Source organism: Gastrolobium bilobum, unplaced genomic scaffold (assembly GCF_033153095.1).
Source record: "Gastrolobium bilobum isolate Gb01-03AN ecotype WA unplaced genomic scaffold, APGP_CSIRO_Gbil_v1 utg1802, whole genome shotgun sequence".
NCBI classification, from domain to species: Eukaryota; Viridiplantae; Streptophyta; class Magnoliopsida; order Fabales; family Fabaceae; genus Gastrolobium; species Gastrolobium bilobum.
This window is the reverse complement of record NW_026897076.1, coordinates 82,760-154,848: the sequence shown is the minus strand read 5'-3', so window position 1 is coordinate 154,848 and position 72,089 is coordinate 82,760. Positions and strand designations below refer to the sequence as shown.

General features: G+C 36.6%; 2 protein-coding genes and 1 non-coding gene across 3 annotated transcripts; 2 read left to right on the top strand and 1 right to left on the bottom strand.

The window, feature by feature from the left end:
• The first annotated feature begins 27,512 nt into the window (after positions 1-27,512).
• On the top strand, positions 27,513-34,110 carry LOC133303872 (uncharacterized). The gene is made up of 3 exons (XM_061503842.1): positions 27,513-27,971; positions 28,116-28,854; positions 32,820-34,110. The coding sequence occupies exons 1-3, from the start codon at positions 27,592-27,594 to the stop codon at positions 33,891-33,893; spliced, it is 2,193 nt and encodes a 730-aa protein (XP_061359826.1). The 5' UTR covers positions 27,513-27,591; the 3' UTR covers positions 33,894-34,110.
• A 22,643-nt stretch (positions 34,111-56,753) lies between these two features.
• LOC133303881 (small nucleolar RNA R71) lies at positions 56,754-56,859 on the bottom strand. The gene has a single exon (XR_009750527.1). It is a non-coding gene; the product is annotated as a small nucleolar RNA R71 (small nucleolar RNA).
• Positions 56,860-56,989: 130 nt separating this feature from the next.
• LOC133303874 (uncharacterized) lies at positions 56,990-58,375 on the top strand. The gene is made up of 3 exons (XM_061503844.1): positions 56,990-57,758; positions 57,846-58,259; positions 58,311-58,375. Exons 1-3 carry the CDS (start codon positions 56,990-56,992, stop codon positions 58,373-58,375), a joined length of 1,248 nt encoding a protein of 415 aa, XP_061359828.1.
• Positions 58,376-72,089: the final 13,714 nt, after the last annotated feature.

Sequence of the window (72,089 nt, the reverse complement as noted above, 5' to 3'; positions counted from 1 at the left end):
GCGACGATCGACCATTGGACCCGGCCAGCCGCCATGGGAAAAGGACCTAGAATGTCGATTCCCCACTTGTAGAAGGGCCATGGTGAGGTGATTGATGTCAGCTCTTCTAGCGGGCCTTTGTGTACGTCGGCGAACCTCTGGCATTTTTCACATTTTTTGACGTGCTCATGGGTGTCGCACTCCATGGTTAGCCAATAAAATCCAGCTCTCAATCCTTTCTTTGCTAGCGAGTGCCCGCCCATGTGGTTACCGTTGATTCCTTCGTGGATTTCTTCTAAAACATATTGAACGTCATTAGGGTTCAGGCACTTCAGAAGTGGAGTGGAGAGTCCTCTCTTATAAAGTCGTCCTTGTATAAGGCAGAAGTGGGCACTTCTTCGTACTACCTTCCTCGCTTCCTTTTGGTCGAGAGGTAGGGCCCCTTCAGACAAGTAGTTGACAATAGGTGTGATCCAGGTCTCTTTGGCGACTTCGGCGGCCATGTCTGAAATGTTCATGACTATGCATGGGTTAGGAAGATTATGTTGGATCACAGAGCGATTGTTACCTGGGCTTTTGGTGCTTGCTAACTTGGCGAGGATATCCGCCCTGGTGTTTTCAGTGCGCTTGATATGCTCCACCTTAACGCTTTCGAAGGTTTGTAATAATTCTTTGACTTTCTCAAGGTACTTGCACATCAGTGGTCCTTTGGCTTGATACTCACCTGAGATTTGAAATGTCACCAACTGAGAGTCACTGAAGACTTTGAGGTGCTGGGCTCCCATCTACTTTGCTTGGATTAGGCCAGCTATCATGGCCTCATATTCTGCCTGGTTATTTGTGGTATTGAAGTCAAAGGATAAGGAATGTTTAACAGCCACGCCGTCTTGATTTTCAACTATCATTCCTGCCCCTGAGCCTTTGGCGTTTGATGATCCATCAACGTATAGCTTCCAAACAGACGGGGGCGGCATTTCAGCGATTTGGCCATCAGGCTGGGAGGCATGCGTCATTTCTGCAATGAAGTCTGTGAGGGCTTGAGCCTTAATGGCGGTTCTTGGCACGTATGTGATTTCATACTCCGACAGCTCAATCGCCCAAGACATCATTCTTCTTGCGAGGTCAGGCTTGTGCAAAACTTGGCGGATTGGCTGATTGCTCCTAACGGTGATCGAATGGCACTGGAAATACGGTCTTAGTCTTCGTGCGGCAAAGACAAGTGTGAAGGCAACTTTTTCCACCTGTTGGTACCGAAGCTCAGCCCCTTGTAGAACTTTGCTGATGAAGTAGACTGGTTTCTGCCCTTCCTCTCTTGATTCTTTGACTAAGGTTGCGTTGATAGCCTACGGCGAGGTATAAATATAGCGTCTCGCCGTTTTCTGGCTTGGCGAGGACTGGTGGGCAAGAGAGAGCTCTTTTAAACTCTTGAAAGGCTTTCTCGCATTCGTCAGACCACCGAAAGGTAGTTCCTTTTTTAGGAGGGCGAACAGGGGAAGAGACTTATGTGTCGATTTTGCTAAAACACGGGAAAGGGCCACAAGCCTCCCAGTTAACTACTGAACTTCTTTGATCGTTTAGGGGCTTCGCATTTTGATAACCGCCTTGCACTTGTAAGGGTTGACTTCTATGCCTCTCTGGGTAAGCATGAAGCCCAGAAACTTGCTGGCGGGTACACCGAAAGCGCACTTGCTAGGATTAAGCCGCATATTGTACTATCTCAACCTATCGAACACGCCTTGAAGGTCCAACAGGTGTTGTTCTGGCGTTCTCAACTTGGCGATCATGTCATCGATATAAACCTCGATGTTATCGCCAATCAAATCTTTGAAGACTTTATTCATCATCCGCTGATATGTGGCACCAACATTCTTCAACCCGAAGGGCATCATGGTGTAACAATAATTGGCATTCTGGGTGATGAACACCGTTTTATCTTGGTCATCCTGGAGCAGTGAGATTTGATTGTAACCAGAGTATGCGTCCATGAATGATAGCATGTTGAAACCAGATGCCTTATCGATCAATTGGTCGATGCTGGGAAAGGGGTAAGCATCCTTGGGACATACCTTATTCAGGTCAGTGTAGTCAACACACATCCTCCACGCTCCGTTTGACTTTTTTACCAATACTGGGTTGGATAACCAAGTGGTGTACTTGATTTCCCTAATGAAGCCGGCGTCATGAAGTCTTCGAACATCTTCATCAATGACCTTCTGGCGGTCAGGGCCAAACTTTCTCTTTTTTTGGGCGACAGGCTTTGCTTTGGGGTCTACAGATAATCGGTGGCAGCACACTTCAGGGTCGATGCCCGGCATGTCTGATGGTTTCCAAGCGAACAGGTCTCTGTTGACCCGCAGCAATTTGACCAATTTTCTTTTCATTACAGGGTCAATGGTCGCCCCGATGGTAGTTGTTTGATCATCATCGCCCAAGACGACGTGTTCTAATGCTCCATCTGAAGTAGGTTTGGCGTGTTCCACCCGGGGGTCATCCCTTGCATCAAATTCAACTAAGAAACACTGCTCATGCTCCTTTCCCTTCTTGCTAGGGCTTCCTTCAACTGGCTGGGCTGTGATTTGCTGGGGTGCTGGTTGATCTCTGAAGGTAACCTTGGTCGCCGGTCTCAAGGATGTATTGTAGCAACTCCTTGCTACTGTTTGGTCTCCTTTTATCGTTGTGACTTTGTTATCCCTGGCTACGAACTTCATCGCCAAGTGTGGGTGGGATACACTCGCCTCAAAGGAGGCGAACATCCTTCTGCCAAGGATGGCATTGTATGCTGATGGGGTATCAAGCACCAGGAATTGGATGTCGGCCGACCTTGAAGTGGGTGGCGTTCCCATGGATAAACACAGATTTATCATTCCAAGCGGCTTGGTAACTGTTGCGTTGAAACCTGAGAATTAACCTACGACTGGGGTTAAGTCATTGGCTGTAAACCCCAACGCCCTGAAACATGGTAAAAACAAAATGTCAGCAGAACTGCCGTGATCAACAAACACGTGATTGACGACAAAATTGGCTATTATTGCTTGGATGACAAGGTGGTCATCATGTCCAGGAAGGACGTCGCCTAAATCGTTGTAGTCCCACACGATTTTAGGTTTGGTTGGACTCGAATCAACTTTCACTTTGCTGATGACTTTGCCAGCTACCGCCAAACATTGCTTCAAGTGTTTCTTCCTGGCGTTAGCTGTTTCACCACCTACGCTCAATCCTCCTGAAATCATGTTTATCACTCCGTGCTTGATGACAGTTGAGTCTTTTTCTCGTATTCCTCTATTGCTTGGGCTAGCTTGCGCTCTGCAGTCTCTTGGAGAGTCACCTCTGCGGGTACATTCATGGCGGGGCCGGTAACCAGATTGGTTAGTTCTTCTTCTTTCTAGTGATCAACGTTCGCGGTATCGCCTACCCGAACTGACAGCACGGGCACCGTCATTCACCCGCCTTTGAGCCCCGCCCTTGATAAGTTCATCAATCTCATCTTTGAGGTGTCTGCATTCTTCAGTAATATGGTCGTTTCTGTGATGAAACTTGCAGTATACGATGGCTTCTTTGGCTGGCTGTTTGTGCCGTGAGTTATTCTGGCGCTCTTCTTTGTACTACGTTTGCAGGACGCTGTGTGATTGGCGCCCTGACGTGTCACGCCCCAATGGGCGACTGACGTATTTGGAGGGTTTGTGACCCTTCCTGCTTTCTTCAACGTGATCTTTATTTTTACTGGCCTTCTTCTCCTGCTGTGTGGGCGTCATTGACTCGGCTCCCTTTGTACTCTTCTATCCGCATAAACTCCTGTGCTTTTTTCTTGACCTCTTCTAGGTCGGTAATTTCATGGCGAGCAAGCTTATAGGAGAACGCTCCTTGTCTCAAGCCCGACAGAAGTATATGCACTTGCACCTTAGGGTCCAGACCTTGGACCTGCAGAGCCTCTTTATCAAAGCGATCCAAAAAGGATCTAAGGGACTCCCCTGACTGTTGGTGAACCTTTTCCAGGTAATGGACGGATTTAGGCACAGGGCGACTAGTTGCGAAATGGGTTTGAAACTTGCCTGCCAGATCATCCCATGACGCAATACTTCCGGTTGGCAAGGTGGTGTACCAAGTCAACGCTCTCCTGCCCAGGAGCGTAGGGAAAGTCCAGCACATGAGGAGATCTGTCTCGCCGTGAAGAGTCATCGCTGCTTCAAACTTTTGGATCCATTCAAAAGGATCTGTGTCACCGACATACGTGGTGATATTTGAAAGGCCTTTGAAGCCGAGAGGTATGGGGGTTAGGCGTAGGATGTCAGATAAGGGTTTATTGCGTCCTGAAGTATTAGCAGGTGTTACCCGTAAGTTCGAGTTGTGCGCATGCTGGTCTGGTGGTGGGCGAGATGCATTCGGGGCTTCAACTAAATAAGAGAGGGTTAGGGCTTGATGGGCGATATATTGTGGCGGGCCAGGATTTATACATGATCCTTGAGGTTTTGGAATGGCCGCATTGGGAGGTGGTATTGCGTAACCATGGAATGGAAAGCCAGCAGGGAAATGTGGGGGGTAAGGGGCGGCCGCGTTGTGTGTATAAGGTCCATGGGGATATAGGCCGATTATAGGAATTCGATGATCATTATAAAGAGGAACTGGCTGACTTCGGGCCGGTTGTAGATGATAAGTTGGTGGGATAGTTTGTGGGCCAGTGGCGGGAAGTGGCATTTCGAAACGGACTCCTGGTGGTGGTGTTTGAATTGGGAGTACATTCTCGCCTTGAACTTCGCGTATGGCTACGCGATGATTCAACCGTACTATTCTAGCATCAGCTGCTGGTAACTGCGGGTCGACAGATTGCAGAACCGGGGGGAGCGCCTCGCCTGCTGCTTGTTCAGCGGGGGCTGAATGCATAGACGGTGGGGAGTTGGAATGAACAGTTTGTACATGACCCTTAGGGGTAACGGTTCTGGTCTGCTCTGCTTTTCTAGTCGTAACAGCCATGTTTAGCTGCCAGAAAGTGATGTGCCTCTCGTAGATCTTTGGTAAGAGAATGGGAATAAAAGTTTATAGTTTTCCCACAGACGGCGCCAATGTACCGTTGGGATCTATAAGCCCACTATGTTCCCTTTGGGGATGGAGTCACTGTATGGATAATACCCTTAGCACAGGTAATGACCAAGCTAAGTGATACTGTTCCAAGTATAAAGCAAGTACTCAACAATGGGGTAGGTGTGTATGTGTAACTCAATGTAAATAGGCAGAATAACGATACATAAGATACCTTCATGGTGTGTCCAAGGGGTTATTTATAGGAGAAGATGATGTGAATCTGGTGTGGGATGGTGAGGAGGGGGTCAACCCTCCTTGGGATCTGTCAAGGGTTAGGAGTGCAGGGCGTGGCAGACACTACTATGATAGCAGCGCTGCACCCCCTGTGCCTGGCGGTGTCAGCGAGGGACAAAGGGCAGTTTCCCCTTATGATATCTGTGGCGGTCATCTTTGGGGGTTATGGCCCCAAGGTGGGACATTTTGGTGCTTCTCCTAGGGAGAGTCGTCTCGTCGGGGGTTTGGGAGATCTTGACAACTGGTATGGCTGACGTGGATAAGGGGTTGAGATTGGGCTTGAACCATTGGGCCGCTGTATGTGTTGGGCCATCCGGAACAATAATTATGTGTAGAAAGTAGAAGCATGTCAATTGAATATGAAAATAAAAAATAAATTAAATATGAGATAGATAGTATTATTAGATCAGAATCTCAACTAACATTTATCTTTTTCTCTCCTGTTAAGAGTTTCTGATCTAACAGTATCAGAAAATGATAAACAAAGATAGATAGTACAAGAGGTAGGTAGAATAACCTATTAAACATATTTTTAATATTGTAAATATTTCCATTCTCTGATCTCTGTGTAATTTACATTAGACGAAGATTTTTTTGTATCTAGACCTTCTTAGAGGTTTGTTTTTAAATCGTCTTGTGCACGGTCACAATCTTTATTAAAACTGTTGATCATAACTGGCATACTTTTATTACAACAAAACTGTTTCTCAATAATATAAGAAATATCATTTGGATTAGTTTACTGCAAGTAACAACAGTGATCCCTACAAATCTCCACATTGAAGGATAAAATTAAAACACTAAGTCAACCTTTAAGTGGTTAGGTAAATTTAAAAATCAATCATGCATAGTTCAGTTGTCAAATTCAATGCTCTTACACTCACATTTTTCTTGGAGAAGATACCAATTTATCTCAACTTTAAATAATATCATTCGTATTTACATAGATAAAATGTGTCACAAGGGACACAAGAAATTATTTTATGGAATTTTTTTGAACAAATTTGGGTATTTGGCTACGTGTAGATATGGAAAAGTTAAGTAAAATAAAAAAAAAATCACCTTATTTGGACACCCAAATTAAAAGTTATGCTCTTTCGAAATTTTACGGTAAAACTACTAAAATGTTTGTGCCATGTGTCATCACATGGTGAGTCATGCCCAAAAAAGGACGGCCCAGCCCCAAACTTGCCCAAAAGTAGGCACAATCGGTGCCACCCCATTTTGGACGCGACTAATTGCTATATATTCATAAATAGGTTCCAAATTTCACAATTTTTTATTTAAATAATAACATTTAAATTTTTTTGCCGCTATTTGATGAATGAGATAGGTTATATTTACACATTCAAAGCTTACAAACTCTTACAAACTACACTATGTACTATGAAAAGTATATATTATGATATGCTTAGGTAATATATACTACCCATAGTACATAGTATAATTATAAGAAATTGTAAACTTTGAGTTTATAAATATTAACTATTCTCTTGATAATTATATAAAGTTGTTCTTAAGATTTTGACTGGAAAGATAAAATGATTTGTTATTTGGGTAAATTTTTAAAATAAAGGATAAAACTTGTGAATACAAGTTTAAAATATGTAGGAAACTGAAAAATATACATCTTGAAAACAACTCTTTTTAAGAGCTTTTAAAATTTTCTTTTTTTATTCATTATAATAAAAAAGGTTTTTTCTTTTTTTATGATAAGAGTTTTTATAAAAAAATATTTAACTAAGCTTCTTCTTATAAAAAGAGGAGAAGCTAAAAACAAAATCATCCAACTTCCACTTATGAATTATGACATATTTCGAAATAGCAGCTTTTTGCCATAGGACAAAGCAACTAATAGGAATAACCTATCTTACATAAGTTAAAGGAGATCTAACAAAACCATAATAAATAATATATACCAATAGTGTCCCGCGATCATGAACTTAGTTAGATACAAGTACCTACATCTTTTTGTGCAACTAAACCCAATATCAATAGCGGCCAAAAGTCCAATACATTGTGATTATAATGGTCTATAATTTAAATAAAATTAAAATATTCATTAGTTCAATTAATTTGTAGCAAAAAAGAAAAAATTGCATGACCTGTAATTTTGGAAATGGGGTAGGAATATTTTTAGGAAAAAATATTTGTTCTTTTTAAATGACACAACTTGTGTCATTTCACTCTCACAAAGAAGTGGGATCCATACTTTTAATTTTTTGTTCACTTTTTTTTTCTTGATCTATCTATTTCTCTAACTTAAAATAATATAATTTTACATCCTTCAAAATGATACACAGTTTTCTCATATTTTTATAAGTGAAGAGACACTTTCTCTCCCTTCTATCGATGGAACAAAATAGAGTAAACACCCTTTTTAGTCCCTGGCAATATTTACGAAGTCCTTTTAAGTCTCTGGCAATAAAAAAAGACCAAATTAGTCCCTGAAAGTACAAGAAAAGGGTCACTCTACATATTTGGGAGTTGACATAAGGACTAACATGGCCCTTTTTTGTAATTTCAGGGACCAATTTGGTCCTTTTTTATTGTCAGGGACTAAAAAAGACTTGGTAGATATTGATAGGGACTAAAAAGGGTGTTTACTCAACAAAATATCTTAAAAAACTCTGAATTCTAAACGTATGAGAAGTAAAATTTTAATAAAAAATGATTTTTTTATTTATTAATAAAAAGAAAACGTACTCATAAATTAATTTAACTTAATCTGCAACAAAAAAAAATCTTTATCATAACAGATGTTTAAAAAGTAATCTCATTCAAAAAAATTAAAAAAAAAATTATCTGAGCGAAAAAGATATTTTTAAAAAATTGAAAAAGAAGAAAAAAAAGAGAAACATGAAAATATTCTTCTCAAATTTTCATGGCAAATTACCTCATTTTTGTTTTTATTGGCCGGATGGACTTGTGTGGGAAATTTTTTTTATACTCCAAGTCTTACGTGGTCTTCATTCGGTGGGTGACATTTGGACAATTTTTTTTCATTACTTTTCTCTCTTAAGTAATTATCTGATTTTGATTGGTTCGGACCACTGAATGAACGGTGATACGGGACACCAAAATTCTTCTCTTTGTGCGAGCTTCCCTTTTACTGCCCAGCAGGAGCAACTCACTAAAATATAAATAATTCATTTTACACCTTATTATCCATTACTCACACGCATGCTTGCACCCTTACTCTCGAAGATATCACATAATACATGTTAGGGAATCTTTACCCCACTATTTATATGTCCCCACTTTTCATTAGAAGAGAGCATCTTCTTGACCATTGTTGCTGCACCATCCCTTGTTACAAACGTTAATAAGGAATATTACATGATTTCTTTTATATATGTGTTTAGAGTAATAAGATGGAAAGAAGTTAATGGTATTTAATTAAATACACTTTTATGATAAAGAAAATTATATAAACATCCACCGACATTACTTTATAGATATTGTTACGTCAGATACAAAAAGGAGTTATTTTACATAAGTTCTATAGTCTACTAAATATTACATCACTTCAGTTTATATCTTACATACTGGCATTACATAATTATACAATACAAAAGTCTTATCCTAATCTAGCCTATAGGTGTAGGTCTTCACACTATCAGCATAGAATATCGAAGCAGCTCCTTGATTTCCTACTACAATATAAAACTCCATGTGGTCCTCATAAGAGTAAATATTGATACTCCATCCTTCACCTGCTAGACTTAGAGTAGGCATTATGATTTTCTGGAAAGGTTAGCACAAAACAAACACACGTGAGATAAATCTCAGTAATATTGAGATTTTCTAACTATAACCATTTCCAGCCGTAATAACGGAAAATACCATTCTCTCAAATAATATAATAAATAATACTTTGTGTAATATTTAACTGAACTTAAATAATTTCCCAACTTTGTGGTCTTCTGCATATGAAAGATTTATTGTGGAGGAGCTCAAACCACGATAAGGCGTCCCTTACCCTCAAATCGTCTGAACTCAAACTCTGTGGTTCAGTTCATAGCAGTCTTCATCAATTAAATTTACATATTCTCTTTGTAATTATTTGGTACCAAATAACGACCCAAATTAACAATCAGAAAACAAATTTAAAAGAAAATAAAGAAACCGTAAAAGAATGAAATCCAAAGACTAAACTACTATAACAAGTAATTTCAAGGAATATTAAAAGAGAAGAGTTTAACAAAACGATAGTAGCATAAAAATTCATATCGTTTGAAAATAAGAAAAATGAGAGAATATAAATAGAAAAGAGTTCGGTAAGATGACAGAAGTATTAAACTTAAACATCGTTTTCCCAAAATGATTGAAACACGAGAGAATGTTTTTAAACTCTCAATATTACCTTGTCTCGTCGCTTTCTTTCTCTCTCTCTCTTTCACTGGTCTTTCTTTCTCTCTTTCTTTTTCTTTCTTCTCGCTGCTATCCCTTTCTTAATATGAATAGCAATATATATATATAAAGAAAGTCGCTTACGGTTAAGTTAGATTTCGTTAGATTCGAACGATTTAGTAACTAAGTAATCATTACTATTCAGATAACTAACCACGTAGGTCATCAACGTGTAAGTTTCTAGAAAATATTCGTAAGCGGTTTATTTATTTTATGTAGTTTATTTCTATTTACGTTATATGTGGTTTTACGTTATATGTTTACGTCTTATTTATTTTATGTAGTTTATTTAAACATATTTTTACTTTTTAATCAATTATTATTATTATTGTTAGTATTATTTGTTTTATTATTAATTTAATATATATTATATATTTATCTTAATATTTAATTACTTATTTCTGTTTATTATTATTATCATCATCATTATTATTATTTTTTTTACATATACGTAAACATATATATTTACGTTTACGCGGTTCGCGTAAAATTGACGCAAACGGCGTCTGATACATATCCTCGTCTAATACATACCGACGCCCTTCACGTAAGAATTGACGTGACTGGCGCCAATTTTGGCACTTCTTGGACGCTAAAGGCGCTACTGGCGTCAGACCTTTTTTTTTAATTTTTTTTATTCTTTATTTTTTTATTTTTTTATTTTTTTTGAATATTACAGTTGCCCATGCTGAAACTTTGTTGAAATCACCACTCACCAAGTATAACCAAGCCCAATCACCTCTCCTCTGCTTCTTAGCTAACCTGAAGCTTCAAAGGCGACCCTCCTTAAAATAGTTCATATTGTTGTCTCATCAGTTACATTAACAAGTTCAGTCATATAAAGATTTAATTCAGTCATATAAAGATTTAATTTCCTAATTAACTTCAGCTATACAATATGTTACTCATACCAGACTCTTGGACTTTGGAAACTTGAGTCTCACCTCTACTCACTTATATCTTTTATAATCAGATAACAATGTTGATCGGAAAAGAACAACTTTAATTGTGAATTTACTTCAAGGGAGACTATAGGATCTTTCAATTCAGCTATTATGTCTAACAACAGCATATAAAGATTTAATTTCCTATAGCAACACGATATGTTATCCTAACTACTATCTAGGATGTTGTACTATTCTATTGATAGAATTACGAAGCAAATTTGATTAGATCCTGCAAAATGTACACTGTTTATGTTTGAGAGCATCTCAGTTTCGTATTAAATTTGTTTTAAGATATTAGCACTAGAATCTCCTTCCATGGTAACTTGTGTATAGGGATAGCAATTTTACAGAGAGGAGGATGAGCCAGGTGGTCTTAAACATCTTCAGACCTACGCAACTTAAATATAAAAATTAAATCAAAATAAAAAACTTCAGACATGCAAGACTAAAATCTTTAAGGCTTACTATATCAATTGTATATAAATAAAAAATGTTTCCTTCTAATACTGTCTCTAGAGGAGTTGCCTGGCTTTTTGACCCTTTTGCCCCTCATTAATTAATTAATAACCAATTTGCCCCTCCCCCAGAACTATCCACCATCCTGCCCCCATTTAGTCGATCAAGTTGCACTTTTAATCGACTAAATGGGCAAAATTCAGAAATCAAGAAACACGAATTTTAGTCGACTAAATATTCACCTTGATCGACTACATGTCGAGCACATTTAGTCGACTAAGGCCATTATTTAGTCGACTAAATATCGCGGAAAACCCTATATCCAGACCTCTCTCGGTCTCATTTGCAATATTTTCGAAATCAAAACCCCTCTTTCTCTTGTTTGTCAGCTGTGATCCTTCCATTCACCCTTCCATTTCATCCCACCATCTCTAAAGCATAGTAATTGTGAAATCATTGTCATTTCCCTTACTTTCTGATTTGTTTCCCCCAAATCTGAACCCAAAACCCTAAAATCTGATTCCTACCCCCAAATTCGTGTGAAAGATGAGCTCAAGTCCAAACATGTATGTTACCATGATTTACTATGATGGAAAGCATTATGAAGGCCCTAACGGTGTTCAATTTGAAGGGAAAACGAAAATGTTGAAAATCAAACGGGGCACTACGTACAATGAGCTTAAGGGAAGGATTCACCAAAAATTGGGGCTACACGGCAGCCAGTGCGTTCAACGGATGATCGCCAGGGTAGAGTCTACAGTTGGTAAGGATGCTATATTCTACATTGGTAATGATATTTGTGACGATGAAGATGTGGAATGTGTCATAGATGCAATTGTGGACCGAAAATTTCAAAACTTTATTGAGATATATGTTGAAATAGACTGTGGGCAATCTTCATCTGCACCTATGCATGAAAGAAGTCAAAGTCAAGAAGACAGAGTGGTCGGTTTATCTGCGCCTGCACCTGTCTTAAGTCAGATAACACTGAGGGAAATAGTCGAGGATGAGGATGAGCATGAGGAGGATATGGACAGTGAAGACGATGGTGAACCCGAGAGTGTTATTCCGCTGGGTGACACCTCAGATACGGACGTAGAGGGGAATTTTGACGCTGACACTAGTTCAGGAAACTTGAGTTCCCAGGTGATGCCACCACTCCGTGTTGACCCTGTTAGCAGTGGTAAGATAGTAAATTAAAGTTTTAAATGAATATTTCATATTTGTGTTATCAATCGTACTGACGGAAAACTCCTGGAATTTGGACGTAGGTTCCGATATTGAGCCATTTTGGAACGAAAGCCCACATTATTCCTTCATTAATTGGGCTCACCCTAATGATGAGACGGAGATATTGTATGGCGACGATGACTTCCACGGTGGCTAGCATTTAGGGGATCCATTATATTTGTACCAGGAGTTTCGAACTAAATCTGAAATGCAGCATGCAGTCAAATTATATTGTATGAAGTCTCATCTTATTGCTGTGGTGGCAAAAAGTGATGACCATAGATTTATGATAAAGTGTCGACACCATAATGATGGTTGTCCCTGGTACGTGCGGGCTATGTTGCCCAAGAATGGAAATACTTGGGTTGTTAGTAAGTGGGGTAAAGAACACACCTGCCTAAACCAAGGCCTTACCCGGGACCATAGACAGCTGGATTCTGATGTAATCTGTGCAGCCATTGTAAGTATATATTACGCGATGTTTGGTTTAGGGTTTATGTTTACATTAATTTTACGGTATATTTATTGACTGTGTTGACTTCGATTTTTGTATAGGTATGTTAAAAGAAGATCCATCTCTGAAACCAGTTCTTATTCAGGAGAGGGTACAACGTTTGTATGGATACAACATATCTTATAGGAAGGCTTGGAAGGCTAAAATGAAGGCCATTGTGAAGTTGTTTGGCGACTGGGATAAATCATATGCCATTTTACCTGGTTGGCTGACCTATATGACAGATTAATCCTGGTTCTGTGTTCAAGATTGATACGGACGAGTGTTGTGACGAACGACGTGTCTACACCGATAAGGATGTCTTTCGCAGGGTATTTTGGACTTTTCACCAGTGCATTGAGGCTTTCAAATATTGTAAACCCATAATCCAAATTGACGGCACGCACCTGTACGGGAAATACAAAGGTACCCTCTTGATTGCTACGTCACAGGATGGTGGACGGTTCACAGCTAGACGATTTCCTTGCAGTCATGTGCTAGCAGTGTGCAAGGTTGAAAAATTGAACCACTATGACTATGTCGATCCTGTGTTCTCAATTACACAAATTGAGAAGGTCTATGCTGCACATTGGTTTCCAATGGGTAATGAGTTGTTGATTCCAGAAATAGATGGTCCAATTATTATCCCAAATGCATCTTTGGTTCGTGCACAAGGGAGACCAAAGTCTTCAAGGATACAAAATGAGATGGATTGGGTTGAGTCACAACCCACAAGCAGTCAAAGTAGATGTAGCATCTGCAAGCAAATTGGTCACAATAAACGTATATGTCCTATGAGGATTAGACAAAGTTGAACCAATCATGTGCATGTATTTAAGGTCTTATGGTAGAGTTCATGTAATTCTGTTATGAATTTTTATGTTACTTTGTGTTACTGTATAACTCATTATGTTATTTGACTTTTCATGCCTATTCAAATTAGTAACATTGGTCCATATTGATAGATTGAAACTCATAACAATTATTATTATGACCCCTAAATGAATTCACCTAGTTTCGGGGAGCGTAAACAAACGGTTTCAATCAATAGGTACCCAACAATGCATACGAATGGGGTATTGACAATTTTGTACCTGAAATTGTGTTTCCCAAGTCATAATACGCTTGTACATTAGACTACAATCGGTTCCATACAAAAAAAAATCGAGGAAAACAGAATGGGGTGCCAAAACCACTGATTCAGTCGATCAACCTGAACTGGTTTAGTCGACTACACATTTAGTCGACTAAACCAGTTCAGGTTGATCGACTAAATCAGTGGTTTTGGCACCCCATTCTGTTTTCCCCTCTCTTTTTTGGCATGGAACCGATTGAATACTAATGTACACGCATATTATGACTTGGGGAACACAATTTCATGTACAAAATTGTATTATGGCGGTTATAAACCATATATGTACATGTATTGCATAAATCTTGGTTTAAGGTACCCGAAACTTGTGTTCGTCATTTAACTCTCTTATGAGTGACTGTTCTGAATTGCATTGGACATTTTAGACCCTTTGGACTGTGATTATACCCAAATTGAAAACAAGAAAGGAAAATACCATATTCCTTCATGTGGTAAACAATAAAAATGACATAAATAAGTAAACGGTTCACAACATGATGGGAACATTAAATAGTTCAGCTCCTAAACATAAAAACACATAAACTACAAATGTCAAATATGAAGACCGAAGTCAATTACATATCAACACACACTACAAACGTAAAGTAAAAAACATAAACCCTAAATCTAATACTCCTCCTCCTCGGACGCCGTCTCCTCGTCATCCTCGTCAGACACATCAGCCCCCTGCCCTGCAACATCCTGAACCTGCTGTTGTCCTCGTCCAAGCTCTAGACGAGCAAGCCTATCTTCAACACCCTTGAACCGTCCCTGTATATGTCTAAACCTTTCATTCCCTTTCTGGATGTGACCCTTCCTCCAGTTTTTGGACTTGGTTGAAGAGAGGGGTTCTTGGTTGTGAACCAACATTACCTACAATGTCAATTTCGCAAGTTGTGAACCAATGATGCTTCAATCGGACCTTCAAGGGATGAGATTCAGACTTGGTTGAAGAGAGGGGTTCTTGGAGCGAAATTAGTCGACAAGGGTTTGAAAATAACCCCCTTTGCGAAATGGGGGATTTTAAAAAACCTGATCCGCGATATTTAGTCGACTAAATAATGGCCTTAGTCGACTAAATGTGCTCGACATGTAGTCGATCAAGGTGAATATTTAGTCGACTAAAATTCGTGTTTCTTGATTTCTGAATTTTGCCCATTTAGTCGATTAAAAGTGCAACTTGATCGACTAAATGGGGGCAGGATGGTGGATAGTTCTGGGGGAGGGGCAAATTGGTTATTAATTAATTAATGAGGGGCAAAAGGGTCAAAAAAGCCGGAGTTGCCTGCTTTATGTTGGTATTAAATTTGTTTTGTCTCTCCTTTAGCCTATTTTTGTTACACAGTAGAACAAAAAAAGTAATTTTTTTTGGTAAACGAACAAAAAAAGCAATCTATTATAAGTGGGTTAGTAATGAAAATTTTAAATATTTTTTTTTTAAATTTTCAAATTCTGACTTATGGGTTATAATTATAAAGGGTTTGTTTTTCCTGATGTTACTTTAGATAACTTTATCTAATGTTCATCAAAACGACGTCGTTTTGGGACGGAAATCATGGTATTTTTATAATTTTAATTTATTTCAGGGTTATAATAGTCTTTATCACTCTAATTTTTTAATTTTTCAACCCCAAAACGACATCGTTTCGATGAACATTAGATAAAGTTATCTAAAGTAACATCGAAAACTTTTTTCCCAATTATAAATTCGTAATGTTACTGTTATGGATCTGACAAAGGCCCATATTCTAGAAGGACCAATAAAGGACAACACAAAGGGAAGGAAATCTCCTATTGATGACGATCCTATCCAGACAACTAAGTAGTTGGACTTGGGCCCCCAATATTCCTAAGAGGCCCAGAAGTACCCTCCTTCAGGTAATCCATCTATAAATACGAGGTTAAACCAATAAGGTACACATTCTCTCTAAACCCTCTCTCTTAGCTTGTCATTGTGCACACACCCCACGCCTTGACTATGTCGATTATTATTGTGCACAGTGATCGGCCTACCCTCAAGGGTATCTCATTCATAGATACTTGAAAGAGGGCACCTAGATCCTACATAAAATATACCATCCACCGGTTGGACATCTCTGTCTTTCAGACAGAACATTGGCGCCGTCTGTGGGGACGATAAACTTCGATTCCCACCCAATAATGGTGAAAGCGCAGTAGACGCCGCCGCATCCAAATCCTAATACGATGGGCAAAAAGTACAAAACAAAAACAATCAACCGTTCAAGGCGGATCAGAGTTCGCAATCCGAGATATGAAAGCCAATCTCAACGAGTATGATGAAACCGAGATCAAGATTATGACCACCACCATTGTCAGGATCATGGCCGAAATTGAGATCTGTGATCGAGACTGTGGTCGAGATCATGGCTAACAAAAAAAAAAGAAGCAAATCAAGCAAGGAGTAAAAGCTAAGTTTTCCTCTTTTGTCTAAATTTGTTTTTCAAATAAAGGATCCACCTTTTTAAATATTGGAGAAAAGTATCCATCTTTGTGAAATTATATTAATATATAAATAAATAAAAAAAGGGGTCATCTTTCCTCGATTTGCAAAATATTTTAAAATAAAGGAAATGATCCATTATATTAATAGCCTTGCTTTTAGCCATATTTGATTGCAATCTGAATGGGATTGAATGGTTGGAATGGCGTTATGCCAATTATTATGTTTTTAATTATTCATTGCATCAGTTGTTAAATTAATTGCTGATTGCTAAAATGTTAGTAATTACAATAATGCTGATTGCATCAGTTGTAACAATAATTGCTCATATTTTTGCTATATTTGAGGAGCATAATAAGCTTCCTCGAGATGCAGTTTCCTGAACTCAACTGCTACACAAATGATAAATCCTTTGGTTCAGTAAGAGATGCAAAATGAGGCTTGATCATTATAAGAGATTAGGAGCTAATAGATCCTTTGTAATTTACAGCTGATAACATGAGGTGAAGTAATAACCTCAGACTAAAGAAGGAAGTCCATGGCCTTTCAGACAACATCTTCAATGATTTATTATTACAATATTGAATATTATCATTTGTTCTTGTTGAATCACTTGAAGGCAGAAGGTTGACAAGTCTACCTCTGTCATAGACAACAACTCATTTACCGGGTTTTCCAAGCCTTTTGTTTCATATTATTTGATTAAAAATAACTGCTACACTAATTGGTTGCTATGTCTTTTATTGATATGGACAAACCATACATAACATACAAGCAAGGGAACACCGACAACCAGGCTGTCAAGATCGAACAGAACATTGTGACAGGATGGAAAGTATTTGCCGAATGGATATCTGTTTTCCAAATCAAAGACATCAAGATATCGAACATAGATAGCTTAGCAGAATAATGACGCCAACTTACTATATTCAACATCGAGATCCAGGTTGCCGTTTCCGGGGTCGACAATAACAAAAGCCTTGATTCGGGAGATAAGCTTGTTAAGCCATAATATATGAGAAAAGCATTGATGGAGGATACTTTATTCTTTCAAATAAGATATGGGTAGATGCCTATGTCAAATAAATCTACACGTGGAGAAGGAAAAGCATTGATGGCTTCCCACAACTGGCCAGTAGGATCACCATAATTCTTGTCTTAATGCAGGAAGAAATAAAAATATTTCTGTTTTAAACGGTGATCTACGATCACCAAGCGTGCCTCTCTCTTAGCTTCTCAAAAGAAAGATGATCACTGTTATATTTAGATATGCATGTTTTGTGGATAAAGCTTTTCTATTACCGAGTTATGATCGGATGAGGCTGTCAGTAATTTAGCAGCTCAGCATACCATTAGAGTCAAGATATACCATCCTCAAGGAAAATCAAACCAGGAAAGGTTACTCTTTTTATATCATACTCTTTTTATATACATAATTGCGCAGATAATATGCTTCTCGCTTTACATATCTATTCATCTGCAGTTTTCCATTCTTGACACTTGTCTAAAATTGCGCGATGAAGGAATTAAATATCTGATGCATACAAATGATATTTTTGCTTTTATTGCAAAAATAAAGTATGACCATCAGTTTGAAAGAAAAAATCTGCAGATATGCAATGTCTATATATCTTGCCGAAAAAAACTTATATATTTCCAATATAAACTAATGATATTTTTTGTGAGGTAATGGGTGTTTAACACCAAATTGATTCATCGGTAAATTGGTGTTTGGCCAAGGCCACCAGTATGTTGAATTTCTTTGCCAAGTGAATTACTTGATCGACATCGGGCTCATTACCTCACCAACTCAACTCTTGGAGAAAAGCATGTCGGTGTTCAACCCCGGCAGTAATTTCGGGATGTCTGATCTTCAATCCCGTGGGACCACCAGTGGGTCCTACATGGTTAATTGCAAAATTTGCTTGGCTGCGAGCATGCTTACTACCACATGATGAGTTCATCGATCCGTTGTGTAAATAATTGATCACTCCCAGGAGATAGGAAATCACGTGCTATGTAGCAATGACACTATTGAGTACCAATTGCCAAGAAGGAAATAGAGTTGGCTCAAAGAAGCCACTATTGCATGTAATCAAGCCCTTATTGAAGCTGTGGAAATTTTGAAGGTTGTAGAAACCGAGAAGAGGTTGGGTAAAATTGGGGATGCCAATTCATATGCTCAAATTATAGAAGATGAAATATACCAGAATGCTAAAGTTAAGTGACAACAGTTTAAAATCAATTCGGGGAGATAATCTCCACGACTATGGTCTTCCAAGGCTGATTACCCCGCCATGCAAATGCAATAGATAAGTCATCCTATGCCAATTATTATTTTTCCCAAATTCAGATTTCCGAATTATCTGCACATATGAGTTAGATAAACCTGTGGAAATTATTATATATGTCAATTATTATGTTGCATTTCCATGATAGTAAAGATATCTATAATTCTTGTGCCGTAATAATATCATAGAGCCGGCATGGAAGATAAACCCAACTTATATGGCCGAGATCACAAGTAAGCTCATGGTAGCATAAGTAAAATTTTATTTGTACTTATAAATGAGATATTGCAATAACAAACTCCTCTGCACCAATTTATCCGCACAAATTGTGATGGCATGTCACAAACCGTGAATGAGCTACTGTGCAGACAATATTTGCAGGAGATACCCTAACCTAGCTTGACCAGGATTAATAGTAATTACTTAAAAGAATCTTGCAGCCCGGTCAACAATTATTGCACCTCGGCTTGTAAATGAAATCCTCGGACATCAAAAGATATGTTGGTGGCATTGTCTATGGAGTAAGTGAAGGGGTCTCACAAAGGGAACCCAACTCAGATCTGCAGTGCACAAACAAGATGGATGGCTAGAAATATAATCCAGTGAGCAAGAACAAAAGAAAAAGTCTGCATCAAAAGATACAAAATCAACTCTAGTTCCTACCAACTCAACTCAATTACTTAGATTGACATCTCACATTCAGTGCTACAAGAACAACTCATCACAATTAATCACCGAGCCGATCATATGATTGATTCAAGAAGCTTAAGCATCTCATAATCTTCCTTATGAAGACAACGCATGAAAACAAGAATGATTATCTAGTTAATTGCTATGATTTATCTTATTATGAATCTCATAGATGCAGGATACATTATCGGCCGTATGTTCGGGCTATAAATCATCTCTGCTAAGTCATGGCCAGAGCTGGGATCAAACTTCAATAATTACAAAAATTTGGCATCATGACCAAAACGAGGATCAGATTTCGGAGCTGTCCTCTATTGCAAGCAGGATGGTTATAAAATAACAGGGAAATATTATGTTCCTTATTTTTATATCCCGAAAATTATTATCATGATTTCATATGACTTCTTGCTGGACCAAATTCTTATACGATGCTTATATACAAAATATATAAATTTTTGAAAGTTGGTCAACATTTTTATGCATTATATGTCGGCAAAGCAGGTCGGTAGATAATTTAAATATTATCATGAAAAAAAAAAGCATCAGGTTTCACCATGAGGCTACGTTCCCTATATTCACAGAAGATCAAGGAAACGGGGGAGCATGGAGCTTTATGATGGGTGCTCAATCAGATCATATAGCATAAAATATAGTCAAATATAATTTGCTAATTGAATTGATTGTTGATTGTAGCTGAAAAATTGTTGATTGATGATTGAACCAAATTATTGCTAATTATCTTCTTTATACTGTGATGTAAAGAATAATTAAACAGGTGGTGTGGAGATCCCCTCTAAAAAGGAAGGAGATCCAGATCCATTCAAATAAGGAAGAAAATCCACCTAGATGAATACAAGACTTGGGCAAAAGAAGCCAAGCTAAAAGAAGAGCCGATGCAAGAGAAGCCGGGCTCGAGAAAAAAGGCAAATATTGCCGGCCTAAACTTAAAATCAAAATGTTGACATTTCACTTTTGTAGATTATGAAGAAAGAGTCAAAATGAAGACCGGCCCACCGGAATATAAATGGTTTATTTATAAAGAATGAAGACGGGTTTGGAGAAATGTGATCCTAGAAAGAGAATCACCCCAATCCACGAAAAAATGAAGACGGGTTTGGAGAGATGGGATCCTAGAGAAAGGGTCACACCCCAATCCGGGATAAAGACCCAAAATAAAGCAAATTCGGGGAGTTCGAACCCGTCTTGCCAAAACGGAAGGACTAAGTGTTTTTGCCACGAAAAATAAATCCGGGGTATTTGAACCTAACCCGCCAAGATGGCAGGGTCGAGAGTTCTAGCCTCGCAAAGGAATCCGGGGTATTTGAACCCGTCCAGCCCAAAGGGCAGGATAGAGTGTTCTAGCCCCGTAAGGGAATCCTGCGGAATTGAACCCGTCCTACCCAAAGGGTAGGATTGAGTGTTCTAGCCGCGGAAACAGATACGAGGTATTTGAACCCGTCCAGCCCAAAGGGCAGGATAGAGTGTTCTAGCCCCGTAAGGAAATCTGTCGGATTTGAACCCGTCCAACCCAAAGGGTAGGATTGAGTGTTCTAGCCACGGAAACAGACACGAGGTATTTGAACCCGTCTCGCCCACAGGGAGAGATTGAGAGTTCTAGCCTCGCAACAATGTAGGGGTATTTGAACCTGTCTCGCCCACAGGACGAGATTGAGAGTTCTAGCCTCGCAACAATGCAGGGGTATTTGAACCCGTCTTGCCCAAGGGCAAGATCGCGAGTTCTAGCCCGGCCCAAAACGTCGAGGTATTTGGACCGTCTTGCCAAAACGAGCAAGATTGCGAGTTCTAGCCTGGCCTACAACGTCGAGGTATTTGAACCCTCTTGCCTACGGGTAAGGTCGCGAGTTCTAGCCCGGCCTACAACGTCGAGGTATTTGAACCCTCTTGCCTACGGGTAAGGTTGCGAGTTCTAGCCCGGCCAACAACGTCGAGGTATTTGAACCCTCTTGCCTACGGGTAAGGTTGCGAGTTCTAGCCCGGCCAACAACGTCGAGGTACTTGAACCCTCTTGCCTACGGGTAAGGTTGCGAGTTCTAGCCCGGCCAACAACGTCGAGGTACTTGAACCCTCTTGCCTACAGGTAAGGTTGCGAGTTCTAGCCGAGGTAAATAATCTTGGAAGATAGGGGAACACCCTTAGATTCTCAAGTTCTTGCGGAGAAATCAAAATTATTGTTAAGAAAGCAGCACATCCAAGTTTTGATAAGAAATCAGACTTGCGGAATTAAATGAAGAGATTGCTATTATTACATCCCGGCAGCCTGGACAACCAAACTACCGGGCTGGGGGGCAACTGTTATGGACCTGACAAAGGCCCATATTCTAGAAGGACCATTAAAGGACAATACAAAGGGAAGAGAATCTCCTATTGATGACGATCCTATCCAGACAGCTAAGCAGTTGGACTTGGACCCCCAATATTCCTAAGAGGCCCAGAAGTACCCTCCTTCAGGTAACCCATCTATAAATACGAGGTTAAACCAATAAGGTACACATTCTCTCTAAACCCTCTCTCTTAGCTTGTCATTGTGCACACACCCCACGCCTTGACTATGTCGATTATTATTGTGCACAGTGATCGGCCTACCCTCAAGGGTATCTCATTCATAGATACTTGAGAGATGGCATCTAGATCCTACATAAAATATACCAACCACCGGTTGGACATCTTTGTCTTTCAGACAGAACAGTTACAAATGTTATCCTTGTCAATAGACAAGAAAATGGACGTACTATCGCAATAAGATTCAAGGGTAAATATTAACCTTGTTCTCATCTCATAACGTTCTTATTTTATAGGGAAAAATATTTGTATTTTAAAGGATATAATTTTATGTCATTTTAGATCTTAATCATTAATTTTCGTTAATCATCGGTTAGGATTTATTGGGTCAACTTATTAATTAATTATTAATTCTCAATAAAATTCAAAAATCATAACTGTTGATTGACGGAAATCAACAGTTAAGATCTAAAATGACACAAAGTTATATTCTTAAAAGGAGAAACGTTTTTCCCTATTTTATATGTATCAAATTTCACAATATATATTATTAAGAAAAACTTGTCTCACATATTTTCTTTGTGATTTTTTTTTATCTTTACTAATTATTCTTAATAATTTAGAAATATAAAAGATTTAAAAAATCTGAGATTTTAAAAAACCTATAAGGCCCCTTATGTTTGCACTTATTTAACAAAGAAACATGTTTAAAATTTTTATAATAATTAGATAACTTTTCAAAAAAAAAAAAAAACTGTTGTAGTGTTTGTTATTAGAAGTTAGAAAAAAATAATTTCTATAAAAATCCAGAAAAAGTCTATCATAGTTTTTTTTATATATAATTTATCCAAAGACACCCTAAATCTATTTAAAAACTTGGAAATTAAGAAGTTTTTGATATAATCAAAATCAAAGTCCATTAGATAAAAAGACTCTTTTTAACAGACAAATGAATTAAGGGATAGGATTAACAAGGGTCTTTAGATATAAATTAAGTTTCAAACTTGCATATTATTCTCGTACTGAATTCTTCTTATAAATAAAAAAATTATTTTATCATTTGACTTAAACTTTCAAATAAGTTTAAATTCTAGTTGTTTTGTGCTTAATTTTGTATGAAGTATGATGTTCTTATTTTTTACTTTAATTGCTTGTGTTTTTTGATAATGTAGATTTGCTGTACATAATGCACAAGCGTGACATCTCCATCATGTAAAGAAGAAATGGCTCTAACAACAACTATCACCTAATTACAAATTTTGGGGTTTTACGACAAGAAAGATATGTATTGCTGAAAAATTCAACTTTACTGCAAGAAAAAGAAAAAGAAAGGATCTACAGAGCTTTAATAAAGAGTTTAATTTTGATAATATTCTTTATAACCTTTTAATATTATTAATTAATCTTGTAATTTTTTTTCTTCAGCACATAATTAGTGTAAAAATTTTATATTGATCATATATCAAATGTAAACTCTTTATTTTATTTTATTTTTGAAATATTTCATCGGTTCATCGTTTCACGACTAGTTCAATTCGGGATGAGTTCATGATTAAGACTTTAAACCTCTCCCAAATGGGAGGATCAAATGTAAACTCTTTACTAAAAGTTATATAAAATGACAATTTTTAAGATATATATTTTTTTAAATGAACTTGTTTCTATAGTGAGTAAGTAAAATTATTTTCATTTTGCTTTAATTTTAAGTATATCATGATCCTAAGATAATAAGCTTACATGTGATACAGTTTTACTTGTACACAAAAGAGAAAAACATACATGGTTGAAGTATAACATTTTTTTTATTCAATGAAAAATTTATTATTGAGATAGACATAGAAAGAAATAGACAGAATATATTGAGCAAGTTTGAAATAGATACTTTCATTGTATATCTCAAAACATTGTGATAGGAATTATAAAAAAATAAAATGAAAAGATTTCAAAGTCCAATATTCATTTGAACTTGAAGAATAGCGAGTACTAAGCAGGGAAATTTACCAATGAAATTTTAAGGTCAGTGTCACCCGAGAAAGAAAAACCTCCAACTCAGCAGTGCAATCAAATTGTGAATCTTTTAGTTATATTTGTGTACATTATGATTGATTGTTATAGGAACAAGTGAAAGAACATATAAAAAATCCCATGTGTATTAAGTGTATATAATTTCATTATTAAATTAAGAATAAATGATCATTGACTACATAATTTTTGGAAAGATGTTTGTTAGACTGATTGAAGTAGTAATGTCTTTTGAATGTACTTGGATTAGGGAGATAGTAACGGATACCGATACGGGACACGACACGACATGATACGTTGACACGTTAATTTTAAAAAATGTCATATTTCGACACGTTGAGACACTTTTTGATATTAAATAAAATTTTTAATATATATATATATATATAATATAATTTATATTTAATACATATAAGAGTCCGTAATAAGTCATATAACCAATCAAATATTTAAATTTCATAACATAAATATAAATATAAATATAAATAATTTTTCGTACTTTGTTAATTTTTCATGTCAAATTTCATAATAGAAAAAAATTAATTTATAAATTATTTCTTTTATATTTAGTTAACAAAATAAAATTAAGATTTAAAAAAAAAAAACGTGTCTGAGCGTGTCCGAGCACTGACTGCGTGTCAGAAAAAGTTGACTGCGTGTCGAAAAAATGTGTCAAAACGTGTTGAAGAGTTGACCGTGTGTCCCCAAATGTTAATCGCATGTCAAACGCGTGTCCGAGCGTGTCCGAGTCCGACACGCAAATTTAAAAAAAAAATTGCATGTCCGATGCTTTGCAGATGTCTTTTGTACTACAAGGGGAACATTTATTTTTTTTGGATTACAACTATTTGTTAAGAGTAGTCATAATTTTTGGACTGCAACTATTTGATGGGATTAGTCATGTGTTTTGCATTATAATTATGGGATATATTTTTCTTATGTTGTAGGAAAAGAATTACCTTATATTGTAGAAATAAAAGTATAAGTGAGACCCACATGTAAGAGGAGAGAGAAAAAAAAGTGGTGGGACCCAACCTTTTTTGTGTGTGTAGGAGAGATATTTATCTCATGTAAAATGAGATAAACATAACCCTATAATTATTTCACGGTAATAGTCACGTCTTTTGTATTACTACTTGAGTAGAATAGTATGTCCAAATGGTACAAATTTGGTATAGAGAAAGGAAGAGTGAAGAGAAAAATAAATAGGCAAAAGATAAAAGTTTTATTCTTTTTGGTAATCAAAAGTTTTATTCTTTATTTATACTAATTAGAGACTTTAAAATAGAGATATAAATTGTAAAATATACAAAAATAGTAAAACTAAACCTAAAAGATTCTTTAGAATAATTTAACATTTTTTTATATCCTATTTAATCCCGTAACTATATTATTCCATAATTACATTCATATTTACATGTCAATTCCATATTGATATAGTCATGTTAATTGGATTGCAATTATAAGTAGTCATGTCATATCAATTACAGAGAGCATAGTCATTGTGATTAACGAGAGTAGTCATATATTTTGAATTACAATTACTTAATGAAAATAGTCATACCTCTTAAATTACAATTATATATAAATAAAGAAATGAATTCTATTCATTGTCTATCTATTAAAATTATATTTTATACTTTTTCATAAAAAATATGCAAGAAATAAAAGACACAAGATTAATAATATTATATATATATATATATTTATTTATTTATTTTGGTAAATTCTAATGTTATGTTTTTAAGTTCTATGTATTGAAAGTTTGAAACATTAAGTTTTGTTGTGAATCTTAACATAAGCATGTGAATGCGAAAATCATAAACTCAGAATATTGTTATTCATGTTATTGACGTTACATATGAATATATATATATATATATATATATATATATATATATATATATATATATTTTAAAAATAACAAAATTTATTCATCAAAGTCTTCTTTGATTTTTTTTTTTTTGAAACGCCAAGTACACCTTTGAGGGAAAGAGCAGTATATCGCAAAAGTTTACACTGGCATACTTTAATCTCATAACTCTAATTATTTCAATAGAATATAAAATTGACAATTTTATAAGCACATTTTATTTTACATAAAAAATATTTATTATGATTATGACGAAAGTCTTTTAAACTTTAAACCTCATCAAAGTTCATAATTTGTTTTAAGAAAACATTGATTAATAATTTTAGTCAATATAATAAACCTTATTTAATAACTGAATAGTTGGCTGGCACAATAATGAGAATATATTGCAATAAATGTAAAGATGAAAAAAAATTTAATTTTCAACACACGTGAGACAAAAAAAACTCTTGTAGACATTATTCTTCTTTTTCTATAGTATTATTTTCCAAATAAACAATATTTTTCTTCTGAATATCAGCACCAAATCTGGATTATATCATCCAGGATGGAATTTGGATAAACATAATCATATACAGTATAACTGTATTATTATTTACTTAAATTGCATTAAGGGAACAAACAATTGAAATAAGATATTATTATGTAACAAAAAAATTATGTCTTTATTTTTTATTTATTTATTTTTGAATGACAATTATATGTAATTTGTTATAAAAATATGTTAGAGAATAATATAAACTATTAAAAAGACCCCATCTAATACCTTAAGGTTTGGGTTGAGATGATTCTTTATATGATATCAGAGTTTAAGTGATCACAGGGTTAAGAGCTCCTACCTTACCTCCCTCTCACTCTCCACTAAAATTAAATAAAAAGTACAAAAAGGTAAATCAAAAAATTAGAGCTGTGTAATATTCATGCTTCAATCCCAAATGACTCATGAAAATGTATCTTATAAAATAATATAAATCATTAAAAAAATTTTTATTCAATATCTTAAGATTTTGAATTGGTACAGTTATTTATAAAATACAAAACGGATATTATGTTGGGCCAGAAATGACCCAGAAATGAGGGCTAAGAGTTTAGTGTCCATTTCAACCAGTGGGGAATTTACGGGTAAAAGTTGAGGTAAGTGTCACGCGAGAAAGCAAAACTCATTAACTCAATTGCGTGTCTGAATCAAGTATTGTGCGCAGATCAGGCCCGTTTATTGAAAACGTTAGTGCACAGTGTTGGTACATTACAACATTTCATAAATCACGTACTTCATCACCACAACACAACGCCATATTTCTCCAACCAAAGGAACGAGACAACAAAATCCCAAGACTTTGAAGATTTTTCCTAACCAAAATCCACAAATTCACAACGATAAATGAACATCAAAACAAAGATAACCAAATAAAACCAACTAAGTAGAAATTTTAGAAGTAATCCATAGAAAAAACAATAATTCATATTTTAATTTTTCAATATACATATATAGTGATAAGATATTCTTATTTGTGTAAGATTAAAATTTTTTATATCAAATTTGTATCATTAATTTATTTAAATTTAATTATTTAAATATTTAATAAATTAGATTAAAAATATAATTTTTGCTGAAGTAATATATGAAATATATATATATATATATATATATATATATATATATATGTTTTAAAAAAAATTAAGGGATTGGATTTGAAGAGGTGTGAGAAGAGGAGGCAACAAGGGTCTTAGGAGAAGTTTATGGTTAAACCATCATCTTTCTTTCTGATATCATATGGAAAACCACCAAAACCACGACCCAGACCAAGACCTAGAGAAGCAACGCCAACATCAAACCTGGGGCACGTGGGAGGAGCTCTTGCTCGCGTGCGCCGTCAAACGCCACGGCTTCAAGGACTGGGACACCGTCGCCATGGAGGTCCAGTCCCGCACCACCCGCCCCCACCTCCTCGCCACCGCGCGCCACTGCGAGCAAAAATTTCACGATCTCAGCCGCCGATTTGCAAACGAATGCAACGATGACGTTCCTCTGCCTAAGCAGAACGGCGCCGCCGCCGGCGAAAACTCCGATCACGTCCCCTGGCTCGACGAATTGAAGAAACTCCGCGTCGCGGAGCTCCGGCAGGAGGTCGAACGTCGTGACTTCTCCATTCTGTAAATCTCTCTCTCCCTATCCCTTTCTTTCTCTCTCTCTCCTTCGAAATTTCGAATATTTTATTTTATTTGAATTTAATTCATTTTAGGTTTTAGATCTAATTTTAGTTTTCTTTTCTTTTGTTTTCCTTTTTGTTTTTCTAGTTCGTTGAAGTTAGAAGTAAAGAGGTTAGAGGAGGAGAAGGGGAAAGAGAATGACGGAAATGAAGACGAGAAACCAGATCCGGCGGTTCCCGGCAAGCAGCGGCCAGAAAAGGACAAAATCGGCGGAGAACAAGAAAAGACTGAACCGGCCAATTCCGAACCGGAGATGCGCCGGCTCGATGAGAGCACCACTAACACTGATAAGTTATTACCAACAACGGGTGACGAATCAGACCGGGAAAACCAGTCGGTTAACGAGTCAAACTCCACCGGTTCGAGGTTCGATGTAGCGAAAACCGAGGGTGAGATGAAGTTAGAACCTGGACCCACCCCGGTTCATGCTGGTCCGAAAGAACCGGATCCGTCCGGGCGGAAGCCAAAACCGGTTGGAGAAGAATCGAATAACGGAAGCTACGATACCACAACTAAAATTCCAACGTGCGAGTCGGTGCCTCCGAGTGAGGAGAGGAAAGTGGAGGAGGACTCGTCCTTGCATGACTCGGTGACTCACTCGGGGGAGGGAGGAACGAGGGAGAGCAGCGAGGTGCAGAGCTCTGCCAGCTTGACAAGAAAGAGGAAGGCGCGGCGGAGAAAGGAGGTTTCCGGCGGCGATGGTGGCGGCGAGGTTGCGCCAGAGAGCGACGAGATGGCAATGAAATCAGAACCGTTGGTTAGCGTGTTGGAGTTGATCGTACGACATGAACACGGCTCATTGTTCGAGCGCCGTCTCGAAAGCCAGGTATTTCATTCAACTTTTGTTTTTGGATAAAACCGGTATTTCATGTTTTTTTTTTTAAATAATTTCATTTTTCACTTTTTCTTTTGCCTGTTTCATCAAAGGAGGTTATACTTACCATCTATTTTTGTTTACAATTTCTTATAATCATATCTTAAGTGTCGAATTCCGTCAATCAACGGTTAAGATTTTCGCAAATTAAATTTATTAATTAATTATTAATTCACAATAAATTATAACGGTTAATTAGCAAAAATTAACGGTTAAGATATAATTGTAAGAGTTTATAGACTATTTGGATATAATCTCCAGTTTATTTTTATTTGAAGTATGAAATTTACATGCATGCACGATCAAATTATATATATTTTCCTTTTTTTAATTATTATTATCATTTTATAAAAGTTAAATGAATAACTTTTAAATAAAACTTTTAACAAATTTAAGTACAGGCAGGAAGAGGAAACAATGAAAAAAAGAATAAAAACAAAAACTTGCTGAAAATAATGAATTATATTAAAAAAAATCATACCGTCTATTTCCTCTAGCTGAAAATAGTAATTACATACGATCAAGTTCCTATTATTTCTCGTCCCTTTATCTATAAGGTCGATATCATTTCTATCTCAAAAGTTATATATGAAATTATTAATTAATTATAGGCTTTAATGTTTCTATGTTGAACGAAGATAATATTTATATTCACTCCCAAAACGACAGTTATTTTGAGTTAAAAGATTAAAAAATTATAAAAAAAAAGACTATTATAATCTTGAAATAAATTATAATTATAAAAATATATTTATTTCTTTATCTAAATGATATTGTTTTGGACCAACCGTAGATAATTTACTGCATAAAAAAATGAATCCTTAATTATATGCATAAAATAATTTCATAAATATCTTTACTACGCTTAGTAAGTGTAAATATTAAATCTATTCTGTGGTGCATAGGGGTGAAAGTGGGCTGGGCTGAGCCAAGCTTTGCTCCGAAAAATTCAAGCTTACGCCAACAAATTTTAATTTGGCCTGGTCCAAGCCTATTACGAGTCTAACTGTTAGCCCGACTTGGCCCGTTTATAAAAAAATAAATTGCCTGGCCCAGCCCATTAGCCTGTTAATTTTTAACTTCCAAACAGAACCATGAATCAACTTTACAAAATACTCAAATTCTGTTGCTAAACTAAAATCATAATTTCAACGTCTAAACAGAATCATGAATCACAATAAAACTCATACAATCTACATTTAAGTCACTTTCAAAAGCAAAATGCTCAAATTAAATAACATATATTTCATCATATCCAAACAAACAAATCCATACCATGTAAATTAAAATAATTACATGAATTCAACAAACACATCATGATGCTTGTAGAAGTATAACCTCTCCCAAAAACCTTTTAATGTATTCATATACATGATTTAACATGATGAGATGTTGGTTCCTCCTATATAAGAAATAAAGTTAGATTTCTATTAAAATATAATTGAATATAATTAAGTTATAAATAATTACAATTGATTAAATTTATATCTTTTGTTTTTTCTTCAAGGCATTCTTACTTTTTTTATTTCATTTAAAATAAATTGTACAAAATAGGCCGGCCTGTAGGCTTATAGGCCAGACCTTGTGAAAGTAGGCCTACGGCCTTTTTATTAAACAAGCTTTTTCAAGGTCCAAGTTCAACCTATTTTACGAAATATACTAGGTCAGGTCTGGCCTGACATAGGCCGAGTCGTAGGCCCCTGTGGGCCGGCTCGGCCTAGTTTCACCCCAATGGTGCAGATGTGTTGTGTCTCGATGTGAATGTGAAACATGCAAAATTGTTTCTTTATTTTTAAATACCTTATGATCCTAAGGCTCAAAAAGGATAAACAAAAACGACCAATATTTACGCAATTTTTCCTTTGAGTAAAAATATTTTATTTTTCCTTAATTTTGGGAAACAAACTGTGAAAAGATTTTGGTTTAGCACGTGCATTCTTCTGAGCCCAGGATTGCGTGCATCCATGCAACATGCTTATAGGTGATTTCAGGCCGAATCATTCTATTAGCCCATGATCTGTTTTGTTTTGGGCTACAATCTATTCGATGACCCAGAATATTTAATTATTCTTATACGCTTCATTTTTTTCCTTCCTTTTCTTGCGCCCATGATCCGCGGTGGTGACGTGTTTGGTCATAAGTCGTAATCATCCAACTGTGTCACCTCTGAATATTAAATTTTTTGATGTTTGTCTGGAGTAGATTTTTTTGTTATTCTATTATCGTGTTTTTTTTTTAAAAATATAAAATCTTTTAAAATTTTTGAACCATCGATATTTTTTTTAATATTAATTATATGTATACTAAATTATATAAATTAAATTTTGGTATATAAACAGAAGGAAAAACATCTATCCTTTTAAAGGATATAAGCGTATATCATTTTAAATCTTTACTGTTGATTTCCGTCTATTAACGGTTATAATTTATTGAGTCAAATTTAATGGGCCAAATTTATTATTAATTAATTAATAATTTTGATCCAATAAATTATAACCGTTGATGGACGGAAATCAGCGGTTAAGATCAAAAATAATATAAGCTTATATCCTTTAAAATGACAGATGTTATTCTCATAAACAGATAAATAATTAAATTTATTTTAAATATTTATGTATTTATAATATAGAAAAATAAATATTTTATAATGTATAAATAATAATAGGATAAAGATATTGTAACAACCAATTAGTGTTACTATCCATCAATTTTACCGTTAGATCGATTATGTTGATCTAACGGTTATATTTATTTCTCTCTTTGTATGGTTATGATTTTCGATATTTAATATTTTATATTTATTTTCTCCTTTGTATTGTTATAATTTCTCATATTTAATGCTTTCGGAGAATCATAACCGTATAAAAATGAAAATAAATATAATCGTTGGATCAACATAATCGATTTGATTGTGAAATTGATTGGCAGTAACATTGGTAGTAAGACTAATTGGTTGTTATAATATCCTACCCCATAATAATATTTTTTAAAATAACTGTAAAATTCCCGGGTTGTCGTTTAATATTCATAGTCTAATACTCTAATCGAATGTGTGAATTAGACGGGAACGTTATGGTGTTATGGGTTGTAAGCTGTTAATGCTCGAATTTAATAATAGAAAAATAAATAAATAAAAGAAGAACGGTAGTGGAATTGCGAATGGGCCCTATCTTTTTTTGTGTTCTTTCCTTCTTTGTTCCTTTGCGCGTCCTTTATGGTTTAAACAGCAAAAAGCGCGGTCTTAGATATGCACCTATTATAGAATATTTTAAGGGAAAAAATGAAAGGACATACTAGTCATTTTAAGAGAGAGTTAGACACAGCTGAGATACGCATTTTTATTTTTTTTTCCAGTGGAACTCAGATTTCTGTGTCTATTTCTTTTTTAAAATGATCTAAATGTGTGTCCTTTAAAAGGACACATTTTTTTTTTTCCATATTTTAATGCTTAATTCATTCCAAAAGTTAGTTAGGGTTTGTTTTTTCTTCAGTGAATTTTGATAAGTTATATGTGTTGAGCTCAAAATGATATCTTTTTGGAGTGGAAATCATGGTGTTTTTGTAATTATAATTTATTTCAAAGTTAAATAGTCTCTCACTATAATTTTTTAATCTTTCAACTCAAAACGTCATTTTGAGAGTGAATATTGATAACTTATTTGCCTTTACTGTATAAACATTAAAAGCATCTAGTTAATTCATTTTACTCTGAATATTGTTACTTAAATTCTATGGTCGAATAGATTCATACCAACAATGTAAATTTGTTTGAAGAAAATTAGAATTTGAAACTCCCTATGATTTTTCATGATGAAAATCTACCTGTTTTTCTGATAATTTAATGATAAAATAGACATCAGACGTAGCCACGTAGGTTCATGGAATTGTAAAACTAAGTAAATCGGTTTGGTTTACAGGAATCGGATAGATACAAAGACATAGTGCGACAGCACGTGGACTTGGAAACCATACAATTTAGACTCCAAAAGGGTTACTATTCCTCCTGCACTAACGCATTCTTCCGCGACCTCCTACTTCTCTTCACCAACGCCACCGTGTTCTTCCCCCAAGACTCCGTCGAATCACTAGCAGCACGGAAGCTGCACCGCCTTGTCACCGTGGAGATTAAGAACCACGGCCAAGCGCAATCTGAGCCTACCCCTCAGAAGACTGACTCACCCCCTCCAAACCCACAACCAGCCAAACCAGATTCTCTCCTCTCCAAGCACAAAGCGACTCCTATATTGGTTTGCCGCAAACGCAGTTCAATCTCAGCCAAACCTTCCTTGGCCACCTTTGGCCAAAAGGGTGACCAACCAATCATCAATGAGAAGAAGGAAAAACCACTTTCTGATGCAAAACCACACTTGAAACCCTCTTCTTCTGATACAGACGAAGAGGAGCCTCCCAAGGCCAAGGAAAAGCCAGTCACTGGAGCGAGAAGCCTGAGGAGAAGCAACAAGAATATCAACAGCAACCCTGGCAATAAGAAACTACCCTCTAACACCACTCATAAAGCAGGGTCCTCGGCGAACAAGCCAGCCGAGACACTGAAACCGGAGAAGAGCAAAGGAGAGGGGGTCCCAGACAAGAAGAGGAATGCCGCCGCAGATTTCTTGAAACGGATAAAGCGAAATGCCCCAGTGGAGACGCTGAGGAGTGGTGGTGGAGGAGGAAGTAGTAGCAGCAGCAGGGGTGGTGGCAGCAGCAACAGGGGTGGTGGAGGTGGTGTTAGTGCGAAAGAGCAAAAGAAAATGGTAAATAGTGGAAAAGGGGATAAAGGGAAAGAAAGGGCTTCAAGGCATAACGGTGGAGGAGTGTCAGGAGATAAAAGGAATAAGAATATTGAGAGCAACTCTCAATCGAAGAGGAGTGTTGGGAGACCTCCAAAGAAGGCCGCAGAGACCAATGCAGTTGGTGCGAAGCGTGGGAGGGAAAGTAGTGTTAGTGCGGGCAAGGATAAACGACCCAAGAAACGTTCTAAGAAATGATTCGCAAGTTTTTTTTTAGGTCCTTTTTTTTTTCATGTATATTATTATTGTCAAAGCATGTTTCTATAATTTTATGCTGCTAATTTATTGATCAGCTGTAGCCTGTAGTCAGTTCTGGGGTAAATGTAATAGTGTTTTTTATATGGGCTAAACCTTGTAACAACCTTGTCCTTTTGTGGACTGCCTTTCTTGATTTTTGTTTAAACAGGAAAGCATAGCTAGTGCTTGTGCTCGTTGGTCACTTGGTTTTTTTTTTTTTTTTTTTTCTGTTTTTTTTTTTATAAGTTGTTATTGGGCTAATCAACAATGGGAGTTATGTTTCTTAAAATACATCTCTCTATTTTTTCACCCGAAATACCAAAGCTTTATATGTTTAACTTTTATTTTATTTTTTAAAGGGAAAAATATTTTTGCAATTAATGCAGATAAGTTATCTGCATTTATTCTCAAAACGATATCGTTTTGGTATTGAAATCTTAAAAAATTATAAATACAAAGACTATTATAACCCTGAAATAAATTAAAATTACAAAAATATCATGATTTCCGTCACAAACCGACGTCGTATTGGCTTACTGCAGAAAAATGGAACCCATATATATATATATATATATATATATATATATATATATATATATATATATCCTTTGACACCGATCTCAAATTTTAAAATTTGTCACCAAATCTTAACCGTTGATTTCTGCCAATCAACGGTTATCATTTATTGGGAATCAAACTTACTAATTAATATTAATTCTCATTGATAACCATTGATTGACGGAAATCAACGAATAAGATTTGGTGTCAAATTTCAAAATTTGACACCGGTGTCAAAGGATTCTGTCCCATATATATATATATATATATATATATATATATATGGGAAAAGTGTTTGTCATTTTAAATGACAGAAAGTTATGTCATTTTAAGAGAGATACAGACACAGAAAATTTGAATTTTAAATTAAAAAAAACCACTCACTTTCTCTCTCTCATGATTTCTGTTTTTCTGTGTCTATCTCTCTCCTAAAATGACATAACTTATATCATTTAAAATGACAAACACCGAACCCTATATATATATATATATATATATATATATATATATATATTGATTTAACAGAGAACGTGAATTCGTAGTAGTAATAATCCATCCTAAAAAATTGAAGAAACCAAAATCATTTGAAAACTAGTCTCGTGTGATCTTGTGACAGTTCATGGAAACAAAAGATTATGTATTACCAGAAGAGCTGCCACCACAATTCTTTGTGAATAATTGCATGTGGGTTGCATGTCTTTCCTAATTATTACTTCCACTGCTGATCCGTAATTCAGGTGTTGGAATTGTGCAAATTTTAAGTTGAAACCTATGCTGTTATGTTCATCAAGCGGTGCACATCATCGCATAGAAAACAAAAATATGTATGACAATTTAAAGCCAGAATCTAATTATTTGTCATCTGTCTCACCTAGGCAAAAAAAAAAAAACCTAATATATGTAATTTAAATAATAAATTATTGTACTAATGGATATTTTAAATATGGGATAAATTATTCTATCTACATTTTTTTTCTGTCTACCACTCTTCAACAACACCGTTAGATCAGAATCTAAAAATGAGAGAGAAAGATAAATGTTAATTAAAATTCTAATCTAATGTTATTTTAGAGTAGTAGGCAAATGTAGGTAGAATAACCTATCCCTTTAAACATATTACTCAACTAACTTAGTTGTGTACAAAGTTAGTGTGCAATTACCACCCGATAACACACCGTGCTCTACAACATTTCACTAGAAGCTCTCTCGCTCAAATAAGTGGAACAGTGACCAAATTGTCACTGTTCATGAAACTATTCACCTGAATGCCACACGATTAGTACAAATTTTTGGAATGCCACACGTTGTAATTCGCTATACACCGCAGTGAAGTACGTTGGCTGATGTGGCACGTTTCTGTTGGCCATGTAATTCGCTTTAGGTGTTAGCAAATTACGTGGTCAAATGTGAGTCCTTGCTCAAACTGTGGCAGGACACGTGTCAGCACCCCCATAATTCGTTGTACCAAGTAACGAAGTACACGTGTATAATTCGCTGTGACTCATAGCGAAGTACATGTGTTTGACACAAAAGGACACGTGTCAACCCCCTAGGAATTTGCTATGGGGAACATCGAAATTTGTCTGGGTAATTCGCTATGTGGTCTAGTGAATTTATTACTGTATAATCCCCACCCACATTTCCTTTTTTGGTACCTGCATACTCATTGCGAAATTTCCTTTTATATATATAGATTTATTTCGGTTGTTTCATCCTTGGCTGTTATTTTTTTTTCTACTTTTGCACAATGAGTGACAGTAGGGATGATTTAATCGCCACTCTTTATTATAATGAGAGAAAATATTTTGGACCGAATGGTCAAGTTTTTGAAGGAGATGTAAAAATGTTTCGCATGAGCCCAGCATGCAATCTTCATGAGATGAAGAAGATAATATACAAGAAGTTGAGATTACAACGGGGTCAATCTCTCTCTCGATTAACTGCTAGATGTGCCTCAGGTAACCCCATGTAGTGGGTTGGTGTGGAAATTGCCGAGGATGAAGATGTAGGGTTAGTAGTAGATGCAAGCACATCCGAGCACGGGGAGTCCAGATTTATTGAATTGTATATGGAAGTGAACTACGGTGGACAATCAAGCAGTCAACATTCTGTACCATCTATTGACTCCATCTACATAAACATGGAGCCACTGGTCAATCCGGAAAATGAGAATGTGTCCCCCCGCCAGCACCACCAACTCAACAAATTTATGATAAAATATTGCCGACCCACGACATGTACGATCCAGCTTGGCGTACGGACAGTGTCGAGGAAGAGCTGGACGAAGGTCTTGTTTTGGATAGCGACTCATTGGATACAAATGTCGATGGTGATTTTGATTGTTGTCTGTCTACTGCAGTTGGTCAACCAATTCCTTCTCCGGGCATTGTCGGAATGCAAGACCCTCCAGTTGCAAGTAAGTAAGCATAATAGTTTATTAGTGGTTATTTAATTTATTATTAAGGGTAAAGGATTTCTCCAGTCACCGGAGATAAAGTTATCTCTAGTGAGCTCAAAACGAAGGTGTTTTTGTAATTATAATATATTGCAGGGTTATATTAGTCTTTATTATTATAATTTTTTAATCTTATAATCCCAAAACGATGTCATTTTGAGCTCACTGGAGATAACTTTATCTACGGTAACTGGAGAAATACTTTTCCCTATTATTAAATGACACAGAATATTGTATTGGATGTGTGATTTTGCAGGAAATGATAGTGCACCATTTTGGTCTCAAATAAGCCATTACATGAATATTAATTGGGAATACCCAAATCAGGAGTTGGATGAAATGCATGGAGCGCAAATAGCTAACTGGAAAATAGGTCAAGACCTATATAAGGTCCAAGTGTTTGAGAGCAAGCAGGATGTACAGATGGCAATCAAATAATATTGTATGGCGAACCATCGCACAACAGTCATAGACATAAGTGATACAAAAATACTGATAATGGCTTGTCAAAATCATAACGACGGTTGTCCATGAAGGATGAGGGCTTACCTTAAAAAGGGTGGCACTGAATAGGTTATAGGCATAAGGAACAACGAACACACCTGTCAGTCAAAGTCTTACTCAAGATCACAAGCAGTTGGACTCAAATCTTAGGTGCGTAAAATTGTGTTTAGTACATTTAAAAAATTCTAGAATACTTACTAATACAGTTTTGTTTGACCAAATGCAGAAATGATAAGGGAGGAGCTCGGTGTTAAATTTGGGTTAATCCAAGAAAGGAAAGCAACAAATCTTGGATTCTATATATCTTATAGGAAGGCAAAGCAAAAAGCTATTGTAAAAGTCTTCAGGGACTGGGATGAGTCCTATGCGTTCCTACAAAGATGGTTGGATTACAGGTTGCGTTTTTCTCTAGGGTCCGCCTATAAGCTGGATTTGCGTGACCATTTTATTGACGAGTGCCTCGATCAAGCTAACAAAGCTTACAAAGTGTTCAAGAGGGTGTTTTGGACATTTAAATAGTGTTATGATGCTTTCAATTATTGCAAGCCGATTATCCAGATTGATGATACCCACCTTTATGGAAAATACCGGGGAACCCTAATGATTGCTACAACAGTCGATGGCAATAATGACAACTGGTCGTGGTTCTTGGCACTTATTGACAACTGGATTTGCAATTTTTTCAGGGGAGAATATTGACAACTGGTCGTGGTTCTTGGCACTTATTCGGACCCATGTTACTCAAAAACACGAAATCTGTCTTATTTCTGATCGACATTCGGTTATCTTGTCTACAGTCAACAATGTTGATCTTGGATGGCATCCACCCCATGCATACCATGTATATTGCCTTCGCCACGTGGGTAGTAATTTTAATCACAAGTTCAAGAATGTTATGTTGAAGAAGCAATTGAAGAAGTTCGGTATGTATGTCTATATGTGAATCTCTTACATCTCGAAATTCAACTAAATTATGTACTATAATGAAGCTCTTTTGATGTTTCTGTATGCAGGTTATACAACATCGCACTTGGATTTTGATGCTGGTCTAGAGAAATTTAACGAAACAAGCCTTAAAATAGTCGCTTGGATTAATCGCATCCCGAAAGAGAAGTGGAGTATCACTTACGATGAAGAGGGAAGAAGGTTCGGCCACATGACGAAAAATCTCTCAGAGTGTGTTAACAAAGTCCTTAAAGGCGCCTGAAACCTTTCCTATTAGTTCACTGGCGTGGATCACTAACGCTAAACTAGTGGAATACTTTTTGCAACATGGCTAGGAAGCCCGTGCGGAGATTGGGAGAGGTAATCGTTTCGCCAAAGGGATGTAATGCTCACCGACAAGTGTACCGATCGCATAAGTAATATAGATAGTAAGTAAAGTATCGTCTCCACAGGGATTGGGTCGAATATCAATTAATTGTTCCTTTTAAGAATGGAAGAGTTCAAAGATTGTGACAAATATTGTCGATTGGTTTGAAATTGAGAACTGAATTTAAAGACTTGTTTTTGTAATTTTTGCTTATGAGAAATAGACAATAAAATAAGAATTGATTTGTGAAAATATGAGAAAAGCATTGTAGCTAGAGCGCACTCACCTTATGATCCTCACTTCTTACTTTGGATTGATTTACAATATTCATTTATAAAATTACTCGAATAAATTATTATCTAAAATAATTAGTTAAATCCCAATCCCTTGGCAATTTAGCCCTTTAATCTCAATTGGAATCCTAATCCCTTAGCAACCCCTCATAAAAATTAAGCAATGAACTCAATAATTTAGGCATCCGTAATTCAATACACATCTATCCCTAGCATGCATACGAACCGTTATCCTACCCCCTTTCAGGATGAAAACCCCAATATTCCTATCTAGGGTTCTAACCCTCAAACTATTCTCAACTATCAGACTGATCAATTCTAATAAAGAGAATATAAATACGCACAGGATAGAAATAAAGACAATTTAAATAAACGAAGAATTATAAACCAATCTGTCGTAACAAGGGTTCACATAGGGTTTGTGACCCTAACTACAATAAAAATTAAATTACTAGCCAAACATAATCATGGCTAAAAATCCAATATTCGATAAAAGCATAAAATTAAAGAGAAAGTAGAAGAAGAGCTTGATCTGCAGAATCATCTCAGAGCACCACCATCGTCTCTCTCAGTAGAATAGGTCTGAATGCCTAATTCTGTCACAAGAATCCTATTTGTAAGTCTCTTTTTCTTCTTCCAAAAATACCCATCTGAAAACACGGAGTAAATTTCTCGCAACCCGGCGCCAGTTGGCGCCGGTACGGCGCCACTTCGCGCGGAGTTACTGTCCAATTGTGAAGAGTCAGACCTGCTTCTACGTGAACCGGCGCCAGTTGGCGCCACCTCTTGTATTTTGGGCGCCATTTGGCGCCAACTTCCTTGCAATTTTGGGCGCCTAGTGGCGCCATGATTTCATGCTTTGAGCGCCTGTTGGCGCCATGATTATGATGATGAATGTGGCGCCAGTTGGCGCCATTTTGGTGCCACTGAGTGCCACTCAAAAACCTCCGCTGCAAAGTTCGCAATCCGGCGCCAGTCTGCGCCATTCTGCTGGCATTTGTACTGTGATACGTTCGTGCGTGTGGAGTTGCATTAAGAGGATTTTTATAATTTGTAATTTTCACTTCTCTTTTCCTTGTAAAAACACAACCAAAAGGTGAATATTATTGACATAGAAAGAATCAATATAAGTAGCAAATATTTATTTAAATTGCTCTCTTATGACTCAATTCTTATCAATTTTAACACAGAAAAACCAAACTTGCCAGAGGCACATCAAATCATTCCCAGATTTAAACATTGTTGTCCCCAGCAATCTACAAGACTTAATCCCGGAAATATTCAATTAATCCAACATAACATTCTAGAGATACTCTCAGACACAATATGCTATGCATGCCTGACTCAACATCATAAACTCCCAATAATGTCATCAGCTTCTTAAAGATGCAAGTCTACATTGATTACCCCTCACACAGATAATAATAATATTCACTTAACACTCAGTGTTTAAGGGTATCATGAGCACTCAATTACTCAAAGCTATAACACTACCATAGGCTTGATCATATTCTCAAAAATTCTTAAAAATGAAGAACCAAACACATGCATCAATTGATCAAAAGGACTTCACAGGTTGTAACTTGGCCGGGGTAACAGGTAGGAAAATATGGATAGTAGCTCAAACAACAATGAGATTGAAAAAATAAATTTATTTCACTTTAACACATTCAACTCAATGATTTTGCTCCACTAACATTCCCACATAATTTCGGGAATTAATTCCTTCCAGCCACCTTTTACTTTTTTCCTTTTTCTTGCTTTATTTTCTTTTTCTCCTTTTTAATTTTTCCCCCCTTTTTCTTATAAGGGCATATATGAATTTTTCATCCCTTAATTACTTGACCTTTGTAGAGCTTACCTCAATTTCTTTATTTTATTTTTAACACATTCAGTGATTCAATCTCAATCAAGGTAAGTCACATGGACATAGGCTAAGCCATAATATCAGGCACAAATCATTTATCAACAAATAAGTTCAGGCTCAAAGGGGCTAGCAAGGGAAAATTTCATACAGGTGGGCTATTTTGGCCATAAGCTAATAAGAACAAAATGCCTTTATCATATCAATCAATGCATGCATAACAGAGAAACAGATCAAGTTCTAGAGTATTACAACAGTGAGGCCTCTCAACAAAAATTTTAGTGTTTAGGCTCAAACCTCACAGTTATGGTATCAATGCAGACTCAAGAAAATTGACCTCAGACATTATCAGAATTTCACAATATTAATTCAGACAAACGAGCAATCATGCAATCCAATTATGCCTATGCAATGTCATGCCAGAAAGTCATACAATATATTCCAAGAATTCAGTCAAGCACATTAACTATATAAGCACATTTAAACCTGAGAATTGCTTGAAACATTTTTTTTAAATAAAAATAAAGAGCACACAAAATACTAAAAAAAAAAAATAACTAAGAAATTTAAAAGAGTTAGAATATTTCCCCTGATAGAAGAATTGCAGCAGTTCTAAGATGCAAGCCTACCATTTCCAGATTTTGAGAATTGCTGTCCTCAGCAATAATTAAACCACAAGAAGGAAGAAAAACCTGCACAATGGAACAAACAGTGGCATATAGGATAAACTATAATGCGCACATTAAAAACATCAGAAAGAGATATACCAACACAAAATAACTAAAAAAAAAACAATACGAAACAGAAAAATAAACTAATTTACAAAATCTCCGTCAGCAAGGAGATATCAATCAACCCTCCATGTCATCCCCCTCAGCAGCGTGGGATGACTCAGCAAATGGAAGATCCAGTGGTACGGGATGCTTTGGTGTATGAGACCACCATTCCCAGATTTGTTCCAAACCATGAAGCCATGTTAAGAACTCTTTGCAGCTTTGATTTTCGAGAGATAGAGTCTCGGTGTCTCTTGTCAAACTTCAGCTCCTGGTGTCTCTTCCAACTCGTATCAAAGAGTTTCACCACTTCCTTTCTCATTGCCTTCTTCTTGGTTGGATTACGCCTCCTTTGAGGCATCTTCACCTCTTTGACATCATCATTTAGAGTTTGAGGAAGCTCTTTCAATTCCACTTTTGAGGTACCATCGTCTTTGTAATTTCAACTTTTTCAGGAACCTCAACCGTTACATTTTTTTCTTCTTCCTTAAAGACTTCAAGACTAAAACAATCCTCTTTGTGAGAAGATTGTTTTAAAGAATCAAAGACATGAATAGTAACGGTTTCATCATTCATTCCTAGCTCGAGCTTCCCGTTTTCAACATCAATCAGTGCTCGAGATGTAGCTAAAAAAGGTCTACCCAGCAAAAGAGGCATCTCAGCTCCCCTTCCATGTCCAACACCACAAAATCAGCAGGAAAGATGAACTTGTCCACCTTCACAAGAACATCTTCCACTATTCCACTAGGCTTCCTTATAGACTTATCAACAAGTTGAAGAGATGCCAAAGTAGGCCTCAACTCGGTGATCCCCAAGGATTTACAAATAGAAAGGGGCATCAAATTAATGCTAGCCCCAAGATCACATAATGGCCTGCCAATTTCGGTGTTGCCAATTTCAATTTGAATATTGAAGCTCCCTGGATCACTAAGCTTGGGTGGAAACTTCTTCTGTATTATGGCACTACACTCCTCAGTGAGTGTTACTGTTTGGCACTCTTGCAGCTTATGCTTTCTTGATAACAAGTCCTACATGAACTTAGCATAATTGGGCATGCAAGCCAGAGCTTCAGCAAAGGGAATGTTGACATGCAATTTCTTGAATATATCAAGAAATCTGTCATAATGTTGCTTCTGAGCATCCTTCTTGAATCTTTCAGGATAGGGTGCCATGGTCCTCACATATTCGGGACTCAATTCATGCTTCTTCTTTTCCATTGGCTTCACCACTTCAGCAGGTTTTTCAATTTCTTTCTCTTTTTCTGGCTTACCTGCAGTGTCTAGCTTTTCTTTAACCTCAGGAGATGGAAGTATTTTTCCACTTCTAATTGTGATGGCCATACAATCTTCCCTCGTATTGGTGATTGTGTTACTAGGGAAGGTGCCTGGAGTTCTATCAGCAATTTGCTTAGCCAGTTGGCCAATTTGAGTCTCCAAATTTCTGATATAAGCCTGTGTGTTCTTGGTATTGGCCCTTGTCTCCTCCATGAAAGCACTAGAGTGTTGAGCCATTTGTCCAACTAACCTCTCCAAATCATAGGGTTCGTTAGCTGGAATTGGTGAAGGCTGCAGATAATTATTAGACTTGAAATCAAGTCCAGTTCCATGTACTCTCCTCTGAAAATTATTGCCTCCAGAAGGATAATTCTGATTCCTAGGGATGTTTTGTGGCTGAGGTCTCTGATCATACCAAACGCCATTAACATGCACTTGCTGAGGAGGATCATCAGATAGCAAGGCAGGACATTCATTAGATTCATGACCTTCCTTGCAATATTCACAAATAACAGCAGCAGCTTTAGTCTGAATACCAGCAAGCTGCATCTTGTCAAGCCTTGAGGTCAAATTTGCTATTTGCTGAGATAACAAATTTTTTTCAGCCAGCGCCGCATCATTACCTTCCAGTTGAAGGATTCCTCTCTTAGGCTTGGATGACAGCACTTCATTTTCATTGGAAGCCATCCTCTCAATCAATTCAAGAGTCGCATTTGCTCTCATTGACTTAATGCTACCACCTGCTGCACCATTCAGAACCATCCGAATTTCTGGTTTACAACCGTTGAGGAAGATCCGGACCTGATCACCATTGGTCATGGGGTAATGAGGACACCTCCTCATTAGATCTTTGAACCGGTTCCAGGCTGCACACATAGTTTCACCCTCAGCTTGAGTGAAATTGGTGATATCATTCACCATTTGATTGTATCTTTCCATCGAGAAGAACCCCGCAAAGAACTTATTTGATAAATTTTCCCATGAGGGAATACTTCTCGCAGGCTGCCTCTCCAACCAATTCAAAGCTTTTCCTTTAAGAGCAAAAGCGAACAGCCTTAATCAGATTACATCATTGGACACTTGAGGATGCTTGGTCGAATCACAGATCATCAGGAATCTGTTTATGAACCTATGAGGGTCTTCATCAACCTCTCCACCAAACTGAGCTCTCTCCACTAGTCGAATATTATCAGACTTGAGCTCCCAATTATTGTTGCCCACTTTAGGATGGACAATGCTCGCATTGGGTCTGTTGAATAATGGAGTCAGAATGGTATCCATGAGCGGATTGTCCTCTTCATTGTTCCCTGCCATGGTGTATTCTTCTTCTGACAGAATATCTAACTCGTTGAATACAAGCTTCTTCCGAGCATATTTTCTGTTTTTCTTCTCTGTTTTTGTGATCTCCAAATCAAGTGGAAACTCGGGCTCTTTACCTCGCATACAACTTAGAAAAGAGATTAGTAGCACTTGTTCAAATATCACAAAAAATCAAAAAGTAAAAAAATAAAAATCCAATCTTAAAAATCAAAATTACTTTATATAAGAAACGCCAATCCCCGGCAACGGCGCCAAAAACTTAATGCTCACCGGCAAGTGTACCGATCGCACAAGTAATATAGATAGTAAGTAAAGTATGGTCTCCACAGGGATTGGGTCGAATATCAATTAATTGTTCCTTTTAAGAATGGAAGAGTTCAAAGATTGTGACAAATATTGTCGATTGGTTTCAAATTGAGAACTGAATTTAAAGACTTGTTTTTGTAATTTTTGCTTATGAGAAATAGACAATAAAATAAGAATTGATTTGTGAAAATATGAGAAAAGTATTGTAGCTAGAGCGCACTCACCTTATGATCCCCACTTCTTACTTTGGATTGATTTACAATATTCATTTATAAAATTACTCGAATAAATTATTATCTAAAAGAATTAGTTAAATCCCAATCCTTTGGCAATTTAACCCTTTAATCTCAATTGGAATCCTAATCCCTTAGCAACCCCTCATGAAAATTAAGCAATAAACTCAATAATTTAGGCATCCGCAATTCAATACACATCTATCCCTAGCATGCATACGAACCGTTATCCTACCCCCTTTCAGGATGAAAACCCCAATATTCCTATCTAGGGTTCTAACCCTCAAACTATTCTCAACTATCAGATTGATCAATTCTAATAAAGAGAATATAAATACGCACAGGATAGAAATAAAGACAATTTAAATAAACGAAGAATTATAAACCAATCCGTCGTAACAAGGGTTCACATAGGGTTTGTGACCCTAACTACAATAAAAATTGAACTAGCCAAACATAATCATGGCTGAAAATCTAATATTCGATAAAAGCATAAAATTAAAGAGAAAGTAGAAGAAGAACTTGATCTGCAGAATCCTCTCGGAGCACCACCGTCGTCTCTCTCAGTAGAATAGTCTGAATGCCTAATTCTATCACAAGAATCCTATTTATAAGTCTCTTTTTCTTCTTCGAAAAATACCCATCCGAAAACACGGAGTAAATTTCTCGCAACCCGGCGCCACTTCGCCCGGAGTTACTGTCCAATTGTGAAGAGTTGGACCTGCTTCTACGTGGACCGGCGCCAGTTGGCGCCAACTTCCTTGCAATTTTGGGCGCCTAGTGGCGCCATGATTTCATGCTTTGGGCGCCTATTGGCGCCATGATTTTGGTGATGAATGTGGCGCCAGTTGGCGCCATTTTGGTGCCACTGAGCGCCACTCAAAAACCTCCGCTGCAAAGTTCGCAATCCGGCGCCAGTCTGCGCCATTCTGTTGGCATTTGTACTGTGATACATCCGTGCGTGTGGAGTTGCATTAAGAGGATTTTTATAATTTGTAATTTTCACTTCTCTTTTCCCTGTAAAAACACAACCAAAAGGTGAATATTATTGACATAGAAAGAATCAATATAAATAGCAAATATTTATTTAAACTGCTCTCTCATGACTCAATTCTTATCAATTTTAACACAGAAAAACCACACTTGGCAGAGGCACATCATGATGTAACGAGCATATATGGAGGATCAACGAAAAGCCGCGACACATTTTGTAACTTCTTACGACAGGCAAAAGACAAGATTTGAAGTACAAGAGTCGTACCACGTTTAGACTCATTGCGGCGATAAAAAATAGTCGATTTTGTTACCTGGTCGAAGATGTCAGTGTGGCGAGTTCACTGCTTTCAGGTTCCCGTGTAGCCATGTCATAGCAGCATGCACATCCATGCACCACGATCCCACACAATACATAGACCCAGCATATAGTGCCACATATCAATGTCAAATCTATCTCAATGGTATCCAATTGGAAACGAGGATTTCATACCACCAACTGGATATGCAGCAGTCATACCAGATGTTTCAATGAGACGTCAAAGTGGAAGGCCAAGAAGTACACGTATACACAATGAAATAGATTTGTGGGAAGCGTTGACTACTCGCACAAGATGCAGTTATTCTAGGGTTGTTGGTCATAACAAGCGCCACTGTCCTTCGCGCTAGCAACCACAATAGTGAATGGTTAGTATTATGTGACGCTGGTCATAACGGTGTTTGTAATTTATTTCCATTTTAAAGTACTATTATATGTTAAACCGGTGATGTTGTTTCTGTAGTTAGTATTATAATAGAAGACATGGTGCATAAATATTAAATGATTATTCGTCATCCAACATAAACAAAACGCGTATGAAATAAGTATTGCATAAATATAAATCGCATACCCAGCCAGGCATAAATATAAACAAAGTCCATAGTCCTGCATAAATAAAAAAAAGTCCACAATCCTGCATAAATATAAGTAAAGTCCACAATCTTACATAAACATAAATAAAGTCCACAGTCCTGCATAATACATGAAATGTAGATAAGTCCTACACTACTGAACTGAAAGCAGCGCTGTCGACCATGATAACCCACGCAACGTGTCTGATCATGCTCAAATGGCGACAACATGCATGTAAATTTGACTTCTTTAGGTGGATTTCTCCTAATCCCGTCAACATCATCATCGCCATCAGCGGCCTCTCCCATGGCCTCTGCTAAATCCTGTGCCAAAAACTCCCCGAATGGGTCAAAATGTGGTGACTGCATGAAGCTCGTCGAGTATGTTGTCGGAGTGGCCATAACCGGGTCCGGATCCTAAGCCTGAGATAGAGTTGTGGAACTGTAACACTCTTAAAAGAGTCCAATCCTTTACTAGGCTGTGAACTAGACTCGCCTGCATACATGGGATACAGCTGAGAGGGAAATCCATGCTAACCCATAGGGGAACTACAAACCAGAAGGGATACTGTGAAGGAGGAAATCCCGGTTATCCACTAGAATACCCGCCTGCAGCATACTGTGGTAGCCACAATAGTGCTGAGATGGCCCTGATGGGTACCCCAGTGCATAGAACATGCCTGCATATCGAGATAAAATATCGGCACTATGACAGGCGTATCGGCCACAAGCAGAGTGGAGTGATGAAGGGGAAATCCCTCGATGTGCGCACGTCGGTCACGACGTTCCACGAGCGAAGGGTCCTGCGTATGACCACGACAGGTGGGGGCACCAACACTCCAGGATCCATCAATCTATCTATATCATCGCATGCGGCAAGACTCTAGAGTGCCTCGTGATAGACCTGAGTCATAGTGAACGTTTCCCGGGCCTCTGGTGAAGACATGTGGACGACTGTATCGACACGATCAGGCTGCACATTCTACATTGATAAAATGTAATTAGCTATGATATAAGATTTAAACAAAATATAATTATATAATCATACATACCACATGTTTATTTACCACAGTCCTGCTGGTCATCCACCGATGAGTAACCCTATAATACCACCGAATATACTCACTATTACCAAATAGATGGCCATCATCTCCCTCTGCCCTTGACAGAAGCTCCTGCAACACAAGAGAATCTTCGTCTTCCCATTGTGCAATATAGAAACCATGTCGATCCCTCCAATCGGACTCTATGGGATAGGCTGCTGAAAACCAAGCTGCCGAAGAACTCTATCCGGTTACTGGTACACAATAATATGATAGCATATAAGTGGACAGACAGAAAGCCATCTGCGAGCGATGGATTAAAAGTGAAACTGTCATACGGTTTCTAACGAATCTAGTGTCTACGCATAACATCCATATAATGGCAGTACCCTGCGAATGTGTGTAAACACCACCTGTAGCGTAGTATATGTGTTAAACTTGCAACAATAAATTTGGAGTATTAGCAATATATAACTCGATTCAATTTACAATAGTGCAACAAAATATTATTTTGCTATACCTGGCTCTGTAAATGGCATGCTCATCAGACATGATGGGGAGTTCAAGAGAGATAGACGGGAATCTGGTCCACGCCCATAATTGCAATAACAATGCATAACTACCCATATCAGAATGTCGTCCGTTAGTCACCTTGCACAATTCTTTGTACAAGAATGCAAGAACTGCAGAGCCCCAACTAAAGGTACCTGTGCACTAGAAATCATCCAGATATAATAAATATCTCACTGGCACAAAGCTGGAGGCGGTGTCCAAAAACAGCGTCCCGCCTAGTATGCGCAAGATCAATGCGCGAGTATATCTCATACGGCCAACTTCAGTGGCAGTGTGGGCACCATAATGCTCAAAACTCTCTCATAGAAAGTGGAGGCCCAACAAACCTCCAGACAAATCCCGACCAGCCTGTGGATCAACTCTTAAGAAGACATTAATCATCTGTTGAAATGGGTGCCGTCCGTGGCGCCCCGAGACAACCTCCCCATCCGTGGGTAAACCCAGTAGATGATGTACATCCTTTAGGGTGATGGTAACCTCACCCATGGTCATATGAAATGTCCGTGTCTCAGGGCGCCATCGCTCCACAAGCGCTGATACAAGCAAATGGTCTATTTGAAAAAAAAAAAAATTGATGTCATCAATGAATATATTATAATCACAGTACCATAATACAAGGTTATACAATAAAAGTATGCTAACCTCATGGCTGCGCAGGCGCGCAACGTGATAGAAACCAGCCTACATTAGCCACGACCGGATTTCCTCAGGTATATCCGTGTGACACATATGTCACATCATGTCACACATTAATTACACGATCCTGCACGTTTGAATCCTCACGAGTATTCCACACATGTGATGATATATGTTTCTCCAGTAAAGTCAGGAGAGAATGGTCTTCGGGTTCAGGGTCAATCACGCTATGTGGAGACCCAGCACGAGGTACATCGTCATGCTCCAGAGATCTATTTAGAAGAATAATTAAATGATATTAGCGATTATTTTAACATTAATTAATCCCCTATACAGTCGCAATAACATTTCTTAACAGTACCAATAATATTAAAATAAAAAATATAAAACGTAACTTGTATTATAAATTTAAATATATTACATAATTCATCCAAAATTAATTCTACCCTAAGCTGTCGAGTCCTAAAATAAAATAAAATATTACCTAACCTAAAATATATAATAACATTTGTTTCAATATATAATAATGTATCGCCTAACCCTAAACTAAAATAGCGATTATTTTATCCTAACATATTTTTAAAATTATTTAATATTATTTTGTCCCAATATTATTAATTGTATTTCAATGTTATTATCCTATCGTACATATTATTTTCGAGACCTAACAGACTACACAACATAATTTAATATTATTTTGTTTCAATATATAATAATTAATCCCTAACCTATATTTTTAATTATTATCCTAAATTTAACCTAGACATTTAATTAATATAATAATATCCCCACTTTGCCTATATCCTACTATTTACAAGAAAATTATCAAATAGCATCTAACCCAAGGTGTCAAGTCCTAAAGTAAATATTTATAAAATTACAAATATAAAGTACATTTGTGCTATCATATGCCTTAAATAAATTAAAAAAATTTCTAACCTAAGGTTTCAATTTTCAGCCCTAAATAATATCCAAAAACTAAGACTGGGTAAATAATAAATTAAAAACTTATTAATATATAAAAATTAAATAAACAATAACTAACCTTTTAGAGAGAGAAAAACAACGACCTTGAGAGAGAGGGAGTGAGAGAGTGAGGATAATTGAGAGAGTAGAGGGTGGGGGAAGGGGGAGGGAGGGGTTTAAATAGGCTGCCAAATGTACCAAGTTCGCTACACTATGCTACCCTATGTAGCGAACTTGTGCATGTGTGACACGTAGCCCAACGGCTCTTTTTTTGGGTGACTGTTGGACATACTTCGCTACATAGTCTAGCGAACTTCTGCTGGGATGAAACGTGTCCTGTCACAGTCTGAGCAAGGACTGACATTTGACCACGTAATTCGCTGGTACATGTAGCGAATTACGTGGCCAACAGAAATGTGCCACATCAGCCAACGTACTTCGTTGCATTGTGTAGCGAATTACAACGCGTGACATTCTGGAAATTTGTACTGTTCACGTGGCATTCTGGTTAATAGTTTCATGAACAGGGGCAATTTGATCACTGTTCCCAAATAAGTCTTCTAACCCTCTAATTAAATTTTTCGATTATATTAATATGTATGTATAATAGAGTAGTGATAATGATGTAGAAAAGCATAATGTTAATTAGTACATTTTGGAATATGACAATGGCAAATATCTATAGGTAGGGTAGTGGTGATTATTTTTTGGTAAAATAATGTTAATTATATTTTGAGTTTGTAATAATAATAAACAATATTTAGTAATTAGTACATAATGAATAATGATTAGTTAATAACTATGTTATTTATTCGAGGTTTGGTGTATAATTTTTTAGTTAGTAAAATTAATATTATTTGGTAGATTAATATATAGTGATTGATATGATTTGAATAATAATTCGTTGATTGATTATTACACATAATTTATTATATTGCATTGTAATAGTTATTTAAACAATTAAATTATTTTTTTACAGTTAAATACATTAATTTGCATTAAAATTAATTTGCGAATATCTTTATATAGTTATTAATGGAATATTAATCTAAACTAGGACATAATGACCTTTTCATCTTTGTCATCGGATTATTCATCTCAAATTTCTTCTGACTATGGTTTCCCTCGAGGTCGCATTCTTCCTAGTTCGAGGGAGTACGTAGCATTGAGGCGGCCTATCTAGAGGAAGCATGTGTCGCAAACTGCATGAAGCAATGGCTAGAAGAGGGTTCTAAGGATTTGTCAAGCATTAAGGTATTATGGTTGATAGTGGCTTATCATAGGGTAATGTGGAATACCTGTGCAAAATGGAGTAATAATACTACCTACATGTACACATGTTCTTATCAGTTAAAGACACAAGCTACATATAAAATTCTATAAACTTGTCATTTCATGAACTAACTTCCACTTCATGTTCATAAACTTGATGGAGACTTTAAACATGAGGTGGCATCTCTTGTGGAATTTGATTACCACCCGAATCATGATCTTCATTGTTGTTATCATTTTCTTCCATCATACAAGTAAGGTCGTCTTCATCTTCATCATTTGTGGTCAGTGTGTTAACTTCTAGGGCTGTAGATTATGATGCAATGTTCGATTAACTATTGAGAGCCAGTGACTAAATTGGTAATGTTAAATCCCTTACTTTGGCAACGTCCGCATACAACTCAACAAAATATCTCTGAGATTGATCGAAAACATATTGATTACCATATCCAGATGGATCTTCACCATCAAAAACCTATAGGCCAGTGTATTCACCAACTGTCAATTGAGATATAGATTGATTACCTTAGAGCCCCATTGTCTGATGAATTTTCTAATGTAGTTCCTCAATTGTTGTGCTACGTTTCATACACATTGGTATTTTCTCACCTTCGAATATCATCCCACCTTGACCTTCAAATTTTCTACCCTTATAATAGAAAACTACACAAGCACATTGCTAACTTGAACTGATTTTGATAGGAACACAATAAAAAAGTTATGACCTTTTAGAGAATTGGAAGATAGGAAGAGGAAAGAGAAGACGAGTTGAAAATGAAAATCAAATGAGGGGTGAGGGGTTTATATAGGGGAAGAGGAAGGAGGTAGTTGATGTTAGGGAGATATAATATAAAATCATTAAAAATCCATTACTTATTATCTTAAGTTGTTGGGTTAAATTGATTGCTTGTCCGTTGAAAACGACAATCTAGATTGTTCAACATGGTAGCATCTAAATAGTTACCTTGTAACTCCCTGTGTGCACCCGGTGTATAAACTCATTTATGGTATTAAGTAGCTAAATAATAGCTATTAGGCATTTGGTCAATCCTTAAGCATAACACTTCCATTAGGTAACTCAAAGGATTGATAATATTAGTAAAAATGCGAGTAAAATTTTCGTTTTACATGAACATGTTGATTTATCACTTAGTTGACCTTAAACCATGAGTTATGAATGTTAATTTAGGTAGGGAGGCCCAAGATACGACCACACCCTTATACCAAGTGATTCAAACAAGCTTAGAGGTGTAATTGAAGCGAGATAACTCCAGCAATAGTGCGTTAAAGTGCCCTATAGGCTATGGCGCGTTTTGCTTGAGCATTTTGCGCATTTTAACGCCCTTAAGCCCATTTTAGTGTGCTACCTCATCAAAAGAGGTCCTAATTTTTGAGTCATACACACTTCCATAGTTACCAACTGTAAGAACTCGCACCGCTAAATTAGAAAGTTTAATGATTTAATTACGAGTTTAGAAAATAATTCCATAATTAACATAGAATAATTATAGAGAAATTATAATATTAATATCAAGTCCTTTTTGGAAGAAAAGTGCGAATACTGTGTATTTCGCGGTATAAATGTGTACCAGCAAAGTCACCCGAAAAATAGAAATAAAAATATGAATATTCTTAGAAAATATACTAGGTTAGTATTGTAAAGTTTGAGAGAAAAATAATTAACAGTGGTATTAGAACTAATATCAGGTGTCTTAAGTGAGTAGTGTTTTAAATAGCTAAGACACATATAATATTCTCATTTCTTCATGAAACCTATGTAGACCACCTTCCAAAAACCTAGAGCTCTATTCTCTTTTTCTCTTTTCTCTTCAAGCAAGCTTGATGTTTTCCTCATGAAAATCATCGAAGAACTCACCTTTCTTCATCCTCTCATTAATTAACCCTTGTAATCACTTGAAAGTCAACATATTGAGGGAGAAAAACTAAATCTTTGAAGGTCCAAGGTGCTGCTTTGATTGGTTGTAGATGCTGTCCATTTGGGTTGGGAGATTGAACCACCATTTCACCTTATTTGGAGACGTTGGGGGAGAAAGGATCATCATTTGGCTTTGGTATTTTCGTGTTACCTTCTGGACATAGCTTTTGGGTGGAGTGGAGACCTCAAAGATCATCCATTTCCTCTATTTTGAGCTTTGGGTATGAACCTCCACCTCTTTCCATTGAATTTCTATGAGAAAGATTGAGTCTTGAGCATGTAAACAGAGATAACTATGTAACCTAGGTGCAAACTAGTATGAATTTGCTTAAAAATGAGTGTTTGTACCTTTATTATTAGAGCTGTCAAAACGGGCCATTTAGCCCTAGCCCATGTGGGTTAGGGTAAAAAAGCCCATAATAATATAGGCCCATATGGGCCAAAAACCCTATGGGTTAGGGCTAGCCCATGGGCCTTCCAAAAATTTAAAATGTATTTTTTTGTTTAAAAAAAATCCATATTTAATATATTCTTTGTTATAATACATTCCAAGGTTTCCACAAAGTTAAACATAAATATCACTGATTTACATACCCAAATATATTACAAACTCATATGTCCTAGTAGTGTTCCAGATTGTATTTACAGAGGTTGGACAAGAAACAATGATCAGCTTACAGGATGTATTTACAACCATAATGAGCAACATTTTCTCATAATGAGCAACATTGTAACAAAGAAATTAAATGACTAAATCTTCGGAATACCAATCATTAAGTGAAAAAAGTTAGCATACTTTCCTACAAACTGAATCTAGGTGACAATATTCTAATCACATGCATTTCCAGCATTGCTGTCAATGTAAATATTCAAGAATGGAGGCATTGCTATCAATGTAAATTCCTAACATTGCTGTCAAAAATTTCAAGAAATTCAGCTGTCAGATACTCAAGAATGGAGGCCAAGTATACAGCAGCAGCAATGGTCTAAACTTCGCAGGATCAATCCTGCACAAAATCAATGTAAATACTAAATATCATCACAATTAAATCAATTAAGCTTAACCTACATAGAATCAATGGATCTAAACTATAAATTTCAACTAGCTACCATTAGAAATACCTCTCTAAAAATAAGAATTTGTTGAACATGAATGGAATGAAATAGCAAATGTCGCATGTATTGCAGCCCCAATGGGAAGCACATCTTCGTCATTGAAAAAGTAAGGAGTATGAGCAGGATATATGGATCCACTCTTCTCATTTCTTATACCTAAAAGAAGGAATGATCCATTTAAGGGTTAAAAATAATACTTCAAAGCCATAGCACGATAGTTTGGAGCAATTCAAGTAGAACAATGAAGCCCATTGATAACAAGCAAGAGACAGTAACGTTGAGAGGCGTGAGCCACGACTATACCTTAGAACAATAAATCTAGTTTCTTATACCAAATGTATTTAAGGGTCTTTTTTTTTTTAAAATTCACACTGCCATTTCAACTCCCTTTTTTCCTTTTTGTTTTTCAATCCATTTAAGGGTCTTCTCTGAAGCACATTCATCCCCCATCTAATTTTATACCTAACTATACCTTAGTGGCATCCACTAACAACCAGTTATATTATTACTACCATCCCTATCGTTTATATAAGAACCTCTTTACTAGGACCAATGATGTGCCTCTGGCATGTGGTGTTTTTCAAGCCAAAAATAATAAGAAATTAGTCATAAAAGAGCATTTCTTGTATATTAATTACTTTTATTAGTTAGTTTTCCTATTTCAGTTTATTTTTCATCTTTTATATCATTTTTGCAGGTTAAAGCAAGAAGAAATAGAAAAATTGAAAAAGGAAAGTGGCGCTACCCGCGCCACTTTGGCGCTGTTGCAGCGCCGGAAAAATACAGAGACCAGGGATTTGGCGCGAGACCCGCGCCAGAATGGCGCTACCCATGCGAGAAATCGACCCGGTGCAAAAAAGTGGCGCTAGACCCGCGCCAGAATGGCGCTACCCGCGCGGACTTCAGCGTGGAGGCAATTTCGAACTTAAAAGGACGCTGCGAGGGTTCTTTAGGAGAAACTTTTGACGACGGAGCAGAACAAGGATTCATGAAGGAGGAGAAGAGCAGAGGATTGTTCTTAGTTTCTCATTGTAATTACATTCTTTCATCTTTATCTTTTATAATTTTATGTCAGCCATGTCTATGGCTGGCTAATTTCTTTTATGTAGTTATGGTTACAAACCCTATGTGAACCCTTGTTACGCGGATTGATTTATAATTGCTCGTTTATGTAATTATCTTTATCTCTACCCTGTTCGCATTTTATATTTTCTTTATTAGAATTGATCGCTCTAATAGTTGATAATAGTCTGAGGGTTAGAATCCTAGATAGGAATATTGGGATTTTCATCCTGAAAGGGGGTAGGATAACGATTCGTATGCATGCTAGGAATAGATGTGTATTGAATTGCGGATGCCTAAATTATTGAGTTTATCGCTTAATTTTCATGAAAGGATGCTAAGGGATTAGAATTCCAGTTGAGATTAAAGGGTTAAATTGCCAAGGGATTGAGATTTAACTAATTATTTTAGATAATAATTTATCCGAGTAATTTTATAAATGAATATTGTAAATCAATCCAAAGTAAGAAGTGGGGATCATAAGGTGAGTGCGCTCTAGCTACAATGATTTTCTCATATTTGCACAAACACATTCTTATTTTTATTGTCTATTTCTCATAAGCAAAAATTACAAAAACAAGTCTTTATTTTCAATTCTCACTTTCACACAAATCGACATTATTTGTCACAAACAAACCCTTTTGAACTTTTCCATTCTTGAAAGGAATATTAATTGATATACGATCACAATCCCTGTGCAGACGAACTTTACTTAACATTATATTACTTGTGCGATCGGTATACTTGCCGGTGAGCATCAAGTTTTTAGCGCCGTTGCCGGGGATTGGAGTATCTTTTATCAATTAATTTTTATTTTTAGGATTGGATTTTTATTTTATTTTTATTTTATATTTATTTTATTTTTATTTTTGATTTCTCTTTGATTCTTGAACAGTGCTACTAATCCCTTTTCTGAGTTGTATGCGAGGTAAAGAGCTAGAATTTCCACTTGACTTGAAGATTACAAAAACAGAAAAGAGAAACAGGAAACTTGCTCGGAAGAAGCTTGCATTCAACGAGTTGGAAATTCTGTCTGAAAAAGCACACAAGATGGCAGGGAATAATGAAGCGGACAATCCACTCATGGACACCATTCTGACGCCACTATTTAACAGGCCCAATTCAAGTATTGTCCATCCTGAAGTTGGAAACAATAATTGGGAGCTCAAGTCTGATAATATTCGACTGGTGGAGAGAGCTCAGTTTGGTGGAGAGGATGATGAAGACCCTCATAGGTTCATAAACAGATTCCTGATGATCTGTGACTCGACTAAACATCCTCAAGTGTCCAATGATGCAGTCCGGCTGAGACTGTTTCCTTTTGCTCTTAAAGGAAAAGCTTTGAATTGGTTCGAGAGGCAACCTGCGAGAAGTATTCCCTCATGGGACAATTTATCAAACAAGTTCTTTGCGGAGTTCTTCTCGATGGAAAGATACAATCAAATGGTGAATGATATCACCAATTTCGCTCAAGCTGAGGGTGAAACTATGTGTGCAGCCTGGAACCGATTCAAAGATCTAATGAGGAGATGTCCTCATTACCCCATGACTAATGGTGATCAGGTCTGAATCTTCTTCAACGGTTGCAAACCTGAAATTCGGATGGTTCTGAATGGTGCAGCAAGTGGTAGCATTAAATCAATGAGAGCAAATGAGACTCTTGAGTTGATTGAAAGAATGGCTGCCAATGAAAATGAAGGGTTGTCATCTAAGCCTAAGAGAGGCATTCTTCACCTAGACAACAATGATGCAGCATTGCCTGAAAATAAATTGTTATCACAACAAATGGCGAATTTGACATCAAGGCTTGATAAAATGCAGCTCTCTAGCGTCCAAGCTAAAGTTGCTTCAGTTATTTGTGAATATTGCAAGGAAGGTCATGAATCTAATGAATGTCCTACCTTGCTATCTGACAATCCTCCTCAACAGGTGCATGTAAATGGTGTGTGGTATGATCAGAGGCCCCCACCACAAAATGTTCCAAGAAATCAGAATTTTCCTTCTGGAAACAATAACTTCCAGAGGAGGGTGCAGGGTACTGGTCTTGACTTCAAGTCCAATAATTATCTGCAACCACCACCAGTTCAACCGAAGGAACCTTCTGATTTAGAGAAGCTAGTGGGACAAATGGCCCAACATTCTAATGCTTTCATGGAAGAGACTCAGGAAAATACCAGAAATACACAGGCTTCTATCAGAAATTTGGAGAATCAAATTGGCCAGCTGGCTAAACAAATGGCTGACAGAACTCAGGGTACCTTCCCTAGCAATACAGTTACTAATCCCAAGGAGGATTGTATGGCTATCACAACTAGAAATGGTAAAGTGGTAGCAGCTCCAGAAAAGCCAAACACAAATGTGGAAGCTGATGAGAAGCTTAAGGCGGTTAAGGAGCCAGAAAAAGAGGTTCTGATTCCTTCTGATGTTGAGAAACCTGTTCAGAAAGGTAAAGAAGAGGAGCTACCAATTATTGCTGAAAAGAAGAAATTTGAGCTGAATCCGGAATATGTGAGAGCCATGGCACCTTATCTAGAACGATTCAAGAAGGATGCTCAGAAGCAACACTATGCTAGGTTCCTAGATATTTTCAAAAAGCTTCACATTAATATTCCATTTGCTGAAGCCTTAGCTAGCATGCTAAATTATGCCAAGTTCATAAAGGATCTGTTGTCTAGGAAACATAAGCTGCAAGAATGCCAAACTGTTGCACTTACTGAAAAGTGCAGTGCTATTATACAGAAAAAGTTTCCTCGTAAGCGTCGTGATCCAGGGAGTTTTTACATTCCTATTGTCATTGGTAACAAAAATGTTGGCAAAACTTTGTGTGATCTTAGGGCAAGTATAAATTTGATGCCCTTGTCTGTGTATAAATCTTTGGGAACCTCTGAGCTCAAGCCTACTAAGATTTTCTTGCAACTTGCTGATAGATCTTTGAGGAAACCGAGTGGTATTATTGAAGATGTTCTTGTTAAAGTGGACAAGTTCATCTTCCCAGCAGATTTTGTAGTGTTGGATATGGAAGAGGGTACTGAAATGCCTCTGTTGTTGGTGTTGCGGATCTAGCAAGTGCACTAGTCGTACAAGTAATAAAATGATGAGCAAAGATCGTTCCCACGAGGATTTGTGTCAAGCACTGACTAACCATATGTACTTGAGTTGAATCAAACAAAAGTTCATAGATTGCATAGATTTCTTGTCACCAGAAACTACACTGAATTGAATTAAAACTTGATAAATAAATAAAATGTAAATTATAATGTAAATAAGTAGTTAGATGTCATTTTCCCTCAAACATGAATTTATAGATGAACCAATTTCCATTATGAATTATCTACTATGTGATGTCGATCAACCTTTTTCTTATCATCTCAAGATGTAATCCCTTACTACCCTGATAGACACATTAATCAGAAACCCCAATCCCTTGGTGATTCCTTTCTTAATACATGCATTAATTACTAAGGTCTTAAGATCACATCAGAATCCTAGCATCAATCCCTTGACTACTAGAACACTGATGATGAAGTTGTCAAAAATAGAGAAACAATGTAAACATGTTTGTTCTACACTATTCCTCAACATGAAGAATTAATCAAGACAACTTCATACAATCACATAATAGATAAACAAAACATCTAATTAACCATTCATAAATTCAAACTTGAGTTCCATTGAATCAGACTACAAAGGACTCTACTCAGACATAATACAAATAATAATAAGAGAAGAAGAAGAAAGGTCAAACTCCATTGCCATGATAGTTGAGTCTTCAATCTTCAAGTACAATTACATGAAAGTATACTAACTATTACAATACTAAGTCCTAAGAATTTGGAAAGTCAGAGAAAATGAGGAGTCAGATCAGATCTATGAAAGATCTGACCTGATCTCCCTTCTCCTAGTGTGATGGGAAAAGTCAGAATATCAGAGAATGGATTGGATTGTATGTCAGAGTATGAAGGCCCCTTGTCCTTTTATAGTTTACAAATTATAACTGAAAACTGACTTGGGCGCTAAAACGTTCACTTATGGGCGTTTTAGCGTCCAACTTTGACGGATGCCCAACTGCTTTCAACTGTCTTGGGCGCTAAAATGTTCGATTTGGGCGTTTTAGCGCTCACGACCAGAACCTTTTTGCAGATCAGAGCGCTAAAACGCTTGACTTGGCCGTTTTAGCGCTCAGCACCATCACTTTTTGGCTTCATTTTGCAGCAGGGCGCTAAAACTCTTGACTTTGGGCGTTTTAGCGCCCAACACTTAGAATTTTCCCATTCTTCAGAATCTTCTTCCTTCTCTCTTTTGCTTCTTTAGCTTCATTTCCCTACAAAAACAATGTAAATTTTCAACATAAGCTTCAGAACTTGTATTTGAGAGATTTCCAGGACATTAACCTCTTTTCCATCCATTTAATCACACAATTTGATATTAATTCATGCTTAAAAACCTGATGAACCAAGGGTTTATCACAATTCCTAGATTTGAACATTGCTGTCCTCAGCAATGAATTAAAAACAGAGAAGAAATTGAGATTCTTTACAAATGAAATTCATGAGGATGGACTTCAATTAACAAAAGATCAACATTTTATGATACAAGCTTATAACCATGCAATCTCTTATTTCCTATGATTTGCCCAACATCATTTGTGACTTTTCATCAGATCAGTAGAGATGATATACAGAGACTTCCAAAACCACAACACCCCCTCACTAGGAACTTCTCAAAAATTATGAGAATTTTAACACTCTTGCACACTAGTGTTTATGGATGTACTTATCACTCACTCTTCACTGCACTCAAACTACCATAGGCTTGCCCATCTTCTCACTATTCATAGTAACAATGATCCATAAGGTAGATCAAAAAGGTTTTGGTATGATTAGCAATGAGGCTTGGTGTGTGGCTTGACTAGAGGTAAGGATTTCTGTGAAAGGCGAAGTTCAGATCAAATGAATCAGATTCAGATAAGAGGGAATTCACAGTAATTAATCAATTTCTTCCTAATTCCCTCAACTTTCTTCCTTTTCATTCCTTGTTCTTTTCTTTGAACCTTTCTTCCTCCTTTTCTTCCTGACACTTTGTGTCTTTAACAAAAATTTTCTTTTTCTTTTTCTTTCAGACACTTTGTGTCTTTAATACTTCCCTCTGTCTCTTCCAAACACTTTGTGTTTCATAACCTTTTCTTTATTTTCCTTCTTTCTTTCTTATGTTTCCAACACCTTGCATTCACTTATTGCAAAATCGCTTTCCTCCCCACAGAACACTCCATCCCTTATCACTTATCTGAAACTTTTAATATGAAGGATTGGAATAGATGTGGTTCTTGGCTCAAGTGTTTCATGCAATTGGAACTTAAAGGTTGGCCATTTGACTTTCTGGTTCAAGAAGGAAATGCCTCTACCCTACACATCATCAACCATTTCAAGCAAGAAACAGGGCAAGTTCTAGAGCTATTCATGCAGTGAAGTTCTCTCTGAACAAAATTTTCTCTATAGGCTCAATTTCCTCACAGTTCAGAGTGCATGCTTGACTTTCTCTATATGCATCAAAACTAATCTTTCTACTCTTACACATTGAATGAGTCATGCAATCATTTCATTTAAGCTCAACATGCAAGGTATAAGATTGTATCCTTAATTTGATCAATGATATAAAGCTTTGATCAGTCAAATCCTCATAGAATTCCATATCACAACTGAAATCCAAATTCAATATTACAGCTAAAATCTAAATCACACAGAAAACTTAAAAACAAAAAGAAAAAGATTGAGATATTTCCCTGTTTTGGCTCATCAATTTGTGGGACATCTCCATGATGTTTGCATGCCATTCATTCACACCCAATTCCCAGATTTAAACGTTGTTGTCCCCAGCAACTAATTCAAATCTGAAACAGCAATTGATCACTGAAACACATTCATTTATAAACCAATAGCATCAGTACTATCATAATGTGCATCATGCAAAAACAGTGAATATCCCAATGTACTTAACTGAATTACAAAACTAAACTAACAGCAAAATAAAACTAAGAGAAAACTACCCAGAAACATGTAAATCATATGAGTGGACCAGCGCTAAAACGTTGAAATCAAGCGTTTTAGCGCTGGTCTCCAGAGACATGTGCACATTGATGTGCGTCGCATCGCGCTAAAACGGTCACGTCTGAACGTTTTAGCGCTCTGGACCAGAAAGAACAAAAATTCACACATAAATTTAAATTGCTGAAAAATAAAAGATTCAATCTCAAATATCAATGGTGTCTGTCAATGTTGAAGAACAAATCCCCGACAACGGCGCCAAAGACTTGTTGCGGATCTAGCAAGTGCACTAGTCGTACAAGTAATAAAATGATGAGTAAAGATCGTTCCCACGAGGATTTGTGTCAAGCACTGACTAACCATATGTACTTGAGTTGAATCAAACAAAAGTTCATAGATTGCATAGATTTCTTGTCACCAGAAACTACACTGAATTGAATTAAAACTTGATAAATAAAAAAAATGTAAATTATAATGTAAACAAGTAGTCAGATGTCATTTTCCCTCAAACATGAATTTATAGATGAACCAATTTCCATTATGAATTATCTACTATGTAATGTCGATCAACCTTTTTCTTATCATCTCAAGATGTAATCCCTTACTACCCTGATAGACACATTAATCAGAAACCCCAATCCCTTGGTGATTCCTTTCTTAATATATGCATTAATTACTAAGGTCTTAAGATCACATCAGAATCCTAGCATCAATCCCTTGACTACTAGAACACTGATGATGAAGTTGTCAAAAATAGAGAAACAATGTAAACATGTCTGTTCTACACTATTCCTCAACATGAAGAATTAATCAAGACAACTTCATACAATCACATAATAGATAAACAAAACATCTAATTAACCATTCATAAATTCAAACTTGAGTTCCATTGAATCAGACTACAAAGGACTCTACTCAGACATAATACAAATAATAATAAGAGAAGAAGAAGAAAGATCAAACTCCATTGTCATGATAGTTGAGTTTTCAATCTTCAAGTACAATTACATGAAAGTATACTAACTATTACAATACTAAGTCCTAAGAATTTGGAAAGTCAGAGAAAATGAGGAGTCAGATCAGATCTATGAAAGATCTGACCTGATCTCCCTTCTCCTAGTGTGATGGGAAAAGTCAGAATATCAGAGAATGGATTGGATTGTATGTCAGAGTATGAAGGCCCCTTGCCCTTTTATAGTTTACAAATTACAACTTAAAACTTACTTGGGCGCTAAAACGTTCACTTATGGGCGTTTTAGCGTCCAACTTTGACGGATGCCCAACTGCTTTCAACTGTCTTGGGCGCTAAAATGTTCGATTTGGGTGTTTTAGCGCTCATGACCAGAACATTTTTGCACATCAGAGCGCTAAAACGCTTGACTTGGCCGTTTTAGCGCTCAGCACCATCACTTTTTGGCTTCATTTTGCAGCAGGGCGCTAAAACTCTTGACTTTGGGCGTTTTAACGCCCAACACTTAGAATTTTCCCATTCTTCATAATCTTCTTCCTTCTCTCTTTTGCTTCTTGAGCTTCATTTCCCTACAAAAACAATGTAAATTTTCAACATAAGCTTCAGAACTTGTATTTGAGAGATTTCCAGGACATTAACCTCTTTTCCATCCATTTAATCACACAATTTGATATTAATTCATGCTTAAAAACCTGATGAACCAAGGGTTGATCAGTTGGGTAGACCTTTCTTGGCTACTGCTCGGGCTATGATTGATGTTGAAGAAGGGAAACTCGAGTTAAGGATGAATGATGAGACTATCACCATCAATGTCTTTGATTCTATGAGACAAGCTTCTGATGAAGGTGATTGTTTCAGACTTGATGCTTTAGAAGAAGTGGTGGAAAAAGAGAAATCTTCTATTCAAGAGCTTGAGGAAGAACTAGAGGCGCGAGATATTGTTCCTTTTGAGGAAGAAGAAAGTGTTGTGTTTGAAGTTCTTGAGAAGAAGGATTCTGACAAAGAAGATGGTGCCCCAAAAGTGGAGTTGAAGGAGCTTCCTGAAACTCTTAAATACATCTTCTTGAGTGATGAGGAAACTTACCATGTTATCATTAAGGAGGGGTTGTCTTCTGAGCAGGAAAGGAAGTTGACAGAAGTGCTGAAAGAACATAAGACTGCCATAGCGTGGTCTATTTCTGATTTGAAAGATAAAGATCCCTCTTCCCGTACTCACAAAATTCTTAATAAGGATGATGTCAAACATATGAGGAAGCCTCGAGGGAGGAATCATCCTACAATGAAGAAGGTAATGAGAAAGGAAGTGGTAAAACTCTTTAATACTGGTTGGAAGATGTGTGCAGATCACCGACAAATGAAGGCCTAAAAAAGAAGAGTCTTTGACAAGAGACACCGAGACTTTATTTCTCAGAAAAATCAATGCTTTAAAGAGTTCTTAACATGGCTTCATAGTTTGGACCAAATCTGGGAATGATGGTCTCATACACCAAGGCATCTAGTACCACCAGATTTTCCATTTGCTGAGTCATCCTATGCTGCTGAGGGGGATGACATGGATGATTGATATCTCCTTGCTTACGGAGATTTTGTATATTAGTTTATTTTTTTGTTTCGTATTTTTAGTTACTTTGTGTTGGTATATTTCTCTCTGATGTTTTAATGTGCGCATTATAGTTCATCCTATATGCCATTGTTTGTTTCATTGTGCAAGTTTTTCTTCCTTCTTGTGGTTTAATTATTGCTGAGGACAACAATTCTCTAAATCTGGGAATGGTAGGCTTGCATCTTAGAACTGCAATTCTTCTATCAGGGGAGATATTCTAACTCTTTTAATTTTTTTAGTTATTTTTGTAGTTATTTTGTGTGCTATATAAAAAAAATAGTGATATATTTTTCAAGAAATTCTCAGGTTTAAATGTGCTTATTTAGTTAATGTGCTTGACTAAATTTTTGGAAGTATGTTGTATGACATTCTGGCATGACTTTGCATAGATATGAGTAGATTTCATGATTGCTCGTTTGTCTGAATTTTGTGCTAGAATGATTAATGATGCTTGATGTTTCTTTTGGAAGTTTAGTTTGACATCATAGCTGGTGAGGTTTTGTGCTTAAACACTTATTTTATTTTGAGAGACCTCACTGTGATAGCATTCTATAACTTGCTCTGTTTTTCTGAGATGCATGCATTGATTGAAATGATTAAGGCAATTTTATTCTGTTAGCCATGGCCAGATAGCCCACCTGTTTGTTTTCTCCATTGTTAATCCCTTTGAGCCTGAGCCTTTTTGTTCATAATTCCTGTTGATTGCTTAGCCATATTCCTATTGTCTTACCTTTGTTGAGATTGAAATACTTGAAAAGAAAAGAAAAATTGATTGGGGTAAGTTTTATTGAAGTTAAGTAATATGTCAAAAAGAAAATAAGAAATATAAAATATTTCTTTGAATTTTTTTGAAAAGGTCTATAGCAATGTAAAAAAAAAAAAGAAAAGAAAAGAAGGTGGAAAATAAAAGGGATGAACCCCTGATCTTAAAGAATATTGGAGCTCAAATTTGTTTGAGATTTGATTGTTTTCAAGAATGTATCAGTATTCCAATCTCAACTCACAATTTTAGCTACTTTCCTTAAATTCCTACCCTTAAGCCCAACCAAATTATATCCATGAGAAGTCCTTTTGATCAATTGTGCATGTGTTAATGTTCCTCATCTTTAGGAACTTGAGAATATGATCAAGCTTATGGTAGTGTTATTGCTGTGATGGATTGAGTGATTGTTACTCCCCCAAACACTTGAGTGCTGAGCGTTATATGTTTATCTTGGTGAGGGGTGTTCAAGCTAGATTATGATATATTCATGAGAATAGAAGGCATTGTTAGGAGTTCTTTGTATTGATTCAGTCATGCTTAGCATAGTGATCTATTGATTGTCTGTGTGATGTTATGCTGGAATGATTGTTTATTTCCTGAATTGAGTCTTGTACATTGCTGGGGGCAACAACGTCTAAATCTGGGAATGATTTGATGTGCCTCTGGCATGTGGTGTTTTCCAAGCCAAAAATAATAAGAAATCAGTCATAAAAGAGCATTTCTTGTATATTAATTACTTTGATTAGTTAGTTTTCCTATTTCTGTTTATTTTTCATCTTTTATATCATTTTTGCAGGTTAAAGCAAGAAGAAATAGAAAAATTGAGAAAAATTGAAAAAGGAAAGTGGCGCTACCCGCGCCACTTTGGCGCTATTGCAGCGCCGGAAAAATACAGAGACCAGGGATTTGGCGCGAGACCCGCGCCAGAATGGCGCTACCCGTGCGAGAAATCGACCCGGTGCAAAAAAGTGGCGCTAGACCCGCGCCAGAATGATGCTACCCGCGCGGACTTCAGCGTGGAGGCAATTTCGAACTTAGAAGGACGCTGCGAGGGTTCTTTAGGAGAAACTTTTGACGACGGAGCAGAACAAGGATTCGTGAAGGAGGAGAAGAGCAGAGGATTGTTCTTAGTTTCTCATTGTAATTACATTCTTTCATCTTTATCTTTTATAATTTTATGTCAGCCATGTCTATGGCTGGCTAATTTCTTTTATTGTAGTTAGGGTCACAAACCCTATGTGAACCCTTGTTACGCGGATTGATTTATAATTGCTCGTTTATGTAATTATCTTTATCTCTACCTTGTTCGTATTTTATATTTTCTTTATTAGAATTGATCACTCTAATAGTTGATAATAGTCTGAGGGTTAGAACCCTAGATAGGAATATTGGGGTTTTCATCCTGAAAGGGGGTAGGATAATGGTTCGTATGCATGCTAGGAATAGATGTGTATTGAATTGCGGATGCCTAAATTATTGAGTTCATCGCTTAATTTTCATGAGGTGTTGCTAAGGGATTAGAATTCCAATTGAGATTAAAGGGTTAAATTGCCAAGGGATTGAGATTTAACTAATTATTTTAGATAATAATTTATCCGAGTAATTTTATAAATGAATATTGTAAATCAATCCAAAGTAAGAAGTGGGGATCATAAGGTGAGTGCGCTCTAGCTACAATGCTTTTCTCATATTTTTACAATCCAATTCTTATTTTTATTGTCTATTTCTCATAAGTAAAAATTACAAAAACAAGTCTTTATTTTCAATTCTCACTTTCACACAAATCGACATTATTTGTCACAAACAAACCCTTTTGAACTTTTCCATTCTTGAAAGGAATATTAATTGATATACGATCACAATCCCTGTGGAGACGAACTTTATTTATCATTATATTACTTGTGCGATCGGTATACTTGCTGGTGAGCATCAACCAACTACCCTACACCAAAAAAATATGTAATGGTGTGAATGCACGCCCAAATAGAAGAATCATCATAATGGTGTGAACGCGCATAACACAAGCAATGATCCCTCAAATAGTTTTAATAATAATGCATTAAGAAGCAAAGTACCGACCAAACAGATGAAGTTTTGTCCATAATCCACTATAAATAAAAACCCATTTGTTGACAATGACTCCCTCCACTGTTGTATTAGGGAATATTTTCAAAGACATAAACAACTAATTTACTAAGGACAGTTCATAATAAGACATGAAGTAAATCAGATTAATCTGCACAAGAAAGGTGAAGATCAAGCTTCAAAGTCTTAATACCAAATTGAATACGTTTGCTGTTATACAGAGGCTGAGGCTCAAAAATAAAAATAGATAAAAACAGGGTTCTATGTCATTGTCCAAGCTTAGCTGTTCCCGAGTCCTGTCACATACTAAGCATCCAACATTGCTGTTTATGAAGCAAGGTAAACAGAGAAATGGAAATCCAATGAAACAATTGGTCGATTTTCAAAGCGTGAAGCTAGATGCAGGGGAGAGGGCTCAAGTGTCAAGACAAACTCACTTAAAACTTTATTGCATTTTCATCAATTATTTATCATTGCATCCAATAAATTCCAAAGGAGTCATACCATTAAACCTCTCCAACAACCCCAACCCCCATGCCACATAAACATAGGCATAAATTTTCAATCCATATGTAAACTCCAAGGAAAGATAAAATGCTTACCACCAATGAGTTTCTAGAGTCCAAGGAAAAGGTATTCAAGCCTCTAAGCAAGCCAAGCCATCTCCACCTCAAAACCAACCCACAAAGAAGAGGGTTGATCTCTTCACTCAATCACTCCCAAGGAAAACAAGTTTGGTGTTCAAGGTTTTTCCTAAAAGTGTCTCTAACTCAAAGTGTGAAATTCAAGCTTTCTTTCCCTTTTCTTCCATGGAGGTCGTGGGTAGGAGAATGAGGGAGGAGTAAGATGAGTGCCAAACCCACATGTGCAATTACTAAACTAAACCTCACTTAAACTAACCACTCAACACACTAATCTCCACTTAATGCATAAATCATCCATTTAATCAAAATTTCAACATTCACCAAAGTCCATTAAATATACTTTAACAGATGAATATCAATTTTTCTTGTAATTTGATAAAATTATGATTTATTCCTATTTATATATTTTTGACACGTTTCCCCAAAATCACTGAATTTCTCTAATTAATTCCAATAATCATTTTATTAGTTCTAAATGACTCAATTAACATGTATTCAATCATATGACAGTAATCTCATTTATGAGTTTACCGGTAAAATTGTTCCGTAATATTTTACTAGATAAATTTCACTATTTATCATTTTTTTTAAAAGTGTCTTTTCGCTTGAAATTTTATTTTGAATCCAATTTCATCATTAGTTTCATCAAATAAAGTCTAATTTTACCATTTCACAGGTTAAGGTTGTTTACTTGTCAATTTACCATTTTGCCTCTGGTGGTTATTTTGACCTAAAACTCAGATTTTTCTCTAATTAAATCCTCTAACCCATAATGGGTTGTTATAAGGATCATGTAGCAATCCTTCTCCTTTTGTGTCTCATGAAGACCAGATGGGGAGACATCTCACATCACTTCTTTGTGCCCTGTGAAAAGATTGAATTACCCCCAACGATTGTTTGTACTTTTTATTTTCATGACTAGTACATACATATACATTTCATTGTCATATCTTTCTTCCTGTTTCTTCATTTTCTTCCAAATATTTAGAGAGTGCCCATAAGATTTTCCCTTGGATTTCAAAGTGTTTTTTGTCGGGTATCCAAAGATTGTGACCTTCCTTCGACATTTCTGAGAAGTTATATTCTCTTGCTTGCCTTCTTCATTTTCCTTAAAAGAAACTCCACTCTCCTTTATACAAAGTTACCCACCTATATAAGAAATTTCATGAAATAGATTATATGACGTTAGAACACTAAAAGATTTAGACTTACTTGTTGAAGGCATGATTCTTGATTTCTTGATGACTTCTTGTTTCCTCTGATACTCCTACAATAGAAAGACCAGGATCTTCCTCTGCAATTCACACCACTCCTTGATCATAACCTTCGATGGGGCGAGTGTTGGAGTGACGGTTTTCCAACACACTGAGAATGCAGAGGGGACTTAGCCAACTTATTAACCTTAGTCCCCTTTCCATCATGGGCGTATGGGTTAGGCCTACACTGTTACCCACACTAATCAGTTTACAGATATCCAAGCCCAAATCAAAATGATTACTAATTAACTGGGCTATATATTGCACCCCTATATGGATCATGACTTAGCCCATTTTTATTAAAAATTAGAAAAACTACAATTGATTGAAGCCCACAATTATTATAAAAATTTCTAACATTCTCCCACTTGGGCAAAATCAATTGTGAAATTTTAATTTAAAAGAGAAAAGGAAAACAAGTTATTTGAAAATGTCTCTCGGGCTAAGGACTAATTCTTATAATGTGGCCACATTTTAAGAAAACACATGATCCTGTTAGTACCTAGGTGTCTAGAGACAATATGAGTGTCAGATAGACCCATGTACTTCTTTCCTAGTTATGAATAAATTTTAGAGTAAACACCCTTTTTAGTCCCTGTCAATATCTACGAAGTCCTTTTTAGTCCCTGGCAATAAAAAAGGACCAAATTGGTCCCTGAAATTACAAAAAAAGGGTCATGTTAGTCCTTATGTCAACTCCCAAATATGTAGAGTGGCCCTTTTCTTGTACTTTCAGGGACCAATTTGGTTTTTTTTATTGCCAGGGACTGAAAAGGACTTCGTAGATATTGTCAGGGACTAAAAAGGGTGTTTACTCTAAATTTTATGAATAAAATCATTCTTTATCTTGTTTCAAATTGCGTGTCTCAAATATTGAATATGAGTAACTGGATAAAGCCCTTGGAATGGAACGAGTTTCACATTGAGGATTTGTGATAAGGATCATAATCATGAGGACTCAATGACACCACACGTCCATTGCCAGAAATATCTTCTTATCTAGAGATGCCGATAATGGGCATTGGTGATCTCGGGTAAGACTAGCATGATTCAGCTACTTGCATGGAGATGCAAGGTAGAGTCCTCGTGAGCTACAGACATAGAGATGTCTTAGCTGACTTGTGGGTGGACCTATTGGAGAATAGCTCGCATTGAACTGACCCACAAAGAGACACTACAATGAAATCTCACAGATAGTATTAATAGGTAATGTCTCTTATTATTCGGGTGTGTATTTCCTTAGACCTGTGCTCTGGAAGGTTTTCTTTGATTGTATACCTTGTATGCTTGAAACATGGAGACTCGTAGGTATACCCTTAGGCATACCCTAAGGACTCAGGGCTAGTGTGACAAGCTAAAGGTGTTCGTTAATCTCTGTGAGAGATTATGTTATCCGTAGACCGGTGAAACCAGGATGACATTTACGGGACTCGGGAATCTATGCATAGTAAATGAGTCATGAGATGGCTCATTCTTTAGAGTCCGTAAATGAAGATTCCCTGTTTCGGCAAAAGCCTACCCTAGACCGCATGGTTGATACGTTTTCCTTGACCTAGGTCAATAGGATGGATAAACGAGACGAAAGGACAATTCATACGGTAACCAAATAGGTATAACAGGTTGATCATTTGATGAACTCAACTAGCTCTGGGACAACAAAGTATTGCTAGTGCTCTGTGTTGTCATTAGATGGATTGGGCCTAATGGGCTCAAGTCCATTTATGTCAGTGACTATGTTGAGCCTGATGGGTCGCACACAAACACCTTAAGTTGTCTTGAATTCTTTCATATGTGGTTTGGGCCCAATAAGGCATAATGGGCCTAAGTTGAAAAAGCTCACATATTGAGCTAAGAGAGAGTAGGTGATGTAACATCCCGAGCGCTGACGAGAGCAGGGAGTGATCGCCGGTGCAAAGAGGCAAGGACAAGGAGCGGCTCCTGACAGGCTTCCAGCGGGGGGTTACATGCATGAATGAATCAAATCGACACCCGAAAGAGAGAGATTCCAAAGGCTGTGCAGGTATAAGACTGCACAGTTTGGGATAGCTTATAAGAATTAATTGGTACTACCTATGCTAACAAGATGCATCTGCTTTTCGGTAGCCCGGATTGGAAGAACTCTACAGTTAAGCGTGCTTGAATTGGAGCAATTCTGGGATGAGTGACCTCCTGGGAAGTTTTTCCGGGAAGTGTGCGAGTGAGGAAAAAGCACACTGAAAAGTCTTGTGTTAGTATGTGGGGATAGTCATTGATTCTTGAAGCGGTCGGGCGTTACAAGTGGTATCAGAGCAGGGCCTCTCATCCAGTACAGTGTGGTTCGAGGACGAACCAGGCGGAAGCTGGTGGGCATGTAACATCCCGAGCGCTGACGAGGGCGGGGAGTGATCCCTGGTGCAAAGAGGCACGGACAAAGAGCGACTCCTGACAGGCTTCCAGCGGGGGGTTACATGCATGAATGAATCGAATCGACACCCGAAAGAGAGGGATTCCAAAGGCTGTGCAGGTATAAGACTGCACAGTTTGAGATAGCTTATAAGAATTAATTGGTACTACCTATGCTAACAAGATTTGAATTGGAGCAACTCTGGGATGTGTGACCTCCTGAGAAGATTTTCTGGGAAGTGTGCAAGTGAGGAAAAAACACACTGAAAAGTCTCGTGTTAGTATGTGGGGATAGTTATTGATTCTTGAAGCGATCGGGCATTACAGGTGACATCATGGGTCAAGTTGGACTTGATCCATGATGTAACCTAATAAATTTAAATGTTAAATTAATAAAATTAATTTGAATTTGAATTTCGAATTGGAAATTTGAATTTAAACATAATTAATTTAAATTCTAATTTTGAATTTTGAATTTGAAATTTGAATTTAAATATAGTCATTAAATTAGATTTATTGAAGATGCAGAAAATAAAGGAAACCATTCAATTAGATTGATTGGAAACAAATCAATTGGATTGATTGACCAAAATTAAGGAAATCAATTTAATTAAATTAATATTTTGAAATTGGGGAAACAACACAATTGGATTGATTGACCAAAATTAAGGAAAACAATTAATTAAATTAATTGGCTGAAATTGCGAAAACAAATCAATTGGATTGATTGACCAAAATTAAGGAAATCAATTAATAAAATTAATTGGCTAAAATTTGGGAAACTAATTGATTGGATAAAATTAAGGAAACCAATTAATTAAATTAACAGAAAAATATTTCTGCAGTTACTGCAGATAAGTTATCTGCATTTACTCAAAAAACGACGTTGTTTTGGGTTGAAATATAAAAAATTATAATTATAAAGACTATAATAACCCTGAAATAAATTAAAATTACAACAACACCATGATTTTCGTCCCAAAACGACGTCATATTGGGCTTACTACAGATAACTTATCTGCAGTAACTGCAG

Bases quoted from the DNA above. Each gene is read 5' to 3' on its own strand.
- LOC133303872 (XM_061503842.1), top strand. From the start codon at position 27,592: ATGGAAAACCACCAAAACCACGACCCAGACCAAGACCTAGAGAAGCAA. The intron at 27,972-28,115 runs GTAAATCTCTCT...TTGTTTTTCTAG, and splicing joins CGTCGTGACTTCTCCATTCT to TTCGTTGAAGTTAGAAGTAA. The intron at 28,855-32,819 runs GTATTTCATTCA...TTTGGTTTACAG, and splicing joins AGCGCCGTCTCGAAAGCCAG to GAATCGGATAGATACAAAGA.
- LOC133303874 (XM_061503844.1), top strand. From the start codon at position 56,990: ATGGCTGCCAATGAAAATGAAGGGTTGTCATCTAAGCCTAAGAGAGGC. The intron at 57,759-57,845 runs GTAAAGAAGAGG...CACCTTATCTAG, and splicing joins TGAGAAACCTGTTCAGAAAG to AACGATTCAAGAAGGATGCT. The intron at 58,260-58,310 runs GTATTATTGAAG...TCTTCCCAGCAG, and splicing joins ATCTTTGAGGAAACCGAGTG to ATTTTGTAGTGTTGGATATG.